This window comes from Mixophyes fleayi, chromosome 10 (assembly GCF_038048845.1).
Source record: "Mixophyes fleayi isolate aMixFle1 chromosome 10, aMixFle1.hap1, whole genome shotgun sequence".
Lineage (NCBI taxonomy): Eukaryota > Metazoa > Chordata > Amphibia > Anura > Limnodynastidae > Mixophyes > Mixophyes fleayi.
In genome coordinates, this window is record NC_134411.1 from 95,257,466 (window position 1) to 95,329,554 (window position 72,089).

The window sequence follows — 72,089 nt, forward strand, 5'->3', positions numbered from 1 at the left end:
CGTTGTGCTGCTGGCTAAAGAGCTTACGCTCCATCTATCTCCGCTGTGACGCTGGCTAAAGAGCTAACGCTCTATCTATCTCCGCTGTGTCACTGACTAAAGAGTGTACGCTCCATCTTCTCAGCTATACCGCTGACCACAAGAGCTTACGCTCCATCTTTCTCCACTGTGCCGCTGGTTCTGAGAGCTTGCGCTCCATTCCTTCTCAGCTATACCGCTGACCACAAGAGCTCAAGCTCCATCTCTCACAGCTACACCGCTGGTCACAAGAGCCTACGCTCCATCTCTTTCCACATCACTATTCTCCACAAGAGCTTACGCTTCACCATTCAGCTACATCATTGTCTACAGAGCTTGTGTTCCATCCTCTCTGCTGTACATTGTTCATCTCACTCCGCTCATTCCCCTAAAGGGTCTCGCCTGACACTCATGGTGAGGGCCGCGACCTGCGGGCGGACGCAGCTAAGACCAAACCACCTTGCGGCGGTCCCTGGTGAACACCGTCCGTTCGTTAGACTCCACGCCTTGCTAGGAGTAGTGCCAAGTTGGGGAGATCAAAGAATCCAATCCACTAAACCGTGACAGCATCACAAAAGTACTTTTTTTTTGCCGAATCTCTTGCTCCAGCTACAGTCTAAGTCCTGATTACTAGGGATGACAGTCTCGTATGTATGCTAGAACATGTGTTTGAAATCAAGAACAACTGTAAAAATGTATTTTATGGACAGTAGATATTAAGAACATCCTAAAAAAAAAATAAATTAAATTAATTAATGCCTATATTTTTAACAGGTAATATTAATTGAGCTTTTCTTTTTTCTGTGCCCTCTTTTGCAAATTGAAATTCCACATAGGTAATGGACGTATCCTGTAGGTTTTTTTTGTGTAGTAGAGCAGACCTAGACCCCTATTCTTCAGCGCACGTATCATCAGACCCGCTCCTTGTTGTATTCGGGCGTACACATGCACGTGGCGCTCAGTATGCGTGCATTGGGGAATCAGGCCTTTTATCTGGATTCCCAGGTCTTAGTTTCAAAATGTTGGCTTGTTAATTTTGTGCCACCCAACACACAAATTATTGTGAGGGAGACTTGGTGAGTGTATTTGGGGTTGCTGGTGGAGGTAGAGGAGGGAGATGGATGGGTTTTTCCAGACCTAGTAGATTCAGAAGTGATCAAAGAGTTAGTCCACTGTTTATCACACTATAATTACACCCTATAAGCAGCAGCCCCTACTCTCTGCCCTGCCCCTCCCAGTCTTGCCAATTTCTGACAATGTCTAGCTATGAATCTGTGAGAACTGGGAGGAGCAAGGCAGAAAATGGAGGCTCCTGATTGGGTGCAACGCATCCATGTTTGCAGTGATGCCTGCCTATTGGACGGATCAGAAATAAGAATAAAGTGATAGGGTAATCATCATCACCATTTATTTATATAGCGCCACTGATTCCGCAGCCCTGTACAGAGAACTCATTCACATCAGTCCCTGCCCCATTGGAGCTTACAGTCTAAATTCCCTAACATACACACAGACACAGACAGAGACAGAGACAGAGACAGAGACTAGGGTCAATTTTGATAGCAGCCAATTAACCTACCAGTATGTTTTTGGAGTGTGGGAGGAAGCCGGAGAATCCGAAGGAAACCCACGCAAACACAGGGAGAACATACAAACTCCTCACAGATAAGGTCATGGTCGGGAATTGAACTCATGACCCCAGTGCTGTGAGGCAGAAGTGCTAACCACTGAGCCACTGCGCTGCCCCAATCGATAGCCTACTCTTCTCTCACTGCTACTTCGTCTAGGAAACATGCATCATAGTATTATGAGCACCTCCGCAAGTATATAATCGACCAGGGTCACAAGTGGTTTGGGGGGGGTCTATGAGACAAAATGAATCAGGGGCCAAATGCCCTTGTGCCACCCTTGCCAGCCCATCCCTGGGAGTTTTCTGTGCAGCGGGTTACCCCCCCTTAAAGTCATGTCTCAACGACTACACAATAAGGATAGATTGTAACAAGATCATTTACCAGGCAGGAAAAGAGACAATTTATTTTGCGGTTGGTCAGCATTGAAAAATTGGCTCATTTCCAGGAAGAAATATTTCCACAACAAAATCATTACATTCCGGGACTGTCGCTGACAGTTCGGGACAGTCGACATCTCTAACACAAAGATCACTTTATTGCAATAATATGTCTTTTTATGCCGGAACTCTATCATTACAATGTGCGATCCCTACATTATATCCACTGTTATCACGCCTGGGAGGATAAATGGACCGTTTTGTGCAGAATCCACAATACAGACTCTCTATTGTTGTGACAAACAATGTATCCCTCCTGTGATAACAATATCTAAACAAGCTCCATGGGTGCGTACAGCAGTGTTCTAAGCATTTTATACTAATAGTTACAGCACAATACAATTCATGCAGCAGTTTCCATGGTTCCACAATACAGATCATTACTCTAACATTGAAGTAATCTGCAATGCAAATAGTGCATTGTCTGTGTGGCTAAACCTTCCAAACTACATGAACACAAATTGCACCCTCGGAACTTTCACTACCCATTTAATCTACTGTATGTTCCTGATTCAAACTGCTGTATTTAATACAGGCACCAAAAAATAACAAAAAAACTGATTGTACTGGTTTAATGGCTTAATATTTGTGTTTTTAAAGCATATTTTAGCCTTATTTAAAAGTCTGCTAAGCTTAAAATTCAAGTTCCATTATATAAAAATTCAAGTTCTATTGTAGAGGTGTAATACAGTGAGAGAACTAGAGATATTTAATAGTATTAATATTTGATATGCTGCTGATGCAAGTTATTGTTCTCTGTTATCAGCCATGAATGGTTAATGGTGGAAAGTAGAGACGGACTACAGTTTTTTTTAAATGAATATCTTCCAAATGTCCTGATTATATCTGGACAGTCCCAAATTTATGGCTCTGTCCCGATTTCTCTCCTGGGGACATGTTTGTGGGTTTGTTGGGGGAAGGGAGATAGCTAATGGGCAGCCTAGCACTGTACCAATGGATGTGACCATTGTGGTATGGCCAAGTTTATTGCATAAACTTAATGTAATTGTCAATAAAAGCCTTTGACACTTATGAAATGCTTGTAATTTTACTTCAATATACCATCTGACAAAAAGCCCTACAAACACTGAATCAGCAAACTTTGTGAAAACCAATTCTTGCATCTTTCTCAAAACGTTTGGCCATGACTGTATATCTGTAAATATGATTAATAACTATTTTATATAAAAGACAACTTGTATTTAGGTTATGAGTCCTTAAAGATATTAAATTTATTTCATCGTTTACCAATAATCATTCTCTATGCGATTTGTGTGGTTCCAACTCACAAAGCCGCTTATTAGCAAAAGCAAAAGAATAACAATTAAATAAATAAGTACAGCCGATACATACGCCGCGCCCTGTTGGATCCAGCTTACAGTCATTCAATCCTGAAGTCTGTGGTCAAAGAGACTGTAAGCTGGTTCCAGAGAGCAATAGATATACATTTGGTGTTACAGTAAATACAATACAGATGACTTGGCATGTTTCCATAGGTTCAGGCTCTAGAACAGTCCAGTATAATGTAGTTCATAAGTCAGTTCAAACGACGCCCTCCAAGGGTGGGGGTCAGCTCTCCAATCAGATGCATACTAATCTTCCCGCCGAAAGCTAGTTCAAACTGGTCTATTTACATTACACACACAATACCATTCTGATCACTAATTCCCTGTATTCCATAACTAGCAGACACGAGATGCGATCTCATAGCCGATGGAAACGGATCACTAAGGATAAATAGGGGATTAGAACGACACCAAACATGATATGTTTTCTGTAACCTGAATCTTAGATCTCTCTAAAGTGCATATAACATTATAATATCTAACTATATATTCAATAACATCTGTTCATAAACGAATGTGGCTTGGAACTATTATAAAAATTAACTATGTACAAGTGAATGTGTAAGTGTAAGTGTATGGGTGCATTATTTATCGTGAGATTGCGTTATAACATACTGCGTTATAGCATACTGATTGCAATCGCACGGTAAAAACAATATTAATCAATATACTTTCTTTCATCCAATTATTCGACTTTGACAAAGATAACAATTTTTTTAAAAAAAATTCAGCTTTTGGGGTCGGAACTTTATTTACCAGACAGGGGCGTTGTCTTGGGATCGTACCCATATATTTTTTCACATGGCCATATTTGTAATATATACAATTATTAAACAAAATGTCTCTTATGATTGGTTTCCTGTGAATGGGAGCCCGAGGGCTCCTTGATTCGATCATTTTGCATTGGTCAGCGCTAGAGTTTGGATGGTTGTTTTTTTATGGGAATTTTTAACAGTTCCTTTTATTTCGACTATGATAAATCAAGAAAGAAATAACTTTATTCCATTTAAGTTTACCTTTAAAATGTGTGTGTGTTTAGTTTTTGGTATAATGGACACGTGTCTTAGGGACCTAAATCCTTCATACTGGGCCCACCAATGGCAAAAGTACCACTCCTGAGATCTCAATCTGGTTTAATACCTCACCGGTCAAAGTCCATTGGGGAAATCCCCATAGCTTTTTTTTAGCATGAGGTTGGTAGCATCTGGAAATGAAGCACAAGGGTTTTAGTAGTTCCTAAGTAACCTCACTTTGTGTAAACCAACATGGAACTGGTTTTCACCATAGTTGCCTACACCCTCGGAATGTTGAGACTCTTAACTTAGAGTCCTGGGGGCTAATGTATCAATCTGCACATTCTGCAAGTCGGCTCTATTCGGCGGCTTTGCAGGGCAGATTTAAAATGGCAATATCTTTATACAGCTCTACTTATAACATGAGGAAGCAACAAATAGCAGCTGAGACTGAATATGAGTATTTCTAAGACTTATCATGAGATAAGTATCTTGAAAAGAATCAGCCACTACGGTGTCAATGCTGATTGTTAGAAAGTTTGAAACTTAGACTTTTCGGCAAAATAAAAGATTGGCGTTAGTGGTGGGTGCCATACTGGGCAGAGCAAATGAATTCTGTCCCTGTTTATGCATGCAGCCATGAAATTAGATAACTTATTACTAGCTGTGAGTGACCAAAACCTTGGGATAACTAGCCATTCATTTACCAATTGTCAAGTAAATGTCGATGCCAGTTTTATTTTTTTTTAGCAATTACACTGTTATTACACTATTGTTAATATAACACTAACGGAAATAGTTTTAAAACCTGTGCCTGATAAAATAAGTAACTTAAAATAAATGTTTGCCACCTTCAGACAACATTAATGTCAGCTTTGTGTATGCCATTCTGCGACTTTTACTAATTGTGTTGAATTGTTTTCCTTGCTCACTTATGATCCTGATTCATTAAGGAAGGTAATTGGCGATACCTTCCATATTTTGCGTAACTGTTTTTCTGCACATGCCCAAAATTGGACCATACACCAGAGAACACAGCAACGTCCAATTCATCTTCGAGCGCAAAGGACATTTCCTACAGCCTACGATTTCATAGGCAGAACGGGAAGGAGACCGGGCGTGAATTGAATTGAAAATGAGGCACAACGTCATCGTTATGTCGTCGGATCTCAGATCTCACGAGCTTTGGATTCTATAAGTACCGCCCTCCACGGGACACAGAAGGGGTAGCACAGTTCTTGGCAGTCTCTAGTGCAGCTGGGCAGCGTCATAGGTAGAAAAGAAAGAGGAGGGGGTAGCAGTGTATTTCAAAGTCTACAGTGACATTCAGGAGAACTCCATTGCTCCATTGCTAATTGTTATTAATGAAATAGAAATAATAGGTCTGGCAGGCTTGGTCTTCTAAATCTGCAGTCTTTGTTTGAAAGTGTATTAAAATAATATTGTGACCTGTGAGGTGGTCAAAATGGACTGCAAATGACTTGCAATTTGAATTATTGAGGTTAATAATAATTTAGGGGGGAAAAAAAGCAAAAATAAGTGATTTTAGGGGAAAAAAAAAAGAAGGGATTTTAGAAAAAAATCTGGATCCAAAACTAAACCCAAAACATGCAAAGGCGGTTTTGCCAAAGCCAAAACCAGAACACGAAGTTAATCCAGATCCAAAACCAAAACCAAAACCAGAATACGGGGGTCAGTGAACATCTCTAGCTAGAACATAATATATAATCAGGATCAACTGTAAAAATGTTCTTAAAATGTTTTTTCATTAATGCCTATATTATTAACAGGGGACATTAATTGAATAGTTTTTCTGTAGTATCTCTTGCACCAAGGGGTAAATGTATCATAGTCCGGTTCTTGCATCCCGCGCGAGATGACAGCTAAAATTTAAAGCGGCGCTGCCTTGTAAAGGGAAACTTGCCTTTACAAGGCAGCGCCGCTTTAAATTTTAGCTGTCATCCCGCCGATCTCGTGCAGGATGCAAAAAAACAGACTATGATACATTTACCCCCAGGTCTGGTTACTAGTGACGGCTGTGTATACAGCTAGAACATGTGTATGCAGCTAGAACATGTGTATACAGCTAGAACATGTGTATGCAGGTAGAACATGTGTATACAGCTAGAACATGTGTATACAGCTAGAACAAGTGTATACAGCTAGAACATGTGTATGCAGCTAGAACATGTGTATGCAGCTAAAACATGTGTATACAGCTAGAACATGTGTATGCAGCTAGAACATGTGTATGCAGCTAGAACATGTGTATACAGCTAGAACATGTGTATGCAGCTAGAACATGTGTATACAGCTAGAACATGTGTTTGCAATCAGGAGCAGCTGTAAAAATGCATTTTATGTACGGTAGACATTAATAACATCCTGATAAATGTATTTTATGGAGAGATTTTTTAATAAAAAATGTTTAATGTTTGTCATTAATATCTATGACAGGTTACATTAATTGATTTTTTTTTCTGACTTTAAATTCCACATATGTATTGGACGCAGCCTGCAGTGTATTGTTTGCTAGAGCAGAGCGGACCTAGACCCGTATTCATCACCAGACGTATCTTTGCAGCGCTCCTTGTTATTATTTATCCTAGACCTTTATATCGTCTCGGCTGTTTATAGTTACTACCCTCTTGTTAGTTCCTCTTGTTAGTTCTGCTTGCGGCTTTGCATACAACTGTGTTCACAGAGTAGTTATGTGTGGTTCTCAAGGGCAAATGGAAAGAAACAATGTTCCCTGGATGATCTAAAAGCTTTGATGAAAAACACAGATAAAACTAGACAAAAAAAAGCAATGTCATTGGAAAAAGTTGCACTGGACAGGTACAAACTAGTAAACGACTCTTCTGAGAGGTTTAAACACCCTTTAACAAAACACTGTTATAAAACATTTGTGTATTAAGAAGGGAGACAACATCATTAAAAAAATATTGTTCGTATTTTAGTATTCATTCCTGGTCCAAGTTAGGAGATTTACTTTATATTTTTATGAAGTGTGGTATGCTAAAAACCGGGAAAATTAGCATGATTCGACGCATCTCATTGACCTTTCCACCCAAATGATCTCTCCCTGCCAGTCCATCTATCATGTTGATGTGGGATATTCGTCGGTTACCCTTGATCTCTCGCCTGAGAATGAATCATATTATGGGGATAATGAAGCATTTAATAATGACTTGTGTGTTGATTTATCAGTTGGTTCTGCAAAAGCCAATTTAGGAAAAAAATATATGAAGTCGTAAACCCGCGAGTGCCTTGGTGCAGGCAGAACAACTTTGAAACTCAGCGTTCTTTCCCGGTGATTGCAGCGTTAATCAAGGTGTCATTAGCTTCGGCAAGCAGCGGAACTGAGAAACTTCTTCAACGCACAGTTCCTCTTTTTGATATGGAATTGATTTGAAAAAACAATTCATTATATTTCATCAGCCCTTAGTACAGTTACCCAATAAAGGTTGTCTCCTCTAATTAGAAGTTTCTTTCAGAATTCAATGTGAAATCTATCTTTTTTTTTTTTTTAATAACGCCGTACCTGAAAGACAGATTAATGATGATAATGACTCAGGGAATGTGCTGAACTATATTTTATAATTTTTAAGTATCCGAGGGGAAATCAACAATTTACTGGCAGAACATTCTATTTTCTCATGCATTGAAAAAGTGCGTTCGTGGAACAGCATTACGATGTTGCTGGCTGCGTTAATGGGTGCTCTGAGGCACGTCTCTCAAGGTTATACAAGGTGTCATTCTCACCGTTTCACCAATCAGCCTGCAAACCAGGACTGAACCTTTCTCACCCAAAACTTTATAAGTAAACCAACAGGTGTAACTCCCAATAGACTCTCAGTTTACTTAATGATTTTTTTTTTCTCTCTGTACTGCAGTTTAGAAGTGTACTTTTTATTTTTTTTAGCTTTTGGCTTGCAAGATTTTCTTTTTATGCTCACAAATAAGATTAGAGAACATGGAACATTTAAAAAGAACTGTGAACATGTTTAGCACCAGAGGTTTAATAGAACAGCGCCACCTGGTGGTGTTATTTCATGAAAAAAAAAATGTAGGACTTTTGCTCAGTATCTACCAATCGTTTCTGAACATTGTTTTCAAAATATTTTTTAAGTACAATGTAAATGACGTATTTATCTTACAGAGACTAAAAAGGTTCTTTGTGACTCTGCATCTATGCAGAGCAAATTTAGTTTTGTTTCTTATGTGATATCGATTTTTGTGAGACTGCGTCCGGTTTTATGGGCAATTGTAAGTATATGGCTACTATGATATCTCGGCTGACACCAGGATAATGGTAGAGGTCAACAAATGATAATTATGCAGCAAGAGACACCAGATCTAACTTAACTGAAAAAAAGGACAAAATAAACCTAACTATATGTCCCCAACGGGTTGGGACACTGGTCTCGTGGAACAGTAACCAGCTGATTGCTATCCCTTAAAAAACTATAATCTAAGTTAACTAATTTAACTAACCAATACCTAAACTAATTAAACACGAATGTCCTATTCTAACTACCAACTAACTTAAATTATGCTAACAAACTAATCTCTGTACTACACATGCTTAATAAAATAAAATATCTACACAGCCGTCTTGAGGTTATTTCTTCACGGTAAGCATGTGGATTAGCATGGCCAGATGGCAATAACTGAAGGGCACAACATTTTGCGCTATGGGATGGGAGGAGTTGGTCGGATCGAGGCTCGATAGCCGTCAGCAAACAAACCGCGCCTGATCCTACCAACAGTCTAAAGCTGGGTACACACTACGGAATTTTCCACCAACTTTTGATGCCGATCGATTTTACATCTGATCGATGGTCTGATTGCTTGGTCCATGGACTGCATATACACTAGCCTTGTTTTAGACGATAACGGGAAGAACAGCCGTCCCGTTAGCGACTTTTTACAGCCATGTTGTCGTGAGCAATGATTTTGATTTCGTACACACTGAAGCAACATCGGTCGGATCGGTTGGAAATTTATACACACTACACAACGGGAAGGAGATTGGAACAAAAATATTGAATGGTACGACCAACCAAATGAGGCGACAATCGTCCATTTGGGCAGACTTTCGACCATCGTGTCACTACACACACTTACCCGACTTTTGAACGAGCGGTCGTATGTCAGCTGGTTGAGCCGATTATTGGACAAAAATCCTGTAGTGTGTACCCAGCTTAAGTCATTGGATCACAAACTTTCTCTGTTCGGGTCTCCACGGCACACAGTTTGGGAAGCACTGATCTAAGTAATCGGCTGCTGCGCAGCTCTAACGCTAAAGCTCTACTGGGTATAGTGCACTATTCTGACGTTCTCCCACAGCTCCAAGGCATACAAGTCACAGAATGCAAACGTATCAAATACCAAACGTCATTAATGAAGGCCTGACTTCTGGATCCTACAGGGGAATATACTAAAGGAGATAGGTCACATATAGGACAACAGCATACAGTACAATGTATTACCTGGCAGCGACCACTACACAACTGGTCACAAGACTACTACACCTTGTAATACAGGGTATGCACACACCAAATGGCTGCCTATACATACAATGGGGCAGACCGGCCACGGTCTATCTCTAGGGGGTAAATGTATTAAGGTCCAATTTCTGCAAATCACCGATATTCTGCGACTTTGCAGGCAAAATTGACTCAACTTCCCGGCCCCTGATTGGTCAACAGGGGAACGTGAGCCCAGATTGGAAAAATAGAATGAAAAGAATGGACTCACAAAGAAAAGCATGGACTCACCTGCGCTGGATCCAGGCTTGGTAAGTGTAATCCTCTTCTCTCTTCTATCTTCACCCTCTTCAAGGGCACCTCGGCGGGCACACTCTCACATACCCATAGTTGCTTATTCTGCTGGACTGTCTGTCAGACTCCCAGATTAGGTGGAGACCTCCTGCAAGTAAATGGGAGGAGCTTACCTGCTGCAAGGAGGACAGCCCATGAGGAAAATCTTACATCAAGCTCCGCCTACCCCTTTAGGGGCGTAATGAGGTGATTAGGTCATCACACCCTTCCACTCAGTAATCACTGGTGTGGGGTCTGATAAGACATTTGCTGCGCCCACGTTTCGCCACTAGCTGCATTATCAATCCATTAATTTCCTAATTTTTTCCTATATTGCTTGTAGTGTAGGCTGACGTCATTGCGACGTCTGTCAATAGAAATTTAAAGCGTCAATGTCGGGTTAAGTGTTTAAACAATTAACCTTAGGGGTCCCCACATTGCCGCTTTAAATTTGTATTGACAGACGTTGCGATGACTTCAGCCTGCAGTGCTGAACACTTGTCCAATCGGAATCAGCTGCTGACAGCATGGTGCTTTCATCAGAGATGTCCAGGGTGGGGTTGAAGGTAAGTCTCTTCATTTTCAAGTCATTTTTTCGGTTTTTTTTTATAGGGGTTCTCCATGTCGGAATAGGGGTAATCGGTAAAAAATGATTACCACTGGAATATCCAATAAAAATGGCACAATCTCTCATCCATCTGCACTCTGTGGATTTCACATTTGTGTTTCGGAGAGACTAACCAAAAAAAGGTAATTACTCCAAGATGATAATAGATTCTCCACACAGATAGGGCCAGGAATAAAATCCATGACCCCAGGGCTGTGAGGAAACAATATTAACCACTGTGGCACCATGTTGCCCCAACTCACAAAGGGGTTGCCTTTACTACTTGCCGATGAGGGGTGCACTTTAAATACCGAGTTCCTGAATTTTGTCCCGTTGTCATTATAAATGTTTTTTCTAAAACACGTAACAAAAAAAAATAAGTTGTTCTTACAAGACTGTTCAAACTCACAGAAGTCATGAGTTAAGTTAATGCTGTTTAAATGTTCTATAAATCTGGCAATATTTTTAAGGTCCATGTAGATTTAGAACAAGAGTTTGCTTAATTACCAAATAGACTAATTTGTGAGATAAAAGAAGTACACTTACCCAATCAGAGACCTAGGATTAGTAAATTAAAAAAAACACTTCACAGTTAATCCATGTAATTAAAAGCCGAAATAATTTATAACAGAGTCCTTATGGTACCATATGACGTTTTCGGGACAGCGGCCAAATCAAAGAACAGCGCAGAGTTCTCTAGAGCTGGACCATGGGAATTTTAGTCTTGAAGTAGGTTTATTTGTCCTAATCTTTGAAATTGTGTGGGAGGCTTGGAACAGTCATTAGTGACTGACTTTATAAATTGTAAAAGTCGGATTGTTGGCCCCTAATGAACATTTTTCCTTTTTTCTTAGTAGCAGAAGCAAAATAAACCCATGAAAATGATGAAGATATGTCTACTGTAAAAAGCACAGCAAAATAAAAGGGAATGTACAACCAAACTTTGTTTCTCTGGAGGGTTCCACAATTTGCTCTTCCCCTCCCATAGTAATGCCCAGCTAGGAACTGCTACAATCCCTTAAGTCTTCCCTTAGTTGGCCCCAATAGGTCACCTTATGCTTTTGTAACCCATCTAAGCTTGTAAGATAGATATCCTTTCAAGTAGAGAGGGCCTGTTCAGCATTAAGTCTGTGACAATGGACTGTTTGGTTATTCTGTAGGTAAGCCCGTCGGTATCAATGTCCTAGATGGGCTGGATTTACAGGTCGACCTGCAGTGTGAAGGACAATCCATCTGGTACATAAAGGATTCCATCAGTCTGGAACTGTTCCGTTTGGGTCTCTAAATTGTGAACCAAGTCGGAAAGACCCACCATATGAGTGCAATGTTCCTCTGGCTGGGCCAACACCTGAAAGTATGTTAAAGAGGTTTCTCCACATTAAGAATGAGATTAAAACTATATCTAACACCTCATAGCTACAAAAGAGGGCAGAAATCGATTGCTCAATAAAGTGTTCCATTGTCTTCTTGTATCAACTGTCTATTGATTATCGTTCACCAATCCCATAGTGGTTCCTATGACCTTTGAGAGAGGGATCATATATACTGTGAGCTGGGATATTTGTATCCCCTAATTAATGGGCCAAGGAAGATTCAAGGACTACACACCTGGAGATCGAGGCTGGGCCCCGAGCATTGTCTAAGAAAAACAGATTGTACGCATTTGTTAGAAGAGATGGATGGAGCTCCATAGAAGAGGAAGATTGATTCTTTCACTGTGAAACTATATGTTTTTGTATAGATTAACACCCCCCCTATACATTATCTGTTGTCATGTCCAAGATTCCTTCAGTAATGGTCACTCTCTAGTGCTCAACACCCAAGGGAATATTGAGTGAATGCAGCAGTCATCATCATCATCATCATTTATTTACATAGCGCCACCATTAGCTGTTTAGAGAACTCACTCGCATCGGTCCCTGCCCCATTGGAGCTTACAGTCTAAATTCCCTAACACACACAAAGACAGACAGACAGACAGACATACAGACTAGGGTCAATTTGCTAGCAGCCACTTAACCTGCCAGTATGTTTTTGGAGTGTGGGAGGAAACCGGAGCACCCAGAGGAAACCCACGCAAACACGGGGAGAACATATAATCTCCACACAGATAAGGCCATGGTCGGGAATCGAACTCACGACCCCAGCGCTGTTAGGCAGAAGTGCTAACCACTAAGCCACCATGCTACCCACTAAGCCACTGTGATGCCCTCTCAGAGCAAATGTATCACTATCGCCGATTACAAGTGGTATTCCTACTAATCAACTTTATTTGTATTAGATTAATAGCAGGTAAGTCCCTGCTGATAAGAGATGGCTCCCATATACTTTATCAGTGCCTCCCCCTCACATTCCTGCCGTTACTGTATTCCAGATATACACTGTCAGTCAGGAGAGGAGACGTCTCTGTACTGAGCTCAGATTTCAATGTACGCGCTGATAGTGGGTGACTGCAATATTGTCATATTAAAGGATTGATTTAGAGTTAGGTGCAAATCCAGCTATTGGGTGAATGTACCAGGAAAAAAACATTTTGTTCTGCAAGGAATGAAAGGTAAAACTTGATTAAGTGTTGTATGGGGAAGGGGGAGAGTTCGGCTTAGCCCAAATCTGAAATGCATTGTAATGATAATAATAGAGCTGTTTTTATTTGCACTATTGGAGTGCAACATAGTTTGCTCGGTTACAAATTTTGCCGGGGTGCACCAGAGTCTAAATCAGCCCTATTATGTGTCCATAGAGTGATCGGTGGACAGCCTCTTTAATATTATAATTATTATTTTAATATTATAATTGATATATAATAAAAATAAATAGAGAAATCATGACAGATAATGTACAATACATGAATGAAAATGTTATGATTTATCTGGGTATATGGTTACATATGTTGGAAGATTATGAATAACACTTTGATTAGCAAAAGCTCTCAACAAACCCACCATTCTTTTTATACTACTGCGAAACGCGTTTGGTAATTATCTAAGTGATCTAAACAAAGGGATGATCAACAGCCTTACTTGGGGTGATTTTTCTTTTTATTGAACTGTAAATTGCTTGGTAAATGGAAACCAGCCTCTGGCAAAGACATTGGAACTTAAAAATCTAGGCTCTGCCTAATCCAACTAAATCATCCTAAAACATTTTATCTCACTCCTTGAATGACTCGCGGAACATATTTGTTATAAAGTGCTAAATTCCAAAGTGATTCAGCAGTGCCCATAAAAAATACAGTAAGAATATTTCAGCCCATTTAAAATAGAGATTCTCTTGGAATACAACCATAAAAGAGATAATTGGGGCACAGCTGTTTGCATATACATGTGAATCATTCTCTTAATGCAAAAAGAAATGATCAGAAGCCAACTCGCACTGTTTTAACCTCTGGGCTGCACTTTCAATCTGGCTTTATAGTTTGAAAACAGTACAACTTGTGCAAAAGCAAACTTCTAGGATGAAGAGTGGTTGGTGTTCCGGAATAACAGTGCTGGCACCTTGGATTAAATTCTGAACAGAATTTGTTTGCTCTCCCGTATTTGCAAGGGTTTACTCTGGGTACTTTTCCCTTTCGTCGTTCAAAGACGTATTGGTAGGCTAATTGGCTTCCAGCTAAATTGGCTCTGCTGTCTGTTTTCCTGTTGTAGAGTCAGGGGCTGGCTGGGCCCGTCCCATAGTTGGCTTTCTTTTCCTTTAAAATAGTCTGCTAAATCAAGTCCTACCCCCCAGACTAACATTTGCCCGCCCTCCTCTGGGTAGAGTAATTAGATTGTAAGCTCCACTGGGCAAGGGGTGTGACGAGCCTTAGTAAAGTGCTGCAGAAGATACAGGCATCATATCCATCTATCTTTGGCTTTGAAAAAGTCTCGTTATAGAGACGAAACGCGTCAGCCTGTTATACTATATTCCTTGAGTCAATTGGTGATTGTCACTACGGACCTGGAACATTATACTCACTGAGGGTATTTTATTGGATTAAATATACAAACAACTATTATCTTCGTTTCTGCCTGGAAGATTTTGTATACTCGCTATATCTTGGAATCTAACTACAGTAAAGAGCCACGGAGAAAGAACGACCGGAGAGCTACAGAACGAGGATTACGAGGGAGACCGTGAGTACTTATGGTGTTCACCATCCACCCTGTTATATTCCTGGACTATAAGTGAACTCGCTAATCCGGATAGAATTTATATCATTATAATTGTTTTGACTGTTACATCTGTCTCTACCTGTGTGGACTCGGTGCTGATAATATCAGGAAGGAGATATTTTATATGAAACTGATTACGCATGTCAAATAAAGCTATTTCAATTCTTATACCCATGTGTGCTTAACAGGTCTCACTTTGACTTAAGTGATTTATACCACATATAAAGTTATTATATGTAGGAGGTTTTGTTTGTCTAGCCTTTTGTATGCATTGACGATACTGATTTTATGTGTAAAAAATTGTACTTGTTTTTTTTATAGAAATCACCATAATTTTTCTGCCCTGGTGTTTTGACATACAATAACTTAATTTAATATTTATATGTGGCACTTTAGCGCTGTGTTTCTCTGTTTTTCGTGTGTCATATCCATAGGCAAACCGAGGGGGGGGGGAGGGGGGGGGGGGGTACTAGTGCCTGGAAACCCCCCCTCCAAGTCTGGGGCACTGTATAATTGAGGTGGCTGGACCCTGCCCCCGCTTCACACGGCTCTAACACCACCTAACAGTAGTGCACGCAGCATTGCTCATGTATATTATGGGGATAGGAAGAGTTGAAGAGCAGCCAAGCACTGTCTAAAAGTATAGCCACGCCCCCATGCATGCTGGCCACGCCCCCTCTACAAATCCTGCGTTTGCCCCTAAAATCCATAATGGCTATTAACAGAGCATTCATTTTAGGTGAACTATAGGTAACGAGAGTTGGCTGCAGAGCTGGGAGATTGCTTGGAGGGGTGCAGGGCCCTTTTGAACTTTTAATAATTACAAACCTTGTGACTGTATTATTTTAGTGCAGCCAAGCTGATAAAAACGTCCTCACTTTTGCCGATTGTTACTCTCTGGCTATAATCCGCTGCCTGTGTGAGGACGCTGCGTACAGAAGGGATCAGCCTGGCTTCAGTCACATTCAATCTGCTCTCTCATTCATCTAGGTGTAGTTCCCTGATGAGCTGCTTGCCCTCTGTTGTACCGAGTGGCACTCGAAGTGACAAAGGCAGATTGTCCGGTGTCACAATATATAAACTGGAATAATACACTAGACTCTTATACAGAATGCTGCATTCATGGACAAAATCTAAAAATAAATAAATATGTGTGCAGTTGGGGCAGCCTTTATTGAAGCATTGTGTGCTCCTGGCTCATCGATTAGCACCAGTGACAGAGACACAGATCACATATTGTCCAGTGAAAGGAATGGGTCGTAGTTGCGACATCTGTACTGCGGATCACTGCAGAGTATGAACTAAAGTCCACTCCAACTGCAAATTATATATTAAGATAATAAATGGTGATGACTAAAACTGTTGTCCATTCGAAGAACATGAAACGCATATATTTTTGTTTCATTTGACTGATGCAAAAAAATGCTAATATGTCTCCGGGCTGCTGATTGGGTGATTTGAATCAGTTCTCTGATTGGTAAAGACGTTGAGGATGCTCAGTGATCTGAATGCTGTTAACTCAAAGGGTAGATTAGATTTAGTGAACTGATTGGCTGCTATTGCGTTGGCAATAGCAGCCAATCAGATTCTAGCTTGAGTACAGTCTAGATAAATGATACGGATTGGTTGCTATGGGCAACATCTCCACTTTTCCTATCTTAGAAGGTTTAGTAAATCTACCCCTAAGTTTTATGTGTTGGACTTGTATCCATTTAATCTGTAGATGAAGATGATTAAAAACAGATTCCAACTAATTGTTTTGTTTTTACACAGCAACATCATATTTTATGATATAATGATATTTGTTTCCATATAGGGACCCTATACCACCAACATATACAGTAATATTCTGTGAGAAGTAATATAGAATTTCCTTTTATCACTAAATACGTTCTCTTTTGGGGGTCTATTCCATCAGCTCAGCACAATTGTTATGTCATAAAAATGTTATTCAGGTCTATTCCTATGTGTCTGGGTGTGGACTTGCAAAACAAAATGGCACCCAAAGGGTAGGGAGCGGATTTTGCACAGGATTCTGGGTAGGCTGACGGCTGCAGGACAGTCCCAGGGATTTGCCAGCTGTCTCCACATTCTGCAAAAAGATCTTGTTTTACAGGACTAAATATTTAAATGATTTTAAAGGAGTGAAGACTGAGGGCTAGATTTACTAAGCTGCGGGTTTGAAAAAGTGGGGATGTTCCCTATAGCAACCAATCAGATTCTAGCTTTCATTTATTTAGTACTTTCTACAAAATGATAGCTAGAATCTGATTGGTTGCTATAGGCAACATCCCCACTTTTTCAAACCCGCAGCTTAGTAAATCTAGCCCTGAATGTATTTTTAAAAAGCTTTTTAAATAGACCTGACACATAAAACAATTGACATGTTTTCTTTTAACTAAAGACCATTTAGGAAAATATATCCTTTCAAACTATCCTTACAGCATAATTACAGGACCAATAAATTTAAAGCACCAGTTGGTTAATATGAAAGTGCTACTTATAACAGTGGCATATAGAACATACTTGCCAGCTCTCCCTGAACATCAGGGAGACTCCCTGAAATAGGGGTGATCTCCCTCACTCCCTGAAGAGTCTGGCATTCTCCCTGATGCTGAGCCAGTACAAGACGTGGTTGGCTTCACCATCTGTGGCATGATGACACCGTTCAGAAATTGTGTCCTATGTCCATGTATTGATGCCTATGGAGGTAGCCATTTTCATGGAGACCAAGATTTAATCAAAGACTGACAGGTAAGACAACATGACTTCAGTAATGGAGACAGAAATGTAAAAGACACTTCAGTCTCTAGAGATTCAATAGCTGCTTTTCTTTAACGCATAGTTGCCTACTCTCCCGGAATGTCCGGGAGACTCCCGCATTTCTGGGACAGCAGGGCAACCTCCTGCAATTGATAAGTGACGGGGGTGGAGCTTAATGACGCAACTATTGCGTCATCTTAGTCCCGCCCTACTGTACTTGCCCAATACTGTGACAATTGTTTAGGGGCGGGGCCAAAAGGATGAAATTCATCAAGCCCCGCCCCTGCACACCCACCTCCCCCGGGATCTCCCTGAAGCCAACGAGGAAAAGTTGGCAAGTATGATATTAGAAGCTTATTAGAACTCAGGTTATTTGAGGTAAAGTTGGGATTATGAGGGGGAAAGGGGGGGTTAAGAACTTTTTCTTCCGCACAGCAGACGTCCCGCCAGTAATCATATTGAAGGACACTGCAGCTTTCTTAAGCCATCTATTAGAGAAAATACCTTTTCCCATACTTGCTGACTTTCCCGGAATTTCCTGGAGACTCCCAAGATAGTGAGTCATCTACCGGACTAGATTAGAAATGATGGATAGTGGCGGACATTTTCTGGTAGCACACCTCCCCTGCAGCAGAGCGGCAGCCATTTTCTTGTAGCACACCTCCTAATGGCGCCTAGGTATTACTTGCCTGATCTTCCTGAATTTTAAAATGAGAATACTCTGATTGCTTTGAGATGTATCTATCTAGCAAAAGACTCCTGTAAAGTCACCAGGGAGACCTACAGGCTATGATGGATATGCTATATGATGATATGATTTGTGCAAATATGCTATTTTTATTTATTTTTAAACTTTATTTTTTTCATGATTCTTCGACTCTAGGGGGCACTGTTCCTTGGATTATATGGTTGATATTTAATGTCACATAAGCAAAAAAGGACAATGTGGCAGCTCTGATCAAAAAAATTAATAAATAAAAATTATAGTTTATGCCCATTTGTTACTGAACAATATAAAACCATAAATAGCCACTGGGTTATGAAACCATTGCTTGCCCGGCTTCTCCCCCACCACAAAATAATTTAAAAATAGATTTGGGATGAACTAGATTGCAAAATTTGGAAATCCTAAAACGATCTATTGCTTAAAACAGCAATTACTACAGAGGGATCCAGTTCAGCTAGATTCCGGAGACAAGGGAGGGTTAGGATAGGGAGCATGCACTCCCCAGACCTAACCCCTACTGAATGCCTTAGGCCTTATCTGGCCGGCTGGCTAGTATTAGCCAAGACCGCGGATGGCCTACGTGATCGCGTCACTCACTATGACAACATCGGCGCTACTTTGGGACCAGGCAGAAAGAGTCACATTTTATAATTTATTCCAAAGTTTTTTAACCAAGAGTTACATTTGCAAACTCCAGTTTAACAGCAGTTGTAAACTACACTCCAATGTCAAACCAAAAATGGCCAAAAGTTCATGTTTAGTGATCTTGAATATTCCAGCAAATTTCAAAGTGGCTCAAATAGTTTGAGCATCTTTACTAGATTGGGAAAACTTGGGTGTGGTTTGGGCAGACAGTGGCCCTGGCCTAATTTGTTTTTAATTTCCAATGGGAATGTATCTGATCGTTCCTGTTCAGTTGCCACGTTCCATACACGGCCCCCGTCCTATGGCGTTTTCAATTTGTGCACAGCCCCAATCTCAGAGCTCTCCCTCCTTTTCATAGGGACGTAGAAGCAATGGTTTGAATCAGACAAAATATTATTCATAAGTCAACTATGATCTTTACATCGGCAGGAAAAGCACAGAGTTATATAACTGGAAGCACTTATAACATCTGAACGTATCTCCTTGAAATAAATGCACTTTACATCGTTACCAAGTAATAGCTTACTAAACATGCCCATTATTCCAGCAGAGTATTGGATTGTTTTTAATTGAAGCAGTTTGTGATCTGACATTTTATTTGTGGCATTTGAGAAAATGAATTCAATGTTAATTTCCCTTCTAATGCTAATCAATATGGGTCACATTCTTCAGTGACTCCGTTTTGAGAAAAAAAAAAAAAAAATCGCTCAGCTACGTAATTGTTCTGTTTCAGCATTAATGAATCAGCTGTCTTCCATACGTGGACCAGCTACATCTAATCATTTTGTTGGGTTAGAGGATTTAAAGAGTCAACATTGGAGGGTAGTACTATCAAACTTATAGTAAGAAGGATATATCATGTGCAAGAGTATCTTTCTGCTCTAAAACGTATGTAATAATGTGGTTTACTGGAAAAGAGGAGGTGTTGCCCATAGCAACCAATCAGATTCTAGCTATCATTTATCCCATACATTCTAGAACATGATAGCTAGAATCTGATTGGTTGCTATGGGCAACACCTCCACCATAAATGGGAACCAAATATTTGCTTTTCCTTAGACAGGGACACAGCATGTCGAACATGATCTGGTTTGACATCCAGTGGAAACCAACTCCTGCACCACAGTTTTAGCAAATTTAGTTGTTTTCTCTGTTTCGCACAACCTGAATTAGCGCTGACAGTAACATAGGCTAAAGAACCTCCGGCTATCACCAGGGACCCCCGCAAGGATGTTTGGGCTGTGCTGCTGGTGTTTTTGAAGGTCATGACCCTTTGCCCTTCTTAAAGCCCTGACTAGCTAGCATCAGACAGCAAGAAGGGATTGGTCAACGTAGCCGGTACTTGTGGTACCATCAGATGGCTAAGTTTGGTTTGGCTGCAGCGGCTGTCCTACCCTCGAACAGGGAACTTTGAAGACGCCTTTGAGATTCAAAATTTAGTTAACAGTTGGAAATTCGGGTTTGTGGTTCGTATTCTGAGACCTTAGAGGTGTTAAAAAAGTATGAAACATTTAGATTTTTTATTTGAAAAGCACAGGTTGTTCAAAGTTCACCATTCACAGAGAAAACTGTTAAAAATAATATACAGTGCAGCCATTTAAGCTCGAACATGTTCCCAACCAGCTCCACCATGGTCAAACCTACCCCCAGATGTCTCTGGAAGCTGGAGCGCACTGTTATCGTATATGCAAGGCTATTTATAACATACTTGGCAACGTTCTGCTCTCCGGAGGATTGAAGGGGGCTCCCGCGAAGCAATGAAGCGTCATGGAGGCTCCCATTCTGCCGACTTTAGTAGTGGGCAGGATGTGTGAGAATGGTCCGCTCTTCTGAAAGGCTGACCCAGAATTCCGGAGTCTCCTGGACATTCCGGAAAGTGGGCAGGTATGTTTTATAATAATTATACAAAATTTTAGCCCCCTCTATTCCTGGGCTACACATGTGCTGATGACTGAGGAATTATGCAGAGCCACTCTAATCTGACTGCCCCTTATCACACTACGACAAACATGTTGGGATAGAACTCTGTGTATGGTCGGGCTTGCGAAAAATATAATACCAGCACTCTTTGAGCCATTGGAACGCAGGATAACAACACTGACCCCACGCTAGAGCTGGGGCCAATTCCTATTCCTCCTGGAGGTAGATTGGGACAGGGTAAACTAATACCCCTAAGCCTAATGCTGGGACCACTACTCATATCAGCTGGAAATATGAAGTCAACGCTTAATATGATACGTGACACTTCATAGCTTACTCATAGTGGAGCTCAAAGGAATCCCTTTCAGTGGATCGCTTGGCCCCTGCTCAGAGTAAGGCTATCCTAGACAGCGCCAGCTTCAAATTGAATGTAATGGGCGCTAAAATCTGATTGGTTGCTGTGGGCAACACCAACCTATCCCTTTTGCACCAGTGTTTATAAATGCCCTCACTGTTTCACTTTCCCTGAAAGAAGAAAAATATTCGGAGTACATTTATCGCGTTTATTGCGGTTTCAGTATATCACGCAGTTAGAGACGGTAGGCAGCATATGGCTTCAGTCAAAATCATGGCTACGTTCACTGCTTACAGATGACAGGTACACTTTAAGTAGGTGGTATAAGGAGCCACTGAATACAGTATATTTGGAACTGCTGTTTTTAATGACTTTTAACTATATTTGAGGGGCAGCATGGTGGCTTAGTGGTTAGCACTTCTGCCTCATAGCACTGGGGTCGTGAGTTCGATTCCCGACCATGGCCTTATCTGTGTGGAGTTTGTATGTTCTCACCGTGTTTGCGTAAGTTTCCTCCGGGTGCTCCGGTTTCCTCCCACGCTCCAAAAACATACTGGTAGGTTAATTGACTGCTATTAAATTGCCCTTAGTCTCTCTCGGTCTGTGTGTGTGTGTGTTAGGGAATTTAGATTGTAGGCTCCGATGGGGCAGGGACTGATGTGAATGAGCTCTCTGTACAGCACTGCGGAATTAGTGGCGCTATATAAATAGATGATGACAAACTGGTGTTTTTAATGACTTTTAACTATATTTGAGAATATTGTCCTGCTATAATAGATCTTTGTAATGTATGAATTATTTCCCTCTGCTCGACTTGAAGACACAATTACAAGATATTTTTAGGTTGGAAGTTCCATACATAATAATTTATAAGCTATGAATTAAGCTTCTCTGAGTCATAGATATATTCAGTTTCACTTACACTGTCAATTAACATGCAAAATAAACTTTTAAATAGATATTAAAAACAAACCAATTAATTTTTAAACGCCACAGTATTCAATAATGTTTTTTTTCTAGGGCAAGATCACCTCTAATTGAAAATTGCAAAACATGCCAAATTTAATTGACTAGGTGTCATTTTTGTGATATTTCATGGCATCGCCATCATTTTCCCAGTTGGTTTAGTTCGTTTCAATCTTTATTGTAAATTTTGCTAATTTTCTGCATAATTTATTTGTCTCGGAGGCAAAATTGTCATCCTGCAGATTCTAGAGAGCTTGTGTTGCTATTTGAATTTAAGTGTCTATAAATATTTAAGCAGATGTACATTTGTAAATGCAAATCATTAGTTTTGCTTGAATTTCATTTTTTGCAGTTTTCCTCAAGTTGTACAACAGTTATATTTTACACGTACACCCACCATTCTATGTCTATTTGTTTTCTAGATACACTCTCTAGCAGAGTGTATCTAGCACTTACAGTACCTTTCCGACGGCTTCTTCAACTTCACAAACCTGACATTATTGGATTAAAACTGCGAAGGAGTAGACGGGGACTGCAGACACCCAGCTCACCAAAGATGAAGAATTTGCAAGGAAGTGCTAGATACACTACATCCCGGAGTGTATCTAACCAACGCAACAAACAAATCTACTAGCAAACCTGATACTTTGTCTAATTAAGCCAAATTTAAGGAAAAAGTTCACAAAAGTGGACACTTCCATCAATGAAATGAAGGGTATTTAAATATCTGATTCTGTAAGCCCGATATTCAGATTCCAATACACTAGCAATTATAAGGTCTATTAATCATAGAAATCTTCGTAGAAATCTTAATTCTATTAATCTTCAACAATTTTCCACCTCTCTCCAACACCTTCTCTCCCCTATCTCTACATTCTCATCCCCTGAGATGGCAGTACCTCATTTTCACCTAACCTTAGCAACGGCCCTTGATCAAGTGGCTCCAGCGACACTTCATACTACACGTCGACTTCGATGTCAACCGTGGCACACCAAAGCAACACGAAATCTTCAAAAACTGTCCCGTAAAGCAGAACGTCACTGGCGTAAATCTCGAAGCTCTAATGACTTCTTCACATATACTTCTGTCTACCACTCCTATCGAAATGCTCTGGACACTGCAAAACAAACATACTTTCAATCTCTTATCTATGCTCATTCTTCTAACCCCAAACGCCTTTTCAATACATTTAATCATCTTCTCAATCCTCCCACCCCGAACCCTCCATCTACTATCAGTGCTCAGGATCTTGCTTCCTACTTCAAGGACAAGATTGACAAGATCAGACTAGAAATGGTATCCTCTTCCTCAACAAGCCATCAGCTCATTTCCTTCCCTCTACCCTCTGACACCCTTTCTTCATTTGACCCCACAAATGAAGAGGAAATTTCTACGCTCTTCTTATCTTCCTACTCTACCTCCTGTCCTCTTGATCCTATTCCCTCGCAAATTGGTAGATCCCTGTCTTCTGTGCTCATTTCACCTCTAACTCAAATCTGTAATCTCTCACTCTCTACTGGCATCTTTCCATCACTATACAAGCATGCAGTGATTACTCCTATTCTAAAAAAACAAAACTCTGACCCAAACTCTCTCTCAAATTACCGTCCCATCTCTCAGCTCCCTTGCCCCTCCAAGCTTCTAGAGAGACTTGCCTACACTCGCCTCGCACGCTTTCTTTCCGCAAACAACCTGTTGGATCCTCTTCAGTCTGGCTTTCGTTCTCAACACTCCACAGAGACTGCGCTGACCAAGGTTGTTAATGATCTGATCACTGCTAAGACTGAACGCCATTACTCTCTCCTAATTCTCCTTGATCTCTCGGCTGCATTTGACACCGTTGACCACTCTCTTCTCATACAAACGCTGCAATCCCTAGGTCTTCAAGACACAGTTCTATCCTGGTTCTCATCCTACCTCTCTAATCGCTCTTTCACTGTTAATTTCTCTGGAGCCACCTCTGCTCCGCTTCCCCTATCAGTTGGAGTACCACAAGGCTCGGTGCTAGGTCCTCTGCTGTTCTCTATCTATACCGCCTCTCTTGGAAATCTAATAAGTTCCTTTGGCTTTCAGTATCATCTCTATGCGGATGATACCCAAATCTATCTATCCTCTCCTGATATCTCGACATCTGTGTTGTCCCGTGTAACTGACTGTCTTTCTGCCATTTCATCTTGGATGTCCTCTCGTCAACTCAAACTTAATCTTTCTAAAACAGAGTTAATAATATTCCCACCCGCCAACAAGAGCATACCTGACATTTCTATCTCTGTTGATAACATGACCATAAATCCCACCCCACAAGCTCGCTGCCTAGGTGTAATCCTTGATTCACGCCTATCCTTTGTTCCCCACATTGACTCTATATCTAAATCATGTTACATACATCTAAAGAACATTTCCAGAATCCGCACATATCTCACACAAGACACTGCTAAAACCTTAATTCATGCACTAATCATCTCCCGCATTGACTATTGCAATTCCCTCCTTACTGGTCTTCCCAAAAACAGACTCAAACCCCTAAAATCTATTTTGCATGCTTCGGCAAGACTGATTTTCCTTGCAAATAGCTATTCCTCTGTTGAATCACTCTGTATGTCTCTACACTGGCTGCCTGTCTTCTACCGAATCCAATATAAAATACTTTTACTAACCTACAAGGCCATCAACAAAGCTGCACCAACATACATCTCCTCTCTTGTCTCAAAATATCTCCCAACTCGGCAACTCCGTTCTGCAAAAGATCTGCGTCTCTCATCCACCCTCATTACATCCTCCCATTCCCGGTTACAGGACTTTTTTCGGGCTGCACCCACTCTATGGAACTCTCTCCCTCGCACAATAAGACTCTCCTCTGGTCTACAAACTTTCAAGCGTTCTCTGAAAACCTACCTATTCAGACAAGCTTATAATATTCCTCAACCACCATCTTAACCTCACTATCTTTAGCCTGTTACACAATTTCACACAAGACAACTACCCCCGGACCAACATTGTTGTGTGACAGGATCATTTAGCTTATGAGTCACCCTACCTTTGCAGTCTGGCTGGGCCAAGATGCAAAATGTATACTTAACCTCATGTGTCAATCTCCCATTGTCCCATAGATTGTAAGCTTGCGAGCAGGGCCTTCTCACCTCTTTGTCTGTTTTACCCAGTTTGTTTATTAGTTTATTACGTTTGTCCCCAATTGTAAAGCGCTACGGAATATGTTGGCGCTATATAAATAAATGATGATGATGATGATTAATCATGCAGGCAACATTCATAGGGCTTATGGCTTGTGTGCCATGAATGAGCTAATTACACTTCCTGATATATGCGGACAAATATATAAGCTGTGGTAATAAGGGATCGTAGAGCACCTGTATGTTGTATGCCATGCCAAGGGCTGATAACTATTGTCCCACAAATTTATCACACTCTTCTCCTGAAATAATATGTGCTGATGTGAACATTCTGGTGATCTGATTGGTTACAGGTTGTGGTATCCAATTCTTTCCCATTCCACAAAAAACAAGACACCTCGGATGTAGAGGAGATGAAGATTGGCTACCATAAGGTGCTCAGACCCTGGTGGAACAAACCTTACAAAGCTACGTACCTTTGACCTGTTTATTATATATAAAGTTTAGTTATAGCCAACATAATGTGTGAGGAGCTTCATATATCCACGACTTTAAAGGTGACACTTTGGCTGGATTAAGAAGAAGTTAAGCAGACCCTACTGGCACGGTATGCTAATATGCCTGAATTCATTCTGGACTTTCAATGAGAACCTACAGGACCTACTTGGAGTTTGGGAACAAGTTGGCTCATGTTCTCTATCGGTGTCTCAACAGTTCCTTGGTCGCTTGTCCATGAAAATCAAGGAGAGGGTGATAGACAGAGACAACGAAACCATGAAAGAGGAAAACCAACTAGCCAACAAATGTAGAAATATATGTATCCGCATATAGCAAGGGGAAATAAACCCCACGACATTCAGCTCATCGCAGAGCTCTGGTTGGAGACCACCATGCCATAAGCTCAACCCACCAGAAAATATTTGGGCATCCCTAAGAAACAATAAGCTCAGTGACTCACAGCGTTAATCCAGATGTGGGTCAACCAACCAGGTTTGGCAGCGTCCCAACCCCCTTCCTAGTAGCTGCTGTCTCGGATTCTCGCAATAGACAAGGAGGAGTCCTCACGAAGCAGGCAACCTCATAGGATGGTGTCACCGAGACGATTGAGAGCACCTATACACCTATCAAGCAAAAACAACATAAAGTGCAGTACAAAGAGGGCATGGTCAAGCTTTGGATCCCGTTTCCCACATAAATGCCCCCAACAATATATTCCCTGTCTTGAAACCCAAAGCTTACATTGGAAGTCGTGGGGGTAAATGTATCAAGCTGAGAGTTTTCCGGCGAGTTTGAAAAGTAGAGATGTTGCCTATAGCAACCAATCAGATTCTAGCTATCATTTTGTAGAATATACTAAATAAATGATAACTAGAATCTGATAGGTTTTTCAAACCCACCGGAAAACTTTCAGCTTGATACATTTACCGTCTGGAATCTCCCTGGTTACCAGGAAAAATTCTGATTGATCCCAGGGGCAGCGAAAAAGAAATAATCATATAAATACATACCTGAATACAACAGAAGGGATCTAAACCATAAAAAGCCACATGATGATGGACAAACGCTTAACATTTTATCACTTTATAGCAGCAATCCCACATAGAAGATTTAGTTATTTTTTTTCTTTAAAAGTACCTTTTAGGCATGCATCTGATAATCATTTTTCTCACCTATCTTCCTGCACATTATAATTTTCTTTTCAAAAACTCTCCAGTTGGTAAACAAAAATGGCTGCCAGGACACAGACACAGTCTCACAGCTCTCAGCAAGTCATGCGATGCAAACGGGGGAGAAAGAGGATGTCATACTGCAGACAAAGCTCAGAAAGGGGCAGTCCCAAGCCTCTCTGCTCGCTATATCATGTGTCATGTGACTGTGGTTGCCATGGTAGTCGAGAATCAGTGTCTTGTGACTGTTGTTGCCATGGAAGTCCGGAATCATAAATCACTAATAGCAGCCTGAAGAAAAAAAATCAATGGAAATGGTAAATACTAACATTCTATTTATAGCCAGCACAGTGATTTATGTCAACAACAAAAAAACACACCTGATTTTTCGTGGGGTTGCTGCATTAACCTGCATATCTTGCTCACTAACCAATCATAGTGTTATCTTTTCAGGGCAGTATTATAATGTTTACTCTATTGTATTATAATGTTTACCCTTGCTGTAATCCCCAGCTTGTTTGTCCCATATCCTATAAGGCACTCGGTGCATTGTTTAGCGACATAAAAATAAATGTCTAAACACTTTATAATATTATAAGGCCATATCCTTGTAATATTCTCAGCAGCTGCTTCAATAGGGGAGCTTGTGGTCTGTAGGGAAATGATTGGAATTAATCCATATTGCTCTTAGCAGCGCATTTGTAGGAGATCAGGGCTGACCTAATAATGCCCTCCATTCTCTCAAGAAAGGAAAGCGTTATTGATTAACTAATGATAAGTTTCTCTCATTAGAATCTCATTTTTGAACGTAGCAACAGAAATGAGGAATATCTTGTTCCTCGTTCCCCTAGCGATGATAATCTATTCAGAAGAGAGTGAATTACTAAAGACATGGACATGAAGGTATTGTCAATTTGAGTGCAATCCTATTGCTTATACGTGTAAGAAAATATACATTTAAATTAGCGCGGAAAAGCTAATAACGGTACAATTGATAATGAGGTTTAAATGGATCTGATCATTTAAATCAGGTTGCTGAAATATATTTTACTAACTATGGGGTTTGGTTTAATTTTTAATGGTTGTAGTTAATGTTTTCTGCTTGTTAGTCAACCACTATGCAAATGACGTTTACACTTTACCCCACTTTTATTTTTTGTGAATCTATAACAATGGTGGAAACTCTATGCTCTAGCCACCAGTAGTGAGGTCTGCTATCTACGCTAGGAACTTGAATTTGGATCTATATCTTACACTAAGGACCAGGAATTGGGTATGAATCGTCCACTATTATTTATATTATTGTATTTTGTTTATAAGACGCCACTAAATGTCCGCAGAGACGTATATGACTTATACAGACATCAACGATCCATAACACATAACATAATACACAGTACATGAGAAACAAAATACAAAGACCAGACATAATGAGTAAAGAAAAAATACACAGATAACTTGGTAATGCAGATCAAATTATTTAGGGGACAGTGAGTGAGAGTGATGGTAATGACCAGCGAGAAGTAGGCCTGAGCTCAAGACAACAGGGCTAAGGAAGCAGGCCAAGAGGTACAGGGGGTGATGGAATAGTAGAAGGAGAACACAAGGAAAGAGGGCCCTGCTCCTGAGAGCTTACATCCTAAAGGAAAGGGGAAGACATAAATAGGGTGACAATGCGTGGGGGAATGGGATAGCAGAGGCTTGGGAGTTAGGAGGAGGGCTGCGATCCTTGAAAAATAAATTTGTTTTAAGGGCACGATTGAAGCCTTGGAGAGCAGAGGCTAACCTCATAGGGTGTTGGAGATCGCTCCACAGCTGGGGAGCAGCCAGAGCGAGGTCTATACAGCATACTTGTCAACTTTTCCTCGTTGGCTTCAGGGAGATCCCAGGGGAGGTGGGTGTGTGGGGTCAGAGCTTGACAAATTGTATCATTTTGACCCGCCCCCTAAACGGGTGCCACAATTTTGGCCAATTACATCAGGGAACGGGGCTAAGATGAAGAGATATTTGCGGCATTAAGCCCCGCCTCCACCACTTAACTATTACGGGGACGAGAACCGGGAGGTTGCCCTGCTCTCCCGGGAGCCCGGGAGGTCTCCCAGAAATGCGGGAGTCTCCCGGACATTGCAGGAGAGTAGACAACTATGCATTAAAGAAAAGCAGCTAATGAATCTCTAGAGACTGAAGTGTCTTTTACATTTTTGTCTCCATTGCTGAAGTCATGTTGTCTTACCTGTCAGTCTTTGATTAAATCTTGGTCTCCATGAAAATGGCCACCTCCATAGGCATCAATACATGGACATAGGACACAATTTCTGAACTGTGTCGTCATGCCACAGATGGCGAAGCCAACCACGTCTTGTACTGGCTCAGCATCATGGAGAATGCCAGACTCTTCAGGGAATGAGGGAGATCACCCCTATTTCAGGGAATCTCCCTGACATTCAGGAAGAGTTGGCAAGTTAGCTTAACAGTGACAGTTGTTACATTGTAACAGACATCCTGGTCTGGTTGGCAGGACTTGTAGTGTATCCCCCTCCCCCTTTCTGTGCCCTCTCCACGCCTAGATTCACATTTAAATCTCACCCCTACAATAGAATTAGTAATTTTTAGCATGTGGGTGCACATAATAGATACATTCATGCAGCAAGTCCGCACTTCACAGGTAACATCACGATTCTCCCTGTTCCTCCCCTTCAATGCTGTCCCCTTGGCCGCAAACCCAGCAATGGAGACTTTAAAATCACACTAAATCGGATCAGTAACACAGAAGAAGTGGTGCCGTATAGTGGTGTATACAGAATTAATACCTCAGGTGCAATAATATTATTATCGTATGTAATTCCATTTTACTGTACAGGATGAGACAAAGACCTGGATATAATTATTCTCTTCATCACTTATTTATGAACCTCGAAAAAAGGTGCCTTATGTCTGTATAAATCCTGTTCCAAGTCAGACATTAGCCATCCATTTGGTACATTATTTTAAACTAATCGTGTACATCTAGCTGGCTGGCTGGGATCGGCACGGTCTTGGCACCACACTGGCAGCGCGCTCGCTGCCAACGTTTAAACGCGCCACCTTAAAAAACTAAACATCAACAAAACATTTCATACAGCAGTTTACTTAAAGCTAACAAACACATTGTTACCCATTGCCAAGCGAGGCGGCTGTAATGAATAAAAGTGCCGGTAAGAATGGGCCTTGCAGAAATACTAGACCCCCTTTTCAATGACAACCCAGCAATTTGTAGAGGGAGAATAATTCCCTCGGTCGCATGTTATATCTTTAAATTTCAAATTGCAGACTTGTTACAGAAATTGGTTTCTGCACAGGATGAGATAACGTCAGTCAAAAGATCTGTCTGCTATTACTGATCAGCCGCCGTCTTTATACCGGGGGTAGAAGCCTCTCATTCAGACGAGAGCACTTACTCAACTCAACAGCATTATATACCAATTTTACTCTCTTTTTAATATCGGCTCCCGACCTGCGCTTAGAAAATAAAAAAAAAAAAGAGAATAAAAAGAAAGCTGCCCTAGAAATTCAAAACGATTCCACAGTATCTTGTTGCAAATAATACACTTCAGCTCCAGCGGCCATCGTCGCTGTGTCATTGTCATTATCGTCACCGTGGAGGTGTGCGGGGAGGGGAAAAAAAAGTTTTTTCTTCTTATTTTTTTTATTGACATGTAATCATGAGGTTCTTGCGCTGTGTGTGCGTCCTCTTGAGAAAGGGATATTGTAATATGAGCTAAGTGCATGATTTCTGAGTGCAAGAGAGCTGAGAGAAAAAGATCTGTAAATTAAACTGTAAAAGGGAATGACTTGCTTATTCCGTCTGTAGTATAAATGTAAAAAAAAAAATCCGCTGCATATTATTTTACAACAGGGCGTGGCTTTATCCAAACGGACTAGACAGAACTCCGCTGCATTTCAAAGAAACTTTCGGGTATATTTATTATAGAATGAAAAAACTGGTGCTTTTGTCAGAGATTGTGCTTTGCCATATACGTCAAGCGGTCACCATTGGTGATAGGTATCGCTGTGCATAACCTGGGATTCGCCAAATCTTGCCGGGAAAAAAGTCCCCATACAAAGCATGGTAGAATTAACGTTGCAATCATTCTATTGGCTAGCCCTGTCACTCACGCGCAGATGCCGCGATAAGCAGGGAAAGAAAATATCACGCATGGTTCACTGTGTGCTTGGGTTTCCCTTGGTTACCGCTATCTGCTGGTCAGCCTGGTGTTCCTCTGTCATCAGACGCCATCTTTCCTAGTGGTCTGCGCAAGCGATTCCATGGGAACCTTCAAAATCTCTGCTCCGCAGTGATTGGATCATCTGCAGCCAGTTCCCTTTATAAGGGCCCTCCTCCCTTTAATGGGTGTCAGATCATCAGGTCTCTCTACCTGATAGGAAGCATCTCCTCTGACTCCTGTTGTTCCTGACATTGTGGATGGTGCAGCTTGTTGCTACTCAGGATTCCTGTGCTGTTTACTGCTTCTCAGCAATTACCTATACAGCTCACCACTCCTCAGCAATACCTGTGCAGCTCAGAATACCAGTGCTGCTTACTGCTTCTCAGCAACTACCTGTGCAGCTCATCTCTACTCAGCAATACCTGTGCAGCTCACCACTCCTCAGCAATACCTGTGCAGCTCAGAATACCAGTGCTGCTTACTGCTTCTCAGCAACTACCTGTGCAGCTCACCACTCATCAGCAATACCTGTGCAGCTCAGAATACCAGTGCTGCTTACTGCTTCTCAGCAATAACCTGTGCAGCTCATCTCTACTCAGCAGTTACCTGTGCAGCTCATTGCTTCCCAGCATTATCACTGCAGAGCATCGCTCATTATTGGTCCTGTTCCAGCGTTTTAACACCTGTGTGGATCTCAGTGCTATTGCTCTCTGCAGCTCATAGCTTCACCGCCATATTGGTTCAGCTTCCCTCACAATCAAGACCGGTAAATTCATCGCAGAGCATCGCTCATCATCGGTTCTGTTCCAGAGTTATAACACCTGTGTGGACCTCAGGGCTCCAGCTCTCTGCCGTGCATCTCTTCACCACTACTACTGTTCAGCCTAACAACTACTTGGTTCTGCGCATCCGCTGCTCTGCGCCCCCTAGAGGACCACGACCTGCGGTGGAGCGCAGCCAAGGCCATATTCCCTTGCGGGAATCCCTGGTGAACACCTCTCCACTGTTAGACTCCGCACCTCTCTGGGGGTAAGCTGTCACTGGCAGCAATCAGGGCCATTCCCATAATCCGGCTTTTGTGAAAGAAAACCAACCCTATCTCCTGTTATTAAGAAATAGATCCTTACTGAATACTTGACCGTTCTCCGTTAGATCCCTCACTAGACAAGTTCCACTAAGCTCAGTTTTTGGGGTAATAACCCAATGACAGTCATTGTCATCTCAACAGTAGGTGTTATCAAAATTTGCATTGGTAAATTTGTCTGGGTTCATTGTATTGGCGGAGGGGCGAGAGGGCTTACCTGTATGTTGTGTGTTTTTTTTTGTGGTGTGTGTGAACTGTGTGGTTCGGAGGATGATGGATATACCCATCAGTTGCTTCCTTACTCCCAACCACGCCCTTCACACACCACAAGAAAACCGCGCAACATGCAGATAAGTCATTTCCCCTCCAGATCTTCTCATTTACACATATTACCGCAACTTGCGCCATGGAAACCCCAAGTACTATAAAGATATAGGAACCTCCTACCTCTACCATTGACAGCATACTGACGACAACACCTCTTCTACATGCGTGGGTAGTCCACCTAAACCCTCTTCATTGTATCAGCCTGCAGCTGTGAATTTTTTTTTTTTTACAATAACATAAAGGAAATAATAGTCTGATCCATCATTTGTTGTAATACATATAAAATAACACGATTTATCCTGCCAAAAATTAACATAATATTTTTGTGCTAAATGTAGGGCTTCCATCTCTCACTTGACATTTTTTAGACACTTTTTTCAGGGCCTGATGCAATTTGGGTGTAATTTATGTCCCAAAATTGCACAGGCAAAAAATAGTGCATTTCATCCGGAAATGCGAGAGCTGAGCACCTCTCAAGGTGCATCCAGTTCTGCATCCGTAGCACATGCGCCAGGTTTACGACGGGCACGTAAATCCGCGTACACAGAACCAGATCGTAATTGCATTAAAATTAGGGAAAAATGCACGTCCTGTCCGTGTAAACTTCATTATGTAGTAATTTGCGCTACTCAAACAGGCGTCCATTCATCTCTGCAACAGGCCCTTAATTTCTGACCAATAAAAAGGGGATTGTAATACTACAAGTGCTTAAATATACTAAACAAAACTGCACTAAATCATATTTGTCCATGTGAAGTGGGATAAGATTAAAATTTCCAGAAAACAGTTTAAAATTATAACTGTATATTATTGCAACTAATCCTATTAGTTTATAAGGTTTTAAAGTTAAGTGATGTATATTTTTCTGTGCCAAGTGTAATCCTGCAAACCAAAAGTAAGTGCACCCTGCCTATACACCGAGAGATATTTGTTAAAGTGACTTCTCTAAAACTATGAGTAGATTAGTTGAGTTTGACGGATTGCTGTAATTTGTTGACTTTTAAAATAATTGTTTTAGTTGTTTAGGAGATCTCGGGATTATCTTCTGCCAAAATTAACCTTTTTTTCCCGAATAGAAAGCTATGACAATCGGAATAAAATGACAAGTTTGCAACATCATGTCCATAGCTTAGTATCTGTAAATAACTTTGAGACCCTCAAAAAAGGACAAAACCCAACAAATTGTGAAAGGGAAGGAAATGTTTTAAACACTGTGAAAAAAACACTTCTGTGTATCGTCACACACAGCAACCAATCAAATGTTAACTTATATTAGGTCAAGACAGAGGCCGCAGTAACTATATTATTGGTTGTTATACAGTGCACGGTATCTGTGCCATCAGCACATTGTTATTAAGTTAGCTTTCAGGACATTTCCAATATGGTATCTGCTCCATGGATTTAGCCACGGTAGAGGACAATAATCACATTTACACAGACACAATTTTTTTTTATTGTCCTTTCAAGTGCCATAAAGCAGGAACAATCCACTCGGTTTTGGAGACACACAGAGCACTTTCTCTCAATATTTTCTAGGAGTTAAATCTTCCTGGACGACACTGACCAAGTATAACTCAGAGTTATAGCTGTAATGACGTTGATTCGGATCTCTTAATACCATTGCACCAAGGAATAGCCATGAGCTATCATTAAATTGTGTTCTATCAGCTCCCAGCCCTGCTGGGGCCGTCTGTGTCACTGCTGAAAACTGTATTGACCTCCTCTTTCTGGAAGTGACCAAGGAAAAACAATTTACAACTGGTTTCCAGAGATTACATTGTAATTATCAATCTAGATAAAGCAGTGCGGGTTCTAGCAGCCCGTTTTTATTTTGAAATAAGCTTAGCAGACAAGATTGGGGGCTCGTGCTAAGGAGTCGGGATTTAACAATGCATTACGGTGGCACAGGAGGGGATGCTCTTATCAGATGGTATATGGACATCACATCAGATCGGTAATCAGCGACATGAGAGTCAGCAGATTAGTTTTCACTGGAAATAGAGAGATAAAGATGTACAGTGTACCCTAAACAACCCCGAAGCTTGTAATGTGCAACCCTCCCACCCCCATATTAATTGCCGTAGAATATTTTTGTTGTTTGTTTTGCTGCCCTTTGACGGGTAAATGTTGATGTTTCGCAGAGCTCTGTGAATGCCTTAAAAATGAAGCAGTTTTGACCTTACGTGGTAATCAAAGATTCCCGCCACCTTGGCACAGCTCTGGTTACATTCACGCCAGCGTCTTCTTGCACAAGTTTATACCATCTGCAGGTAACTGCAAACATGTTCAGGTGGGTGTATATCAGCATACGGGTGTGCTCAGTTCCTATCTGTGGATGTGACCAGGAGCCCTGTAGTGGGGACCTTTGGTAACTATCAGGTGCCCCTTGAACTCTGCTCCTTGGCTCTCTAAGGTTGTCCAATGGATCCACTGGTGTATCTATATTGGGCCCATGAGTCAAGGGGCACCCACAGTTTTACAGAACTATTATTATCATTCATGTCCAGGACCAGTTAGGCTCCATTATGGAAAACGTGTCAGCGTGGCTTTGTAAAGATCTCCCAACCTCCCTCTTCAGAAATATGATCATTCCGTGGTCACTTCTGCTTCCACCCTTCTTTCTGGCTCCCTAGCCAAATTGTAAGTTTGGGTGTTCTCCTTTAAAATGTGTTGCCTACCAAAACGGGATGCGGTCGACAGCTAGACGTTCAGTTGGTCAACATTCGGAAAGTTGACAACATTAGGTCAACGGTTCATTGCTATTGTCAACTTAATAATCCTGTCTACATTCGAATTGTCAACCTAATAGCAACACACTATAACCAAGTAGGGCTCCACTAAACACTTGGTTAAGTCTTAGAAATATTTCTTTTTTTAACTTTAAACAGAGCAACATAATTTTATTTCACGTCCTCTGAAGCCCCCCTATTGAGAAAAAGCGAGAACGTGTCTCTTGAACAGTTTTGTCATTTTGCCGCTGGATATATTTTATTTAGTTTATAAAATGACTTCTAATGAATCAGCGGTCTTGTTGGCCCGGTGTTGGTTACATCTCAAAAAATTCCTTTTATTGAGAGTTATAAATTCAATATGACATTTATTTCTTGGCTTACAGCTCCCTCCCCCCCTATGCCACTGGAGGATGGAAGTAGATGTACGTGCTACAGTGACTGTATTACGGATACACAGTAGGGGCCTGAATACTAGATATCATTTCATTAGTTCTTGAAAGAAGAAAGTGACATTTGCAAAAACAGACTCTTAGTTCTCTGAGTTTCAAACTGGTGTCTTGTCCTTATCGTCTCATTTCAGAGCTTAAGAAAGTTCTGATTTCTTCATTAAATTACAAACTTCTCATTTAAAACCAGCTAACTAACCTTTGGAAACAAATGAAAACAAGTGGACAGGATGGGGAGAGGTACCCAGAATTCGGGGGAATTATGACCTATGGGTGAATGTATTCGTATAAGTCACAGATTGCACCATCTGAGGATTTAGTCCACCACACCCCACATCAACAGATGGTTACTGAACATGGTCACAGGAAGTCTTACTGTGTAGCTCGCCATAAATACAGACCGAGAACAGGTCCTGAGCACTGACACCACTATCAGGACAAGAGAAGTGGTACTATGTACTTGGTCAATATTATAAAAACTGTTTGCAAAAACCTAGGATCGCACTCAAGTTAGATTTATATTTTTGACCACTTAGTTTCACCCCCATGACCCTTGTCCCCCCATCACCATGCCTCAAAATGTGGAAAATAAATACACGCCTTAAGAACATCTGATAGGAAAGTATATGAATGCTACCTGCTCTATAGAGGGGCATTGAGTCAGGGGGAGATGATGGAGGGATTAAGTATACACATAGAAGAAGGTCTTATCTGAAAATACAACAGGAACAATGATGGTGTTTTGGACAGGCTGTTTAATTGCTGTTTGTAGTAGGCACCATCACAAAACATACATAAAGGGCCCTATTAAAGTCCGCAACTTGCGTCTTAAAATAGAGCATGGAACTTAGAGCTATAGTTCCGAAAGTATCTCTTAACAATAGAATCATTTATAGAAATATTAAAAACTTTTTGTTTTACATTAAACACATAAAGATGCTTATAGCGCGTAATGCACATACAATGCATTTTTATAGTTTATATTACTTGCCTACACATGTACTGTGCTATCTAGTGGCACGCATCAAAGACTATGCCGTGACAGACATCCTTATCAGTCGGCACTGACACCTGCCCTGTGGCAGGGGCAAGTGATACGGCTGAAACCAAGTGCACTTATGGGAAACCCGGGAATTGAATCATCCGAATCTGGGTTGGCCTTTACTGCACATTGCCTACTTTTTGGACCTGTCCTCCGGGAGATTCAAGAGGACAGGTCATGTGACAAGGGTAGTGGGGTCTGAATTCAACGCCGTGAATTTTAATATTTTATAGCGGGTGGTTACGCCACCCTGTCCCCTCTACAAGATCCTGGAGAGAGCACCTACACTCCCGGGAGAGTAGGCAAGTACGGTCTACGTCGTAAGTGTCATTTGCGTTCGGACAGGAATTGCCTGCAATTGTGTTCAATGGTTTAAGGTCAGTTTCCGAACATGCGCAAAGAAAGATTTGCACAAAATACGCTACGTAAACGGACATACATCCAAACGTGAATCAGTCCCAAAGTGTTGCTGTATCAGTATAATTATATATAACACCATGCGATAAATAATATGGAAAAACGTTGGTTTGCCTTTAAAATATTAAAATATGTTAAGAAAAATTGCTATATCCTGTGGTTTCTGGTTACGCAGCTGATCTGATTTTCCTCTTCATATAACACATGTAACGAGTCACTGAAAGGTTTTGCTCTGTGCTCTCCAATTTCCCTTTAATAAAAAGTGAGAGGGAGTCTTCTGACCCTATCGGAGCCATCTGCCGTTCCTCTGCTTCATTAGCCGATGTGAAGCCCACAACACGGAGTATAACATCGTTTAAAAAGAAAATAGAGCAGAGCCTCAGCCAGCACAGGTGCTTCTCCTGCGTCTTCATATTTTCAATCACTCTGAGGTCAGGAGATTCATTGTCTTTACACTTTATTTGATGAAGAGAACTGGTGGTGACTGTCGACCACGGCTAAGATGTCTCGACGTCTTTCTGCTCACATGAATGCTCCAGTGACCTTCTGTATATACTGAACAATTTAGCTGCTCTCCCTGGAAATCTTTTATTTTGGTGTTGGAACTTGGAATACTTTTGACGATCTTTGCGGTTCTTTTCAGGGCCAGGGCAAGTGGCCTGGTTGCCCTAGACAGTCCCACCCCGCAGTGGTTGCTCTTCCACCACGGCTTCTAATCTTCTGTGGAGCGAGGGCGGGAGATTCAGCTTTTCTCCTTCCCTTCTTCTGGGAATTTGGCGGTGGCCTGTGACATCATATCCCAGTGCCACACTCCTAGCCTATCGCACAAACATGGAAAAACAACAGCCGTCAGCTTCAAAGGAAAGAAACTCCAGGCTGCTGCCTTCCATGTCAGCGTCCCATGTTCAGTGCGGGCAAAATAAAACATGGAAGAATGCCATTATGTCACTCATTGAGTGCTTTAGATGCCTCCTAAACCTTATCCCCCTAGGCGACTTCCCTGGGTGCTTTGACCAACTTGCTTGCTTCTTATATCTCACTTCAGCCTATGGCAGGTTCGGAGGCAAGGTTTGAAAAGAAGAGGTGGGCGTAGCTTGATGGGTGGGGCAAATTATGATGATGCTAATTGCGTTACTGAGCCCCGACCCACTTGATGATCATGGAGGTGGTCGGGGCTTGATTATGTAATTGGGGACATCCCTGCTTGCATTCTTTGTCGATAAGACCTCAGTTGGAAGACCCCCCTGCCGTCCTGGAAGAGCCGGCAATCATTACCCTAATTTGGGAATCTCCGCATGTTCTGTGAAAGTAAGCAAATATGACTGACACACACATTTATATACTATTTTAAACTAACGGGACAGTATAGTGATTTCATTGTGCTCAGTCTTTCCGGCCACGTGAACACAAATCCTGAATCTGCCCTGAACATTTCATTCATCCTTATTCACTTGCTTTAAAATGCCAACGACTGCGATTCTAAAGCGGTTTTTAAGCAGCAACTGTACAACTTTCTGAATGCAGGTGATTACAGCTCAAGCCTTATTACCGGCCAATGATGACCAAACTACGTCAACAATGTCCGCTGCCCTGTTCTCCAATTGGTGGCAGTGCACGTATGACATCATGCTTCATGGGTACCTGTCTGAAAATGCAAAACGTGCGTGTTCACAGAGCGGCATCTATTGCCCGAAAAGCAAAATGTCTGCCTCCATTGTGTCTATGTGTGGGCTACACAACAGTCTTTGCCAGTCATGAAACAACGGTGTGGCTTAAAAATATCTGTGGTTTATACTTTGTTGGCGAATAGATAATGATTAAATTATGTTTCTTTATTATATTGTGTATCATATGGGCTTGGACACAAAGTGGGGTCCCAGAATCTGCTCAGATGATCATATATATATCAGATATACACTATATTGTAAATCACCTTTTTTGTGGCTCCAGAACAATGACACATGGCGATACCCAATACAGTAGATGCTTGGAAATACTGAACTAGTCTGAAATTTGATCGTATTACACTGATTCAATGTCTATGAACATGTTCGTGGTACCATCACCAATCACCCCTAATCGAAATTCGTAGTTTAAAATTTGTGGCCCAGGTCCGCCATTTTTAGCTTAATTTCGCCGTTTGCATTCAAGGCTTGTCGTTCAGCACTCAATTTCCGGGTTCACATTCAGCATTCTTGTTAGGGGTGATGTTTTTAAATGCTTTTACTTTTAAACACTATTTAAATAAGGTTTTAAATAATAATGTATTTAAATCTCTATAATGTCATTTTATGTTTTATTTCGAACTGTGAACTCTACTGTGTTTTGAAAGTTGGCTGTTCAGGGTTATCCTTGAGGCTCGCCAATAAAAATAATTAACATGTCTAAATTTAAGCTTGAATGAGTTAGAGCGAGTTTGCGCAGAAATTATTCTATTTATTAAACGACGGAAAGCGACCGTGCTCGATATCGCATCATTATAGGTTTCAATACCGGGCTGAATCCCAGGCTTTCAGTTCCATTCAACATGAACGAGCCGACACAAATGCGCACCACTGCAGAGACCAGCTCAGTGAAGTGATAAATTAACTCTTACTTGCTGGGCCAATAACACTGGGGGGAAGCTGTGTATCGCTCAGCAATTATTTTAATCTTTTTTAATAAAAATGCATGTGATAAGTGTTTCTTTAATCACCACTATAGAAGTGGAATAATAATAAATAGACACCTATTTTGTGTAAGGCTGGAGACAACATTATTTAATTTGCAGATGAGGCAGCAAAACATCTCCCAATATTATGGGAAGTGTAATTAAATGTAGGTGTTTATTTCAGTCTATGGTTCCCTAATGTGGTGAAACGAGGTATTAATATGACCTTAACCAGTCTGCACCTCGTTTCTCTGCCCCCGACAGAAACGGGACAATCGGTTCCTGGAGTACTGACTTTGTCCTGATCTACCTCTCCAGATCTTGGGGAGCTGTGTGTCCACCAAAAGCAGAGTGACAGTGACTCAGGACCACTGCCTTGTTGGTAGCCTCAGGTGAGAGAGGGGGAGAAGCTTAAATGGATAGACAGCAGACCCTGACTAGAATTGAGTGCTTTAGATGCCTCCTAAATCTTTTCCCCCTAGGCGACTTCCCTGGGTGCTTTGACCAACTTGCTTGCTTCTTATATCTCACTTCAGCCTATGGCAGGTTCGGAGGCAAGGTTTGAAAAGAAGAGGTGGGCGTAGCTTGATTGGTGGGGCAAATTATGATGATGCTAATTGCGTTACTGAGCCCCAACCCACTTGATCATCATGGAGGTGGTCGGGGCTTGATTATGTAATTGGGGACATCCCTGCTTGCATTCTTTGTCGATAAGACCTCAGTTGGAAGAAACCCCTGCCGTCCTGGAAGAGCCGGCAATTATTACCCTAATTTGAGAGTCTCCGCATGTTCAGTGAGAGTAAGCAAATATAACTGACACACACATTTATATACTATTTTAAACTAACGGGACAGTATAGTGATTTCATTGTGCTCAGTCTTTCCGGCCACGTGAACACAAATCCTGAATCTGCCCTGAACATTTCACTCATCCTTGCTCACTTGCTTTAAAATGCCAACAACTGCGATTCTAAAGCAGTTTTTAAGCAGCAACTGTACAACTTTCTGAATGCAGGTGATTACAGCTCAAGCCTTATTACAAGCCAATGATGACCAAACTACGTCAACAATGTCCGCTGCCCTGTTCTCCAATTGGTGGCAGTGCACGTATGACATCATGCATCATGGGTACCTGTCTGAAAATGCAAAACGTGCGTGTTCACAGAGCGGCATCTATTGCCCGAAAAGCAAAATGTCTGCCTCCATTGTGTCTATGTGTGGGCTACACAACAGTCTTTGCCAGTCATTAAACGACGGTGTGGCTTAAAAATATCTGTGGTTTATACTTTGTTGGCGAATAGATAATGATTAAATTATGTTTCTTTCTTATATTGTGTATTATATGGGCTTGGACACAAAGTGGGGTCCCAGAATCTGCTCTGATGATCAAATATATATCAGATATACACTATATTGTAAACCACCTTTTTTGTGGCTCCAGAACAATGACACATGGCGATACCCAATACAGTAGATGCTTGGAAATACTGAACTAGTCTGAAATTTGATCGTATTTCACTGATTCAATGTCTATGAACATGTTCGTGGTACCATCACCAATCACCCCTAATCGAAATTCGTAGTTTAAAATTTGTGGCCCAGGTCCGCCATTTTTAGCTTAATTTCGCCGTTTGCATTCAAGGCTTGTCGTTCAGCACTCAATTTCCGGGTTCACATTCAGCATTCTTGTTAGGGGTGATGTTTTTAAATGCTTTTACTTTTAAACACTATTTAAATAAGGTTTTAAATAATAATGTATTTAAATCTCTATAATGTCATTTTATGTTTTATTTCGAACTGTGAACTCTACTGTGTTTTGAAAGTTGGCTGTTCAGGGTTATCCTTGAAGCTCGCCATTAAAAATAATTAACATGTCTGAATTTAAGCTTGAATGAGTTAGAGCGAGTTTGCGCAGAAATTATTCTATTTATTAAACGACGGAAAGCGACCGTGCTCGATATCGCATCATTATAGGTTTCAATACCGGGCTGAATCCCAGGCTTTCAGTTCCATTCAACATGAACGAGCCGACACAAATGCGCACCACTGCAGAGACCAGCTCAGTGAAGTGATAAATTAAGTCTTACCTGGGCCAATAACACTAGGGGGAAGCTGTGTATCGCTCAGCAATTATTTTAATCTTTTTTAATAAAATTGCATGTGATAAGTGTTTCTTTAATCACCACTATAGAAGTGGAATAATAATAAATAGACACCTATTTTGTGTAAGGCTGGAGACAACATTATTTCATTTGCAGATGAGGCAGCAAAACATCTCCCAATATTATGGGAAGTGTAATTAAATGTAGGTGTTTATTTCAGTCTATGGTTCCCTAATGTGGTGAAACGAGGTATTAATATGACCTTAACCAGTCTGCACCTCGTTTCTCTGCCCCCGACAGAAACGGGACAATCGGTTCCTGGAGTACTGACTTTGTCCTGATCTACCTCTCCAGATCTTGGGGAGCTGTGTGTCCACCAAAAGCAGAGTGACAGTGACTCAGGACCACTGCCTTGTTGGTAGCCTCAGATGAGAGAGGGGGAGAAGCTTAAATGGATAGACAGCAGACCCTGATTAGGATACTGGTGATGTGTTTTATACCCTGTATGTTGTCTGTGCCAGACTGCAGTGTGATTTGTTACAAGTTATTATTTAAATATGTTTATTGCTGTTTTGTGCTACCATTTTGTTAAATAAACTTATTTGTATTATTTTGGATATTTGCTTGGGTGATTTTGAACCTTGGATAGGTAACGGGTAGGCCAACTGTGTGACGCAGAATGTTACATTGAACCCGGTATCTTCACACCTAACAATCCTTTTGAAATTAACAAAGGTGTAATATTCCCCATTGTCACAGACAACACAAGGAACAGGAAATAGTTTGAATTAATAAAAGTGTTTTCACTTAGCAGTGGCTTAATATGTGCTGGTGTGTGAGGGATGAGTGATCTGGCCCCCACCATGAATTTATCTGAACACAGAAAGATATACTCCTTTTCTATATTAACTATAGCTCTAGGGAGACGTGACCCGTTAATCTGCGCCCATCCTGAGCAGGCTATCTGCTCCTCTCAGCTAGTTTCAATCACTCAGAGGTCAAATAGATTGTTTTCACCTTGGCTTCTACCAATATTGAACATCCACATGACCACACATCTATCAGACATGTCTGATTCTTCGGGAGACGTCTTTTCTCCACACCAGATAGTAGTCAGGAACTCAATCTCTTGTCTGAAAGACAAAGGAATTAAAGTATACATGCCGGTCATCAGTAGGGTTGTCAACGTTCAACGAGGCTGCTGACTCAGTTTGGCCATTATACCCCTGTCAAGATCACCAATCCAGCATAGGGGACAGACAAATGGAGAGGGAATATGGGGTGGGCTTTGGGATTTCTCACTGTGCAAATATTTTATGTTTGTCTTTCAATTGTTATAAGGAACGAATTCCAGTCTTGCTGTACAGATTCTTGTTACATTATGATGTGTTTGCATGTAGGATCATTGCATGTACATGTAGACCTGGGACAATGAAACCGGGCTTCAAACACTTCAAATTACAGCTGTGTAAATATATTTTATAGATAAGCCGCACATACTGTATCACAGATATTACATGCACCATACCGGAGTCTCTTTACAGGTGGAACGATAGTTTACATATGAAATGTATATGTTACAACATATATATATATATATATATATATATATATATATATATATATATATATATATATGCATGTAATTGGCAATTAGGTATGTCCAGATATCAAGAGTAAAGTTAAACTACATTATCATTTATTTATATAGCGCCACTAATTCCGCAGCGCTGTACAAAGAACCCATTCACATCAGTCCCTGCCCCATTGGAGCTTACAGTCTAAATTCCCTAATATAGACACACACACACACACAGACAGAGAGGGAGACAGAGACTAGGGTCAATTTTTGATTGCAGCCAATTAACCTACCAGTATGTTTTTTTGGAGTGTGGGAGGAAACAGGAGCACCCAGAGGAAACCCACGCAAACACAGGGAGAACATACAAACTCCACACAGATAAGGCCATGGTCGGGAATCGAACTTATGACCCCAGTGCTGTGAGGCAGAAGTGCTAACCACTAGGCCACTACATTGTTGAATCTTAACTTGACATACAAAGGGTGTTTTTAAGCAGGGGGAGTCTGGTTGGAAGCACTTGTTAAACACCCTAACGTGGCACGAATATGTCCCTTTTTGCGTGCAGACAACAGATTAACTCCGGGAAATATGCAATTCACATGACACTCGCATGATACATGACACGCGAAGTTGAGATCCTGCTGACGCTCAGTATTGTGCAGAGACGTCATACCCCTTCGTCTTCCTGTATCACATCCTAATGTAAAACATTTTCAGAAGATAAATAATTTATTGTGAAAATACGTGATCTTTATTCTGATGAATCGGTTTGATGGATTCTAATAAATATTTACAGCTTTTTGGCGCTTTTATCTACAGCTTGTTACAGTTTCAGAGCATTCCTTCAGTACAGCAGTGTTTAGTACAACCACATAAAAGCCAAAATCAGTATAAACGGCAACACTAGCTAAGAGTTTGGAAGAGTGAAGTGCACTGGAATTCTGTTGTACGATTCTTTTATCCTGGCTGTCGGAAGCCTTCTGACTGGCTGACACTCTGCTACGTTCTGGCTGGTTGCCTAGCAGCCGAGGTTCTTCTCCTCCAATCCCTGCCGGAGTAGCGGGGAGAACGCCTCTTGAGGAGCCTGTGATTGGTCAGCTGTACTTTAAATAGGGCTTAGCGTCCCTACACACGATAGCTTTCATGCCCTGCATTTTTGTGAAGTCTGCCGTGTTGCTGAAATCTTACCCTGCTGTTGATCACCTGTTGCCTGACCTTGCCAGGAAATTCTATGCCTGCTGCCCCTCTCAAACTTTGGCTTTAATTTTGGACCTTTATTGCTCTCTGCCTGCCCCGACTTTCTGGTTTGACCTAGGTATCCTCTTGCTGCCTGCCCTGACCTTCTGGTTTGACCTTGGTATCCTTTTGCTGCCTGCCCTGACCTTTTGGTTTGACCCTGGTATTCTTTTGCTGCCTGACCTGACCTTCGGATTTGACCCTGGTATCCTTTTGCTGCATGCCCTGACCTTCTGGTTTGACCTTGGTATCTCTTTTTTGCTGCCTGCCCTGATCTTCTGGTTTGACCTTGGTATCATTTTGCTGCCTGCCCTGACCTTCTGGTTTGACCCTGGTATTCTTTTGCTGCCTGACCTGACCTTCGGATTTGACCCTGGTATCCTTTTGCTGCCTGCCCTGACCTTCTGGTTTGACCTTGGTATCTATTTTTGCTGCCTGCCCTTACCTTCTGGTTTGACCTTGGTATCTCTTTTTGCTGCCTGCCTTTACCTTCTGGTTTGACCTTGGTATCATTTTGCTGCCTGCCCTGATCTTCTGATTTGACCTTGCTACGGATTGAATCTAACCCTAAGGTTGAGCTGAACACAAATAGACGTCAAGTGAAATAAGTTTAGAACGCAGGAACAGGAAATTAGACATAACCAAATGATCCACAAAGTATTCTCTTGTAGTTAATATCTGTTCCTGTGTTCACTGTGTGCTATTTACTGTCCCTTTGCAAATAATTACCTGCTAATTTATGTCTAAGGGCTAGATTTACTAAGCTGCGGGTTTGAAAAAGTGGAGATGTTGCCTATAGCAACCAATCATATTCTAGCTGTCATTTTGTAGAATGTACTAAATAAATGAAAGCTAGAAGCTGATTGGTTGCTATAGGCAACATCCCCACTTTTTCAAACCCGCAGCTTAGTAAATCTAGCCCTAAATGTCTATATAGCAATTGTGCCCTGAAGGGGTACCAAGAAGCCCCCTCCATTTTTTTGTGGGGATCTGCTACTGTTTTAATGAGCATTGGCTTCAACAAAATGGCCGCCATGATTGCTTTTCTTACTTTCGGCTCTAGCTGGATGGTCCTTACTTATGTTTTGGCTGTAGTGTTTCTGCAAATGCAGTAAAAGTAAATTACTTGTTATATTCTGCAGTTTCTTGGCTGCTGACATTGATATGGGTAAGTAAGGTTAATATTAATATGTAATGTTAATATTAATGTGCATTCTTTTTAATGTACAGCCTACACTATGCTGCGTTCTTTTTATCCCCCTTGTAATATTTATTTATTATATAACATGTTACTACATTTATATAGTGTACTTTTATAATTTTATTGTTAATGCAACGCAGGATTTTTTTTAGCCTTTTTTCCAACCCCCCCCCTCCCCCTAGAATCCTGGAGAGGTGCTGCTTTTGTAGTTTAGTCAGCCCTGCAGTAGTTTACTTTTTTCCTTAGAGGTAACATCAATTGCAAGGAATATATACAGACAGTTTACAAATAAAGTTATTGCAATTTTTTTCTTACAAATGTTCTATTAATAGCTCCCATAATTAAAGAATGTTCATACATTAATTTATTTATGTTAATGTTCGGTAAGTTTTAAGATGATCCATTAACGAAAATAAAAATCTTCTTGAAAGGAAGTAAAGATTTCTAGGCAATGCATTTAAATGTCCATACGTGCCATTTTGGAATTACTAGAATATTCCCGAGTGAGAGAAACGCATTATACTGTAACACAGAGGTCTCCTCCAGCTATGAAAGGATTAATAATTGTCCTGCGTTTCACTGCAGTCTTCTTTGACACCTCGGAATCCAATTGAAAAACCAGAGCTGGGAGCTGAATTTTCAGGCCCTCCGCACACGTCCGACCGCCTTTGAAATATCGTCTTCAAACATTGGCTATTCATAAATGCATATTGCAAAAAAAACCCAAAAAACTACTTTATAGAGGAATAAAGGGGCTTTGGCCCTCCTGAAACTGAAGTGGATAAAGTGTTGAAAACCGATTCAGGTTGTAATGTGATGAATGCTGACATACAGTACACAGAATGGTCAGTACACGGAGTGTTAAGCACACCTGCTCTTTCCATGTAATTGGCAGTATGATATGTGCAGAGAAATAACAGGCAAAGATCATGTTTGCGGAATTCTGAGGAAGAACTTTGAAGTATCTCTGCATAAGGTATATATGTTATATATATTTTCCACTATGGGGGAGATTTGCTAGTGGTTTAGTAAAAAACACGCATGCTTTTTGTTTCATGTATGTGTGTGTGTCAGTGTGATATTTTTGACCTTTTAATACATTGGTTTGACAAAGCGCACAGGAACGTGATGCTTTCTATTCTTTACATAAAAAGCGGCGCTTTATACAAACCGCTTCCACATCTTGCAGGAAGACAATGCGGCACTTAAACCCCATACTGTTGATACTGCTCCCAACCTCTCCTTAAGTTATTACCTATAGAAATAATGACACAGACACCTTCTTGGATTTGGAAATTGAGGTCACAGTTTATTGAATTATGAATAAAATGGTGGCGGTGAGAACAATTTGCAAGTTAGCTAACAACTGATATGAGAACCAAACATTGGTACCAAGACAAAGTCCCTCATGATTGTGCGGTGCTAAATATGGCATCATTGTGGCTGCTTCCCCTCTGGGCTCACAATAACGAGCTCTCACAAAGCAGGTCAAGAGGTCCCCCTGACAAAGTGACCAAGAGCCAAGGTGCTTCGGAGGGAGCAGTGACGTGCGGCCAATCAGCGATAGCACCGTATGAATTAGTCGCTGACTGCAAGAACTCTCCTGCCAAACTGAAACTTTAATCCGAACTCTAAGTATATAAGGGCTCCCTAATGAGATCATCAACAAAGTCCATAGTTTAAATAGCAAACATCCAGGTTTTACTCAAACTTGAGGTGTTGCCCATAGCAGCCAATCAGATTCTGGCTATCATTTTCTAGATTGTACTAGGTAAATGATAGCTAGAATCTGGTTGGCTGCTATGGGCAACGATTCCACTTTTCCAGTTTAGAAGCCTTAGTAACTCTACTCCCAGATGTCAACAGCAGCAGCCTGTCTGTCTTGTTGCAGTCAGGCTGCCCCCACACAGCAGGGGAGTGGGTAAGAGTATGTTACCCAGTACTGGTGCAATTTGCATTATCATGGATCCGCCCCCTGCACGATGGTGCAAAACGCTATGCGCAGCAGGGGGTGGGCCGGGAGGGGGGGTGATGATGCTAAATGCAGAAACTCCCCCTCCCTCGCAATTGCCACTTGGACCTTTCCTCTGGGATCTCCCGAGGAGAAGTAAAGAATTTGGCAACAGTGCAACTTTTATTTACATTTCTCTTACACAAGCGCTGAATTTGCATAAACTTCACCCAGTTTCAGAAATTTTTTTAAAAATGCGCGTATCAAAAAAAAATAAAAATCCTCAAACTCTCTCTGACTTGCTCGTCTATTTTATGTTAATGCCAGGAGTACTCCAGTTATTCAACGTATACGTTGCCCAAAATGCTTTAATAATAATAATAATAAAAAAAAAATAAGTAAAATGAGTTAAGGAAAAGTTCTACAATCGTTGACAAGGTACCGTTACCATGGAAACCGATTCATTGGTATTCACAAGTACAACACCCGCTCACGGAGCATCTACACCGAAGCTAAGCTTTAGAACAAAAGATCCGTCAGTAGTTCCAATTTAACACAGATTGGATGATTTATGTAAATAACGCCTGTTGTCTCTGTTTATTTTCTCCCCACTTATTTGGACGTTTATCCACATTGTTAAAAATAAACTCTGTGCTGTCGACTTTGACTGCTGCTGAAAGAACACAATTTGCATGGGGGGCACAAATACAAACGGGGGGTAATTTATAAAGTCAAGTTTACTGCAAAGCTAACGGAGAGAGCGGTCTTATCTGGCCCCAGCATTTGCTACTTAACAAAGGAGTTCTGTATGTTTTCACAAGAGTCATGCTTTGGGACCACAATAAAAAAAATTAAATATAAAAATGCTGCATGCCTTAATTAAGAATTATTTCAATGGTATTTAAAAATAACTCTCATCTCTTTTGACAGATGGTAGCTGGGAATAACGATCATGGTCATAAAAATAAGACAACAAAGAAAGTCCACAAACAAATGGGGTTTTCAACACTAATGTATTAATCCTAAAGTAAACATTTACTATTTTGAAAAAAAAAAGTACAGTTTTTTGCTGAAAACAAACATTATTGCAGCAATATTTTAGAAGATAAGACTCTGTTTCGTTATGTGAAGATCCACCGGCTTCTTTGTCTGTTAATACACAGAAAAAAAGAATGTACGTAGGATAAGAGGTGTATAAGAAAAAGCCACAGCTCAAACACATTAGTATTTGTGATCTTTGTATGTCCTTGTTTTACGTATGTCCTGCATCATGCGCCAGGGTCTCAGGTCCTGTTACTTAACCCTTCGCTGACTTTTTAAGTTGTCCCTGCAGTCCGCAGACTCTGCTGGTCTCAGATCTCTCTGCAGGTTGCTGCCGCACTACAGAGATCCCTCCAAAAACAGTACATGGGTGCTGCCATCTTGGATCTAGTCACCTGATCCCTCTCAGCCAGCCAGAGTGCTGCTTCAGCCCAGCTGACTGTAGCTTCCAATCAGGGGATAGCAGTCTCCACTCCAGGGTTCCCTCCAAAACCAGATCCTGGGCGCTGCCATCTTGAATCTAGTCACCTGACCCCTCTCAGCCAGCCAGATTGCTGCTTCAGCCCAGCTGACTGTAGCTTCCAATCAGGGGATAGCAGTCTCCACTCCAGGGTTCCCTCCAAAACCAGATCCTGGGCGCTGCCATCTTGAATCTAGTCACCTGACCCCTCTCAGCCAGTCAGAGTGCTGCTTCAGCCCAGCTGACTGTAGCCTCCAATCAGGTGATAACAGTTAGGATTTCTTGGAGCCCTAACCTGTTGCTAGGTGTAATGTTGATTCTTTAGACACCACCCTGGTTCCCAGCAGTCTTCTCAGTTATTCCTGCTCAGATGGTGCAATCTGCTTCCAGTCCGGTCCAGCATTCCGGTTCCGGTGCCATTCATATTCTGTAGTTTCCTGAACTCACAGCAAGCACCATCTGTACCCGTCCTTTCTCTTCCATGCAAAGTAATCTAATCAAACCACCCACCTTGCACATAGTCACCAGTTATGCTCCAGAGACACAACCCAGCCCGGGTACAGACAGATCTTCAGGCATGACATCCTGTTTCCCCGCTGCCTGATGCTGCAGAGCAATGTGGCATTTTACAAATAATAATAATAATAATAATAATAATCATCTGTGGCTTTCCTCTCTGAAACGGGAATTTTCTTTTCTGCAGTAGTCTAAATGTAAATGTTAATTAACTAATCCGAATAGACGAGTACAACGTGATCTATTATAGCAGCGACACTAAAGACTTAAGTACTATTGGCTGGAGGGATCAGTATGAGGTCAGCCAATCAGAGGTGGCATAGATAGTGCCCCTGATAGTCACCATCATGATCACGTATCGTTGCACCAGCTCTCAGTAAAACCTTCTAAAAGTCCTATCTGCTCCTTCCATGTCTGATAGTGTCACCACAATGATGTGGACACGTCCTTGCGGAACTCATCCTCTGTGGTCTGACCCTGTTCCCCTCTCCAGGTGTAGGGAGATACAACTCAAAGATGTACAAGAGATGCAAACATGTGCAGGCAGACAGTACAGAGACGTGTATCTTGCACACAAAAAATAGACATATAGTATGTCCAGCTTTAAATATTAACCTTTATAGGATAAAAAGATATGAAAGCTGTAAAAATTTATTTTCATGCTCTACTTATAAAGTTAACAAACCCAAGCTGCAACAATAGCCCAGGTTGTATGTATATATTTGGAGCCTGTAGGCACGCCACCTTTTGCTCCTTAAGCTCCGACTCATCTGCTAGGCACATGTTTTACAAAGCTTTGTGTAGCCTCATCAGGTTATAGTGCCACACTTCACACATTACATCCCCACCTCAGTTAAACTTGTATCACTTGTTTTGTTCACTCTCTTAGCTCATTCTCCTCCGTTTAGATAATGTAAGACAAAAGGTTTGACAAATGAGCTGTGCATGGAAAGAGCTGACCTTCAACCTCTGCTGCCCCTAGACCCAGGATAATGTGCTTTATGCTAAATGTGACACTGAACAAACTGTTTAATGAGCTCCCTGCTGTGTGACTGCCGATAGCACAAGACATTTGAAGCACCAGAATGCCGTGTGCATAAGAGTTCACTCGGAGGGATTATTGGGGCACATGGTAATATGAAGGATTGATTGGGGACTTGATAATATGGTGGATTGATGGGGCAATGGTCAAAATGGAGGATTCATGAGGACCATGATGGTATGGGGGACTGATGGAGAGCATGATAATATGGGTGTTTGATGGGGGACATGATGGTATGGGGGACTGATGGAGAGCATGATAATATGGATGTTTGATGGGGGACATAATGGTATGGGGGACTGATGGAGAACTTGATAATATGGGCATTTAATTGGAGACATGATGGTATGGGGGACTGATGGAGAACTTGATAATATGGGCATTTGATGGGAGACATGATGGTATGGAGGACTGATGGAGAACTTGATAATAGACATGATGGTATGGGGTTTAATGGATTAGATGGTAATAATGGGGATTGATGGGAGAACATGATACGGAGGATTGATGGGGCACTTGTTGATATGGAAGATTGATGGGGGCATAATATATTAGGGACTGACGGATGAGTTTATGAAATGTGGAATTACAGGATCTATGAAGATCTGCACGATTTATGCGGGCACGGTGATATTGGGGAGTGATGAAGGAGATGGTGATTTGGGGAACATGAAGGATTTATAGATGACATGATAAAAAGGGGTGGATGAAAAAGATGTTGATATAGGGGATTAATGGGGCTCTGATGATATCAGGGAATAATGAGGGTCATAATATGGGAGACTTATTGATTATATGGGTTTATGGTAATATTGGGGACTAGTGTAGGAGATGATGATCTGGAGGATTGACGGAGGGCATGATATGGAGGCATTATGGGGGCATGATAAAAGGTGTATTGGTGGAGAAAATAATGATATAGGTGATTAATGGGGGCATAATGACATGTAGGGTTGATGGAGGATATTATATGGGAGGATTATATCAATAAACATGGAACATCATCTATTCTTGTATGTATGGTGTTATACATATGCACAGAGAGATGGCCTACATTCATTATGTCTATGTGACTAGATATTGTGTATGTGTGTAGACTGACAGCAAAGTAAATTAATAGTCAGCTCTTTGCACAGTTGAGAAGACTTATCTTCGGAGACACCTTCTGTTAAATCACAAAGCCTCATGTCTTTCCAACATGAAATAAACATGATGTGAGGCTCACACTACATTGATTTCATTCTGAAAGAGGTGGGAGCTAGGTCATTGGAGATCCCAGGAGTCATTCCAGAGAGGTTCGCCTTTAAATCATCTCCTATAATGGCCATTCCAGGACAATCAGCAGCAAAACTAATGACACAATGATTTCCATTATTCATTGCATAGAATTTCCTTCCTGATATTTCACATCATCAAATAAAAACGTCGCCTTCTCCAGACTCCTGCGGAGAGAGCACACAAAGGCAAGCTGAGCACGCAGTAATTGAAAGGAGCCAGACAGGGGACGGGAGCTGCTCGTTCCAAGATGCAATAAACAGAACTTCATGCTAAATGGATCTGTAGTCAGTGAAGTTACAGTGATACAGTATTGCTTTCCAAACAATTCAATGAACCTGTGACACATATCTATGATCTTACGGAGGGATGTGGAGAGCATAGAAGTAGGGGATGTATAGGAAGAGAGAATTGCATCGGGACTGGTCCTATCTTTCTGTTCTTTTTCTGTTGCTATCCAAAAACGTTTTCTCTTATAGCATTTCAAAGGAATATTGTACACTAAAAATAACATTTTTCCCACCTGTCCCCTATTCAGTATGTTTTATTGCTTGTCACCGAAGAGCGCAATAAGCTTTGTGACAACAGTATAGAATTATTCCCGCTACCATCCCAAAGAAAGATGGCTCTAATTTTAGAAAAATAATAATCAGTTGGGCAGCACGGTGGCTCAGTGGTTAGCACTTCTGACTCACGGCACTGGGGACATGAGTTCAATTTCCGACCACAGCCTTATCTGTGTGGAGTTTGTATGTTCTCCCCGTACTTGCATGGGTTTCCTCCGGGTGCTCCGGTTTCTTCCAACACTCTAGAAAACCTACTGGTAGGTTAATTGGCTGCTATTAAATTGCCCTTAGTCTCTCTCAGTCTGTGTGTGTGTATGTTAGAGGATTTAGACTGTAAGATCCAATGGGGGCAGGTACTGATGTGCGTTCTCTGTACAGTGCTGTGGAATTAGTAGTGCTATATAAATAGCTGCTGCTGCTGATGAGTTATCTCTTACCCAATACTTATACTAATATATATATATATATATATATATATATATATATATATATATATATATATATTTATATTTATTACATACCTAGAGCCATCAAGCCTTAGTATCTTCACAGATATTCAGACTGGGATTTGGGATGCAGGCTTAAATGTTTTAATCTAAATATGAACCAATGCCTCATGTTTTCATTTTGCTAGATACACACAGATATGTAGTGTTAAGGATAAGCGCTGACAACAACTGTCTCTTTATACTGCCTGTAGATATATATATATAAAAACTATATATAAATATATATAATATATATATATAAACAGTCAAACATGTAACCAGACAAGCAATGTCCAGCTCATGTGGCCAAACTAATTTGTAACCCTTTAATGACAACAACATTTCTATAGAGTGAAAGGCAATTATGTCATGGAGAATTCACCCTGGCGTGCGCCATTAATGTGAGCTTCAAATGTAATGAGGAACAGGCATGCCTAAAACCATAATAAGAGTGGTACACATATGTGTAGAGTTAATCTCCCTACCTAGTGACAGAGAACAGACGCTAACTCATAACGGAACTAACACCCCCGTATGATTGCTAGTAATGCACCATCATCAGAGTGAAAATACCAGCCACTTATTGTCAACCATCTATTTATATATTTTATCCATCTGTTCTAATAACGATACATTAGATGAGTGCAGAAGTATAACACTCCCATTATACTGTATCTCTTTAATTGAAGTCATTGATCACTTTCCTAATCGTAAACATATATACCATCCACATCCCATCCATCTATATATGGACATAGATGTCTAATTCTGCTTTATCTATATATTTATATATATGTATCAATACACGTATACACAATCATTATGGCTATATCTCTGTACATACACACTCAACTCCACATTTGGAGATATGTGAGACACATGACCCAAACTGCACCTTAAACATCAGGAACAGTCAGTTTCTCCCTCTCCTTTCCCCCCCCCCCCTCCTCCCTATACATATCATGCGGTATCCCGCATTTATACATCCATAACATTACTATGATGTGAGTTTACTAAAGTGTGCTTAAATATAGATTACTCTTGCACTCTGGTTTATATAAGTATTACATACAACAAAGTCCTCTGGAGACATGTACATTTGTTATGTTGTATTTCCATTTTTGATCAATCTACACTTATCAACGGTAAAGGACAGATTACGTTGAAACGCCAATCACATAAGAACATGTGACTCAGAAGATCTGAATACTCCAACACAGCGTATATAAGACCCGCCCTCCCCTACACATACATCACTGCCTTGAAGAAGTCACCTAGGTGACGAAACGCGTCGGCCTATCACGCATCACTTCCGGTTTGTGCACATCCGGTCGTGACAGTCAGGAAGCGTGCGTTCCACAGCTGGCACGCACGCCGACATCCCGCTCGCTACTCTGCTCTCCAAACTATCCATTCTCTCGGCCTCTGGATTATACACTGAATAATCCTCGCGAGGATCACCTATCTTAGGTTTGGACCCCACACGGATTACACCAGGTTTATCATCGCTACATCAGGATCTCCGCTGCATCCTGGATTGGCTCAAGCGCAAGTAATATTACCCCTTTACTCCTCCGCTGGACATTATTTTGTTCATTTTAATCATTTTTATTTTATTTATTGTGCTGGACTATTGGAGACTGTTTTTCATATGCAACTGTCGTTGTTTTCTTTTCCCCTCCTCCCCCTCCTATCTGGATCATACATTTCTGGATACCCTACATCCGCAGGACTCTAATCTGCTCAATATTGTTTTACCGTCTGCTCCACTCCCTTTCCAGTACTATTGGATCATTGTACCCTAGATTTTTTATATGAATATGTTCAATATATATGATGTACTTATGATGTATATATGATGTCTATTTACACCCCTGTATATGATTCATATGTCCTGTAATCCACCAAATGTATATTTAATACCAGTTGATAAAGGCATTTTTACCACATTAGGCTGATCTATATTAATCCATATTTAGGTCTAGCGCAGAATATTACTGTATTAATGCTCTATCTCAGGTTGGACTAACCTGATATTCTGCTGCTTTTACCTATACATATTCGTAGTGCGCTTCCCTCTGTTCTGCTCATTACCTGGTACACATATGTGGCCGGATCACCTATAAATAACTTATTGTAATAATATATTTAAATTATCAGCACAGTGTGCCAATTTATATTGTTGCAAATGTACTGATTCTTGATACGGTGTTTTAGAAATGTACTTATTTTATTATATTGTGTTATATTTTTGTGTAGGAATTGCATTCATTCCTACAGTATATGTCTGATGCAATGAGCATTTATTGGAGGAGTCCTTTGTGTAACTTCGAGAGGAAGTCCTCATTAAGGCTAATTAAGTCTATTCAATGTGAGGGACCAACACGTGAATACATAACAGTAAGTCGTTACCTTTATCCTGCCTGGATAAAGGGAAAGGAAATGTCTGACCATTGTAAACAGCACGTGATGTAGGATATAAGAGATAAGTGTAAATTTTGTTAAATATAAATTGCATTTAAATCCAGGTTTGGGGAAACCTATTGCATCCTGATATTAAAAATAACTAAGAGTTTAGGGGGGCTGGCTGAACCAATGATAGGCTGTGTCCAAAACTGTATAAAACAACACTGGTTTGTACTGAAATGTATCATTTTTGTTCCATCTGACTTTCCGATCACTGGTACCTTCAAACAGTGTGAACTGTCCTTGTCAGGACACTTGAGCTAAATAAACATCACTTGCTTCAAGATCCTGCTTGACAACTTTTTACCTGCTGTAATTTCCTGTGACCTACAGATGAGACCCAACTGTAATCCATTTCCGGCTGTTCTGAGGTTTGGACAGAGCTTTCCGATACCACCGCTCTGCCCGCTACCCAGCAGCTCTAGCCAGTCTGATAGGCCAGGGGGGCATCCATGCACAGTAGCCCTGATCTATAGGAAGAGTTCAGGGGTACCAGCCCAGGTGCACCAGCAAGGGGGTACACTAGCAGCAACAGTTAAACAAAAGAACGCGTTTCTGGATGCCCTCAAGGAGTCCAGTGGTGACAGCAGCTTAAGCTCCTCCTACTGCGGTTAGAGGGCGCATTTGGGATAAGGAAAGGGATTAGTGGCAAAGTAAGCCCAGCCGGTTCCCAGCAACAACAGACATAGGTGCTCCATCCTGTCACATCATACACAGCAGAATGGACAGGAACCCAGCGTGCCAGAGGGTGAGCCCAAAAATCAATGGTGAATTATGCGAAAGATATTTTTTTTGTCTGTTTAAAGGCTGAACAATAAAAAAGGCCTCTATGATTTTTGTTTACTCCACATATTTCTCAGGCACCCTCAAACCCATTGTTTTCTAGAACTATGTCAAGCAAATATACAAGTCAAGTTTATAGTCTGTCCTCCAGTGGTCAACAGTGAGTGTTACTTCACTACCTCTGTTCACTACTGCAATTAGAGTTAAGTTAATGTTCATGTGTTCCGTTGGGAATTAAAATAACCAATCTTCAGAGGACCGATCCAAGTCTTTGGTAATAAGCTAATTCTGCGGCAGCCTATATCCTGTCGGTCAGCGCAGTACCAAATCTCATTGCCAGACAGTAGTGATGTATAAAAATCATTGTTTCCACTATATTACTTCTCTCTGACTCCGTTCTCTCCCATCCTGAAGAAATGCTGCAAATGCATTAATGTCACCATCACACAGAGAGCCAATTCTGATTTCTGAAGTACCATACTTCTGTGAAAAGACAGGCCGTCTGGTAAGAAGGTTCATTACCGTATTCAGCACGCCAAGTTTTTAAATCTCTTTACATGTGTTTTACAGCTGGTGCCATAATGTTGTGTTCTGAAGCATGGAGGAGCCTTATCTGCGCTCGTCAGGCTGTGTTTTCTTAGCATCTCACAGAACATCCCATAATTCAGTCATCTAAGCTATGTTTCCAAGAACAGAAAGAGTAGCAGATAAGGGGGGTGGGTGGTTGGGTTACTGACACAGAATCAAAAGTGCAAAGGTCAAAACTCATAGCAGCCCATCAAGACTTGTACTGTCATTAGACTGATCAAATCTGATTGGTTGCCATGGGTAGTTGCAAGTGCTCTGTTTTGCACCAATGTTAGTAAATCACAACTGATGTGGCTTTGCCGTGATAAAATCTACCACTCAAAAGTTACTTATAGTGCAAGTAATGGTGAACATGCAGGAGCAATATTTCTAGAAGTAAGTGTTTGCAGGAATGGAGATCCTTTTATAGAGATTTTTTAACTCTATTAGTTCATAATGAATAGGTTCTGCAAAAAATGTCGTTAATATTTCTTCTGTTGTGATTGAAACAACATTGAAGGATATTTCCCCCAAAATGTCATCACCCTCCCCAACCCCAACCAGCAGAATTGTGGGGTCCCATGCTACCCCCCCCCCCACCAGCCCACACCATGCCTGCTCGTAGACATATAGGTTGTTTGGATTTGACACCAAATATTAATGAGGCCCACTCTTGTCTACGTGGAATGTCTAAAATAACAATTTATGGCATGGAGGACCTGAGTCATCAATGCAAACATAGCAAGCGCGTTGTGGGTTTGTTTTAAAACGCTCGTATATAGGCTCTATGCACTCCAGAATTCAACAAGGAGCGGATCTGAAGATACGTGCGCTGATGAATTCTGGTGTAGACATGGTTGGCTCTAATACACCAGACAGTGTGGGTGTGACCAATAAAATACATTTATTAGGATGTTAATGTCTACTGAGCATAAAATGCATTTTTACAGTTGCTCCTGATTCCAAATACATGCTTTACCATGCATGTGAGACTGTCATCACTACTGATTGGGACATAGACTAGACCTATAGCTGGAGCAAGAGATACGGCAGAAAAACAAGGCACTTTGAGACACTGAGAGCTTGATTTGGACCTGGCTGTGTGCGCTTGAGTTTGGCACGCCCTTACTGTAAATTGACTATGGCCAACCCCCCTTCCCCTCCACGAAATCATAGGCTGTAGAAATGGTCCTTTATGTACAAAGATGGAGCAGCTGCATTCTGTGGCGTATGTCCCATTTCTGGACATGCACAAAGTGATTTTGCGTACCATACGCTCAAAACCGACAGATACGTGCACTGATGAATCAAGCTCGAAGAATTCATAAATACCGTAGGTTTTATTTTAAAGGCATTTGCTCTCTCAAGACAGATATCATTAGCCTCCTTACGTTCCTGGGGATACCTAGTACATGTACTTTATCAGTTGCATTTTGAATGTATGTGGGACAATGCCATTAATGTATATATTAGTGTGTCTGTCTGTTATATTTAGATTTTTTACTTTTTTAATTGTTTTATTCAATAATGTATTATTTATTTTTGTTTCCTTATCACTATTATAAGGATGATCGACTTCCCTCATGATTAATACTGATAGTCAAAATAGTCTAAATAAGTAACGACGGCCATGCCCCTCTCTATGTGGTTTAATAATAAATATTGTTCAAGTCTCCAAATTGGGCATCACCATAACCTCCGGCGCATCCCTCAGTTATGCAAAATCAGTTTTAGAATGCAGGGATTATACAGGACATATTACGTATTCTCTAATCACAGTTGTTTAGTGAACTGCCTTGGTTCTCTTTAAATCCCTTTCGTTTCAGAACACACCTAGTGCAACCAAAGATTATTAAGTAGTCCAGATGAAGCTGCAAACGTCTCAGACTTGAACTTAGAGGCTCAATTATTATAACCCGTTCATGTGTGATTCAGTCGGCATAACCTCTTCTCGGTATGACTCCGGCTCACTGAGGACGTGGTGGAGAAGTGCCTGATTGAGTACAGCTGCATTTCATTTCTTGTACTCATTTTTTATATATAGCAAAGAAATTGGGAAGAGAAAGTGAAGTTATATCTGCAAACTGGAAATTATTATATACCTATTTTTTTCATGTTTCATAACACTCTGCGCGATCAAAATAGCTTTTACATTATTAAGACTTCTGCATTTTCTTAAAGCACTGCAGTAGTCAAAATCAATATATACCTGATACAATTATCCTCTAGCACTATAACTGAAGCAAAAGAACATTGGAAGGAGTAATCCACCCGCATGTACGACCCTGTGTTTTCTGAACATAAGAGTTCATTTTTAAAATTCACATATCTCCAGACCTTAAAGAAACACTAACTTTTTGAATTTCACTTTATATGTGTGTAATGTAAACAGTAAGATACATTTATAGAATATTATGTCCCAGGACTTTATTAAGCTTCTATAAAAATACTGCCTAGTCTGCTGGTAGAACATATCCTTCAATAGACTACCCTTGTCTCTATCTCTGTACCATAATCCCATCTGATTCCAAGCCCTATTGTCAATATCATAATTCCTTCACAATACAATGGTTTGTGGGTGTTGTCTAGTGATATTGTATATTATATATCTGTCTAGCGTATGCATCCTCCTGTAAAAAGTACTATCAAACAAATACAAATTCAGAGTGCCTTTCAAAATGTTGATGGAAATAGGAACTACATTTTCAATGTGTGGCTCATGAGAAATCATTTCAAAATGTCAACTTTTTGCTTAAAATTTCTTATTCACCCCCCAGGAAATTTAATTTCCCCCATCTTTCATTAGCCTACCTTTTGAAATCTTTGGCCGTACAGTATATAATATTGCTGGCCAGGGTAGAGGGAGGATCAGAAGGCAGGATTGGGGAAAAGGTGGGGGGGGGGGGAAGGTCATGTTGTCAGATAAAGACTTATATTAACTTGATAGATGTAGACTGATTTTTAGCCACCTTGGATTCATTTGCATAACTCATGCACGCATATGTATTATTTATGCAAATGATTTCAAGATTGTGACAAGTGTTAAAGCTTCAATGAACGCCCAGAGGTAGGCAAACGATTTTCTGATCTGCGTATTAAGGATATAAATAGACAAACAAGCACCACTTATTTTTGCATTGTTAGGGAAGTATTGATATTAATACTCTATTACAGCACCCTCCTTCTGGAATTGTCATCCTTACTCTGCGCCTCACACGGAGAAAAAAAACGGGCACAAGTTTGCGGTTTGGCTAAACTGTGTTGCATTTCAGGGGACGGGGGATGAATTTAAAATGTGCGTACAGGTTTAGAGTTGGGGGGCATCTCCTAGCTCAAGTCTAAATTGCAGTGTAAAAATACAGCAGTCCAATATTTGGGTGCTACCGGCAAGAGCAGTCGGTATTTTTCCCGGCTGGTAAAAATAAATAAATAAATAAATAAATGCATTTGACACAGGCAAGAGACCTGCTGGTGAAGAGGTACAACGGGTTACTTTGGCAAAGGCTTCTCCATGGAAAACATGGAGGAATGTACTTAACAAGGATCACAGAGGTAACATTGTTTTTTCTACTAATAATGCTACCATTATTATTATTATTATTATTATTATTATTATTATTATTATTAATAATAATATTTTATAATAATTCTGCAACAACCCCCAGTACCACTTCTACGCTGACACCCAAATCTATCTCTTCCCCTGACCTCTCCCCATGTGTGCCACCTCGTGTAACCAACTGTCTTTCTGCTATCTCCAGATAGATGTCTCAACACTATCTAAAGCTCAACATGTCCAAAGCAGAGATTATTATCTTCCCTCCTGCCACAGTCACCACCACCCCTCAAATCTCCTTCACTGCCAATAGCTCGCTGCCTTGGTGTCACACCTGTCTCCGTCCTCTGCCCTATTCCTCACATTGACTGTCTCCCAGTCCTGTCGACTCCACCTCAAAAACATTCCCTAGATTACCCTATTACCACCCTCTACACAGCTAACGCAAGACAACAACCTTCTGACCAACATTGCAACACACACAGCCCACTCAGTACTTTTACCTTTGCAGTCTGGCTGGTCCGTTGTGCAATATGATGTAGCACATGCCCTTGTGTTTCTAACTCCCATTGTCCTATAGATTGTAAGCTTTCGAGCAGGGTTCTCTTATCTCTCTGTCTGTATGTATTACCCAGTATTGTCTTATTAATGTTTGTTCCCAATTGTAAAGCGCTACAGAATTTGCTGGCGCTATATAAATAAATGTTGATGATGATGATGATGATGATGAACATTGAACATTGCCAGAATACGTCCTTTATCTTACTCAACATGCTACCAAAATTCTTAGCCATTCTCTCATTATCTCCCGTCTTGACTATTGCAACTTCCTGCTATCTGGCATTCCTGACATTAATAATATGCACACTTCAAACCATCCTAAATACTGCTGAAATATTTATCTTCCTCTGTCACTACTCCACATCTGCTGCACCACTTTGCAAATATCTACATTGGCTCCGTGTGTCCAACAGAATCAAATTGAAAATTACTCACCCTTACCTACAAAGCCCTCAACAACACCGCCCCTGCATACATCTCAAATCTCATATCAAAATACTCTCCCTCCTGCCCTCTTAGATCTACCTCTGACCTGCGCCTTGTCTCGTCTCTGGTAACCACTTCTCACTCCCGTCCACAAGACTTCTCCCGTGCTGCTCCCCACTTATGGAATTCCCTACCACGCCCAATCAGACTTTCCCACAACCTTCAAATCTGTAGATACTCTTTGAAAACCCATCTCTTACTTAGAGGTGACCTTATCCTTGATAACACTATTCACACTAATGCACCCTCACAACTATCCCAATCTCCACTCTGAGCCACATTTGCTCCTCTTGTTTCAGCTGTGCCCTCTTCCCCTTAGAATGTAAGCTCTCTAATGAGCAGGGTTCTCCATACCCTTTGTTTTCATGTCTGCGTTTGTTTTTTCTCCCCTGTATGTCCCTGTTTTATGTATGTTCTCTTTTCCCTACTCTACGGCGCTGTGGAGCACTGTGGTGCCTTAAAAATGTACGATAATAATAATTATTATTTTTCAAATATTTTTGAACTTTTTTTTAATGTATTTATATATTTTAAAAGTGGAACTATAAGCCCATGTCATGCCTTCCTGTTCCACTGTGCTTACGTGAACTGGCAAACTGGGTGGCGCATGCGCAACTGCACCCGAGACTGGTTGGTGAAGCGGTACCAGTGCCAGCCAATGTTGCCGGGCAGCTGAGTTTTACAGCTGCTCCGTCAACATGTTCTTGGTAAATTCTGGGAATAGGAGTTTTTCTATCGCAGCAATAAGAGTGATTCTAACACCTATCTATCCTCCAGGATATTAACTGTCAATCATGCAGATTATTATGCTCCTATGCCATCCACCTGCTTATGCTTTGAGGGTTCTTGTTTCCCATAAGGCATTCAGTATCTTTGTAATCTCACATCCTAAGGGAAGGTCGTGCATATTGTAATATGCGCTCAAATCAAATCCTGCTTAAATACCAACGTGTTTTCATCAGTCTGTTTTCCATTTGCTTAAATAGCTAATGCCGGAGATCAGTGCTCCTCTAGGTAGTTTAAGAAACAAGGGACATATGTTGTGGTGCTACAGAGCCGGGGGCCAAGCCAAAATGTAGACAGAAGGGGTTTATTTAGTTTAAAAGGCAGCTTATTGCTTGCATAGAACGTGGCTGACAATTGAAGTATTAATGAGCTTCCTCTCAACAACAAGTGGAATATGAATTAACAAGCCCATAAAACCAAGAGATTAATAATACCTGACATTGCATGTATTTGCCTCTGAATGAAGCTTCTGCTGGCACCCCAGTCTCAGTCTGGAGCTGGGACAATCAGGAAAATTAGCTGCTATCAAATTTTTACGGCGATGCGGAATTGCTGGGAATTCCGCACATAAAACAGAAGAATGAATGGCAGATGCAATTCGCTGATTAAGTCCATTGCCTCGTCTGTATTAGAAATATACTATATTATCATACACCCTAACATAACTTAGGTGTTAGTGACATTCACAAATGTAACGTACATGTAGAAAGTTTTAGGAGCCGGTGTGAACTGAAGATGTTTTATTTCCAAAGAAGCTGAAGAGGATAAAAGGAGAAGAGAGACTGAGAGTGACTCTATTACAGTGAACCTGCAAATGTTCTGCAAATGTCACAATAATTAGGAGAGGTATGGCCAAAAATGTCCTGACTTTTTTTTTGATATGTCAGTAGTAGAAATGAGCAAAATTTTTAATGCCGCTGTGCGGAATATTTGCCTCATTCTGCATTTGATAAAAGATAGCTACTTACGCTCTAGTTTTCCCCTTTAGGCAAAGTAATATTGGTCGTTCGGGTATATCAATCATATTAACGAGAATCTTTCTTTGGGATTTCAGTGTGAATATCCATATAAAAATTCTTGAGGAAGGCATTTCATTAATAAGCTGAAACGCGTTGGGTTCATTCGACATTGCTACAATGCAGTAGCCGGATATTTTGCATTCCACCGTGGATCGTACAAAGTCATACAAACTACTTCTCTACTGTGTGAGCAATTACTCTGCTTTTGAACTTTGCTTTATGACAATTGTAAACTGTGCGTTTGCCAACCCCAACTAAAAAACAGATTGATCTGTACCAATAATATGTATTCTAGTGTGGACAAGTAATTACATTTTTTTAAATGTTGGAAGTTGAACCTTCAGATACAAAGTTGGCAGTTTGGACAATTGCTATTATCATTTAAGACTCATATATCTCGAAAGGACATCATCAACCAGTAAATTGGACTATTCATAGACATTGGACTATATACATTTGCCAGTTTACTATCCAATATACATGCTAGGTGTAGCTCTGCTAAGCATTCTATAATATTTCTCACTCTGCATTTGGCTGTAGAGTTTCATAATATTTTTGTCCACAAGTCTTCCTTATTGTATTCCAGCAAGTGGTGGAACAACCATGGGTGCTGAGACCGGGCCCAGCATTGCCGGTGTCCACTGCCAAGTCTCTCATCGGAAAGCCCACCCACATTCCTGGATCCCCCACATCACTCTCCAGGCTACTGAAAAGAACAGAGTTCTCTTTGGAGAGGAACATATGCAGTGGCAGTATCATCGCCATGATTTATTTATTTATATAGCGCCAAGACAAATATATCGTTTGGCAAGTGCAAACACAGGGATTGGGGAAAGGGGTAGGAATGCAGCCACTGCCTTCTAAGGAGATTTGCCTGTAATCTCCAAAGGTAACAAAACAGATATGGATATCGAAGGCCGGGCGCAACAATGGGGAACAGGAAGAGAAATATAGGGATTGCAATATTAATAAAAATCAGTCCCAAAGTCAGTACAAGTACAAATCTTCTAACTTCACCTATACCAATACTCCAGATATAGGACTTTCATCAATACGATTCCTTTTATTCAATATATCCTTTGTGTAGTGTGTCCACTTGTTTCAAAAAGCACCACCACGATGTATAAATAATCCTCTTAAACACCTCGTTCCTCTCCTCACCACAATGCACATAGGGAGAGAACAGAGAGAGAACTCATGGTGTGGTAAGTTAATCTATTTATTTTGTATAAACATAAGGTTTCACATTTAGTAAGTTAGAACCGCATGTATAAAGGTATCTTTTAGTTTCCACGCTCCCTCAATCCAACAGCAGTCTCCAGCTCCTAAATCCCAGCCACGATCAAACCAGCTGGGCTTCAAACAGCACACGGAAACTCCGTAGCGTCAGGGGGCGTGGTCTATTACGTAGTGTGCTCCAATTGGTCCCTTTTATATAGCGCCACTAACTCCACAGCGCTGTACAGAGAACTCACAGCAGTCCCTGCCCCAAAAGAGCTTACAGTCTAAATTACCTAACACACACAGACTACGGTCAATTTGAGAGCAGCCAATTAACCTACTAGTATGTTTTTGGATTTCGGGAAGAAATTGGAGGAAACCCATCAAACACGTGGAGAACATACAAACTCCACACAGATAAGGCCATGGTCGGGAATCAAACTCATGACCTCAGTACTGTGAGGCAGAAGTGCTAACCACTAAGCCACCGTGCATGTGCTGGCTGTGCTGCTTAGAGGGCAGAGGTTACAGCTGCATCACCTCCCCTGATTCCAGCCAAACCACAGTGCAGAATGCATTGATACCATAGTTGTCCCCAGTTACCAGCTTTTATTCAGTCGACAAAAAAAAATTGTGAATTTGTGGTTATAAAATAGTCCTCTATTCCTCTGGCTTATATAAGGGCTTGTAATAAGGATCATTTTTTTTATATTTTTACCATGTGTTTAAAACAACACAGGCCCACAGTCAACTGCAAGTTACAAATAAAACATTTTATTTGATTGATACATTGATCTATTTGAATATCAATGAAACTATACACAAATGAGATTGTTCATTGTCTGTCGCCTACAGTCACACTTTAATCGATGCATCTTGTTGCTGTCCAAGGTATTTGAAAGGAAGTCGATGGAAACAAATGAAATAAAAGGTGAATCAACAGAGCAGCCACACTTTAAACTAGAGATGCTCAAGCTCAGTTCCCCGAGAACCGAACACACACGAACTTAGCAGATCCGAGTACCGAGCCGCTCGACTCGGTACTGTCGCGCACCCTCGGAATTGAAAACGAGACAAAACGTCATTGTTACGTCGTCGGATCTCGGAATCTCGCAAGTTTTGGATTCCTTTTTAAGATCCAACATAGCGAGGGGTGGGAGGGAGGGCTGGACCCCCATTTGTCTTTTCTGCCACTGCTGTGTGCCAATGTTTCCTAGATGTGCTAGGAACCGCCGTGTATTTGTGTCATTGCTCTGTCGCTTACCATCCAGCCAGGTCGCTGCAGTATTTGTTTGAAAGTGTATGAAAATAATATTGTGATCTGTGAGTTGGTCAAAATTGACAGCAAATGACTTGGAATTAGTGTTATTGAGGTTAATAATAATGTAGGAACAAAAAAAGAGCAAAATTATGTGATTTTAGCATATTTTAGGATTTTTTCTAAAAAAATCCAAAACCAAAACACACGAGGGCAGTTTTGCCAAAACCAAAACCAAAACACGAAGCTAATCCAGATCCAAAACCAAAACCAGTTCACAGGGGTCAGTGAGCATCTCTACATTAAGCCGGAAGTAAAGCCAATGGTCGACGTAGTGCAAAACTCTCTTTTCATTTCGACTTGAGCAAAAGCTCACAGACGCTGACCTTAGAGGTGCAAGGGTTAGCACCACCGATTTATGGGGGAGGGGGGCGGGGTGGAGAAAGGGAATTATTTGCTAATTGCAGATTAGGCATGCAGATGCGTCTAGTGCAGAGCAGGCAATTTTTTTTTTAAATTATTTAATTATGTGGTGCGACATTATTAAAATTAAATAAAAGTGTCGCAAAGTACACATTTTTAGGGGCATTCCTTGCTGTGCACAGCTATTTACAGTGTGCAAAAGGTTTTAATGTTTGTACAAGCTTAAAGATTACGGGGTTCAGATGTCGTTCTATATATTTTTTTTTATTTATTTTTTTTAAAAATGGAAAATTCCGTACCTTCCACGGTCCCCAGTGTATCACATGTAAAAAAAAGACTCTCTCAAAGTTTCCACACTCTCATGGTTAGCTTAAGACATACTTTAGGCAAAATTAGACAGTATTCTAAGAGATAAAAGGGAAAATCTTCTTTAACGTAAGGACGCTTCTAAAGTAATAATAGGGACATTTGCACTTACACACAGATTTTTTTCCTACTACCTGGACACTTTGGGCACTTCGACTTTACAGAGGCATCTCCAAGGATTTAAGAAGGTAGATGTGCACCATGGCCGGGGAATCCTGATAGGTAGAATCCAATTAAAGACCCATCCTGTGTCCTCGTTGTAACTTACCTCCATCTTGTTTTTTTCTTTTGGGTGGAATGACTAAAGGACAAGTGATATAGTCTGAGGATCTTTTCATTACCAGAGCTGCTCATTCTCCAGTATTATATTAAAAAATAGGATATTAATGTCCAGGCTAGATGATGGACTTAAGTCATTCCTCACTAGGAACTGGATAATCTTGCCTGGGTAATTTGGCACTTCCATATTTCTTGCTAAGGTAGAATGAAATATTGCTCAAAGGTCCAACTGAAAAGTGGCCTTGGATGCCTCACCGTGCTCTTCATCCTGGATTCAGTGTGAAACGCGTTGATATTTTTATGTTCCACTATATCCTACTTCTGCTGCCCCCGACTCTCTCCTGACAGGGTGACGTGCTCCCCTTACCAAATGGTGACTTATCAGACAATAACACTTCTGTGAAGCATCTGACGTAACCCTTCTTTTTAGGGCAGATAACTAACACCAACATCTTACCAGCAAATTTATTCCTGGGTCCCATGGAGCTTTTGCTCCTCTGTGTTGTGATAATGTTCAAACGACTCAATATCCTCTTTAGTGCACAATCTGTAACCACATACCATAATCTCTCTTTTTTTGCTCAAGAGATGCATTCTGGGAAGATAATGTAAAAAACGCTAAATAAATAGCTTTGTATCTGTCTGTGATTAATCTTTCTGTGGCTAGCTGCCCGGTCTGGTATTTGTTAGAGAAAGAGGAGTGTTATATGCTAAACACATATAGGCGGCTATAGAATCCTACAAGGCTGACTCTCATTCTGGGGTTTTTAAGTCTTTTCACATGGGATTTAATCTTGGAAGTTAAGTTTTTTTTTTTTATCAATTTGAAAGCTATCTCTGTCCTTCAGCTTGGCATTGCTTGATAATCCTGTCATCACTAAATGTATATTTAATCCCTCTTATTTGACAGTAGCCAATCGTTTTTTTTTTGTACATAACATAAACCAATGGCCATTTTCTTTCATGTCATTTAAATATCATATTCTAAAAATTCCTATTGTGTAGGCAGTGAACATGCTATTTATTTTTTGATTAAGTTAAGAGCAGTTTTGCGATGTTCCTCTTAATGGCTTTCTGCGATCGTTACAGATTATGAGATAGAAAAGTAATATTTTAGAGAATTATATGCTTATACAAAACCGTTTTTTGTGTAAGCAGCTGCAATGATTACTTTCCTTTATCTAGACGGCACATAGTCTGAATACGACAGTGTGATCTATATACTTTGTATAGCAAACCCGCTTGTATCCATCAGTAGTTATAGATTACAAGAGGGCCCCAGGATTCCACATTGCTTTTTACCGGACTGATCATACAACAGGCGGGTAATTCCTAGTCAAAGCAAATGGACTCCTGGTGCCAAATCTAAGTTTATATTCTGTGCATAATTAATCGTGCAGCTTTGCAATTGAAACTCGTAATGACACCAATTTAAAACTCACAAACTGTAATCTATAAAGATGGGTAAATTATAGTTTATATACTGTAACAAAACTTTACCTTTACAGCTTCTGGTAGACATTATGTAGAACTGGAACCAGTCCGTTGGTTCTAGCCTGGGCAAAAATACATTGTCTTTATTACCAACACAGCCACAGACCTACATGACGGATCAATTGGCTGCAGTTTGCAAGAGAGATGTGGGGGAAATGTCAACTTTTTCTACTGCACCCAAAATTGACACAGTATTGGCATTAAATGGGTTGTTTACTGTCAGGCAGTGTTATAGGGAAGGAGAAAACACTTTGGATTAGTGGTGCATTTAATTCCTTCAAATAAACAGGTGCAGTATAAATGGTGCAACGTTCCTGGTGCAAGGTCCTTTTCTGATGCTCAAAAACTCTCAGGCAATCAAAACCGACCTAGTTACTGTAACCTGTGCAAGGGACCCAGACCAACCACACCAGCATCTGTACACCCTGTCTCACCTCTAGGTTCTTCACTGTTCCTGCAGGATTTTTTTTTTATGGAATGTCATCCAACGATTAAAGGGGCTACCGGGCACATGAAGTAGCTTTTAAGAGTTAAAGCGTAAAATCGTATCATATGCTTTAAGTGTATGTTGAGGTAGAGGGCAGAAGAAAAACAAACAGGCTGTCACTAGCCGCGGCGGCTTGGCACCGCCGCGACTCGCTCCGGCTCCCTGGCTGCAACCCGGCCCTCGTCATGACAACCAGGACATCACTTCTGGTTCTGGTTCTTCATTTCACCTCCTCCACCCAGCCAGTTGGGCAGCCGGGCTCGTGCGCAGGGACATCTCTTTAATTATTCAGCCTCCTGTGCCTGATTATGTGGGCTGTTGCCTTGTGTTCTGATTGGGCTTAGTCTCCCTGCCGGTTATAGCGTCCACTGCCTGTGTGTTGCTGACCTGCTTGTTTTCTGACAATCCTGATTGATTCTTAGTTGTGACTTATCCTGAACTCTTGGACTTTGCCTGATAGCCTGTTGCCCTGACCATTTGCCTGGATATTGAATCTCGCTTCTCTACCTGTGACCCTGACCTTTGCTTGAATTTTGGACCTGTTTGATTGCTGCCAGCCCTGACCTTCGGCCTGTACCCTGAGCCTTATTCTGGCCACAGTTCCGCTACTCTGGTCCCACCCCGGCCTTCGCCTCCAGTCTTCCAGTTACCTTATCCTGCACCGCGGTTATCCTGATAAGCCTCTACTACCATAGGGATAGGTCCCGGGGGTATCCGAGTACCGGCGGACGTATATAGTTCTATGGGAAAGGTGGCTGCTATAGGTGAAGACCTCTACTAACTTGGTTCTAAAAGCTGCGTCCCTAACACAGGCGCAACCACCAGACGTAAAACAAGTTCTAGTGCTGCCCGCTAAGGCTGGTATCAGCAAAATCAGGGGTCGAAAAAGTATGGGTCCCCCTGAAACTGCCGATACTAGCACTAGGCTATGCCAGCCATGACTATTGGCACTATAGTACTATATGTTCCCCTGTTATAGTACCATACCAGCCATAGGCCGAATTACCCAATTCAGTGTTGTCCTCTAGGAATGAGGTATGGGCGTGTGACTCTGGTAAAGGGAAATTGGGGGGAGGTAATAATTCTAGGCAGGAAGGATTCTGAGGATATTCAACTCAACGGTAGTAGACGTCTTTTCAAGTTGACAAAATTGATGGGTCAATTGGGATTTTGTCGGCAATTGGAGTGATGGATGATCTGGAGATCACCATGGGTATTATGGAAAATGTAGCGGGTAAGGGACATCCACATCTGAGGTGGGAGAATGCCAATGTCAAATAAATTCCAAACAAATCCGCAAATCTAAAACACTATCTCCATTACCTGTAACATTGAGGATTTAGAAAGGAAGTAGAGTGAAAACATAGATCCCTGTTTAAATGAGCTATTACCTAAGTTAAATGTACTTTTTGTAATAATTTAAACTGAAAGTTTTACCGCGGCTCACTAACAAACATTGGATCCTGTTCAAATGGGGAGAACCTAGTAAAGTCTTCAAGTGGTCTAAACTCATGTAATAAAACAAATTCTCGGCAAATGTATGTAAAACGTATTTGTTGCTGTTTTTGAGTAGACTCGTGTGGGTGTTTGATCTTGCTGAGGGAACGATCCCACTTTCATCTGTTATCTTTCAGCCCCCTGTGATTGCTTGAGAATGGCACAAGTCATCTGTTTTGGTTTTAAAGGCAATGGTCTTGTTATCAAGTCCTGTGATCTCTATTCTGAGGTCCTCATCTATCCTCCTGAGCTCTTGTTGAGATATGGCTTGAATGTCCTACAAGAGGTTATGACAAGAGTCATAAGAACTTGGGCTAGGTTGCAGGGACTGTGGAGGAGACTTGTGGATGGAGCTTCTTAAAGAATTGGGCGGTATCAAATTACGTTTGTTTTCTTGATTTACTGAATCATTTTGGCGGGCAAGGGTGATGAAGTGGCGATATTCACAAATGTAGGGTCGTATGGGAGAAGGATAATGAGCAGAAGACAATGGTCTTGCCCAGGGATCCTGAGATGTAGCAGGGACCATCAGGTATTTGATGGTGACCAGGACTGAAAATGGAAAGGTTGTGTCTATGGGCTTATCTTCCTTGGGTAGAAATTTGTACGGCTTAATTATTATTTTTTAATTATGATCTATTCCTTTTTGTTGATGTTCTGAGATGTGGTCTGGCAGTCGGTGCAAAGAGCAATGTGTGGCTTCCGGGCAATGGTGTTCAACTAGGTTGGGAAATGTCGTTGCCCTCCTGGGGTTATGGAGCTGGGCACTCTCAAATAGAAGGTGTTGGCAATAATCCCCAAGTTGCCTTTGTACATGGAGTGGACTTTGGGGTGAACTAGTAGGTGTGGGGAGCCACAAAAATCACAGTTTCAAAAGAACTATTGCAGAGCGGTAAAGAATGGCTGCCATACAGCTTCGGTGCCCGGCCATGCCCCCATGTTGTCTTTTTGTCATATTTTTACTGCCCTCTATTCCTTTTTTATATGTGATTTTTTATTATTGAGTTTTGGCACTCGTGAAATTTCTCTTGTGCCAGAACACAAGTACGAAATTTCATTTTTGTTTTGCCTCTGGTTTGTTTTCTGGTTTCACAACTTGTCTTTCTGTTCTCATCTGGCTCTGCATAATTTAGAACAACTGGCAGGAGACTGTCTCATCATCAAAATGAGCCATTACATCACAGGAGAGAATTCTACAATCGCTAGTATCTGCCAGGATCTAACTACTCATTCCAATGCCTTTCAAATACACTTTGCTTTGAGGATCAGACGTA